Below are 69,645 nucleotides of genomic sequence, written 5' to 3' on the forward strand. Positions count from 1 at the left end.
CCCATAGCCTCATCGGGTGGAAGATGGCCGAGGCCCTGGGCCTCAAGGCTCAGCTCCGCTGCGGAGGGGACCAGCGAGGGTCCTGAGGGTGTGGGGTCAGGTGCTTCTTCTTTTTTTTAAGGTTTATTTATTTGAAAGTCAGAGTTACACACACACACACACACACACAGAGAGAGAGAGAGAGAGAGAGAGGTCTTCCATTCGCTGGTCCACTCCCCAATTGGCTACAACGGCCGGAGCTGCGTTGATCCGAAGCCAGGAGCCAGGAGCTTCCTCTGGGTCTCCCACATGAGTGCAGGGCCCCAAGGATTTGTGCCATCTTCTACTGCTTTCCCAGGCCATAGCAGAGAGCTGGATTGGAAGTGGAGCAGCCGGGACTCGAACCGGCACCCATATGGGATGCCGGCACTGCAGGCGACAGCTCTACCCGCTGCACCACAGCGCCGGCCCCAGGGGTCAGGTTCTACAGCTGGCAGTAATGCGAGGCCTGCAACAAGGACCTTCCACTCTCTGCCGCAGCGTCCCCTACAGCCAGACGGCACCACAAGTGTGCCCTGCAGCCCTCATGGCCGCGGTGGGGACTGAATGCATGGATGGGTGTCAGGTGTGTTCAGTGTAAAATAAAAGTTCTGGCAAACGCCAGCCACCATCACGCTGCAGAACTGTAACACGAGCGCTCTGGCGGTGCTGGTGACCAGAGCGAAACTCTTGATTTTAAAAATTACACAATAGGGGCGAGTGCTGTGTCACTGTGGGTGGGGCCGCCGCCTGCAGTGCCGGCATCCCATATGGGCACCGGTTTGAGTCCTGGCTGCTCCACTTCTGATACGGCTCTCTGCTATGGCCTGGGAAAGCAGTGGAAGATGGCCCAAGTGCTTGGGCCCCTGCACCCGCATGGGAGACCGGGAAAAAGCTCCTGGCTCCTGGCTCCTGGCTTCAGATCAGCGCAGCTCCGGCCGTTGCAGCCATCTGGGAAGTGAACCAGCAGATGGAAGGAACCCCTCCCCCCCATCTCTACGCCTCTGCCTTTCTGTAACTCTGTCTTTCAAATAAATAGATAAATCTTAAAAAAAAAAAAACAACAACAAAAACAAAACTATACAATAAAGCCAATGACTAAAGCAGATCCAGAGCCAGCGATCGCCTGCTCAGTTGCAGAGGCTGGGAAGGGTGCCGCTCCCACCCCAGTGGTGAGACGAAGCCGGGTCACTGCAGTCGTCCCTGTGCTGGGACCCACAGGGGAGCTGAGGCTGTGGGGTGCCCAGCTGCCCCGACACCGGGGGAGAGGTGGGTGCCTCCAAGGAGACAGGGGGGTGAGCATCCGCTCACCCGAGCCCAGCACAGGGGAAGCGCAGACTGCCGGGCAGGAGGGTTGAGACCACCTCAGCCTGGTGAACCTGTGTGCCTTGGGCGTCGGCACAGGCAGGGAGCCCCCGGGCTCAGCGCGGGCGCACTTAGCCAAGCCTTGTTTAGAGGGATTTTAAGCTGGTGATGAGCGGCGGGGGTGGGGCATGTGTGTGGGGGTTACCATAACAACAAAACCCAAACCCAGCTCCGCTGCCGACCACATGGACTTAATCCACCCCACTACAAAGACCCGGCAGAGGAGGCGTGGCACGTCTAGGTGCAAATGCTGTTTATCTTAGTCCCTACACAACGCCTGGCTTTCAACCAGGAAACTCCAGGACACACGAAAGATAATAAAAACCAACCGACTGGCCAACAATACAAAACCACGACCCCTGAGAAGGGGGTGTTCGGGAGAACCAGACTCAGCCATGACTCTGAATTCGGAATTCCCACGGGGCATTTAGGGTAGGCACGGGGGGCGGGGTGGGCACTGGCACGGCAGCCGGGGCCCTGGTGAAGGCATCCTTGTGCCCATACCAGTGCCTGGTCAGTGCTGGCCCCGGCTCCTGCTCATGCCGACTTGGGCGGGCGGTGGTGATGGTTCCAGGGATTGGTTGCCTGCCTACGCGCACAGGAAACCTGGGCTGCGTCCCCAGCTCCTGGCCTCAGCCCTTGGCCCAGCCCAGCTCGCTGTGGACATTCGGGAGTGGTGGGCGGGAGGCCTCTGTGTGTCCCTCTTAACCCAGCCATGTTTAGTCACACAGCTGTGAGTACCGCATCGCAGGCGGAGGCCAAGGCTGAAGGCGCGAATGAACAGACGGGGGTTTTCAGGGGAGACGCAGAGACGAAGAAAGACTCCGACAGAAACCCCGAAAATGGAAGCCAGGGCAGGGGTGGAGGCCGCATCCGGCAGACTCAGTGGGGCTCAGGAGAGCGAGCTTCGGAAATGGCGCGAACAGGGGGCAAGGGTTTTTATTCTTTTTAAAAAATGTTTCTTTCTTTGTGCTTTTTTTCTATTTTAGTCTTTCTCATTTTCTTTTATAAGATTTAAACATTTTCCTTCTTTTTTAAAGTTTTAGAAGCCTCATTTTTCTTGTTTGCTCTAAGCGTGGCTGGCTGGCGATGTCCACACAGGGGCAGCAGTGTCTGGGGACCTGCGGCAGTCGCACACGTAAGGCGGACGGCTGCTGCCTGCGACGCTGTTCTGGTACTCGAAGGGGCCGGGGGCTAATTCCAGACGTATTTTGTAATCCTAGAGCAATTACTGATAGTTCTTAAAAAGAGCTATAAATAGTAAGCTAAGGACAAGATAAAATGGAGGCAGGAAACATAAAGCAAAAAGACGCAAGAAAAAGGAGGAACAGAGCAGAGGCGGCGCAAGTAGAAGCCAATCATCAAGACGGCGGCTTCCGATCCAACGCAGACGGCAAACTCAGGGGAGGGGCTCCAAGCACCCTGACACACAGAGATCACTGGACTGGATTAAAAGAGAAACTGAATGACACAGAAACTTGTTTTTACCATAAAGACATTCCTAGTTTAGAAGAAGAAGGATGGAAAAGAATAATCCTGGTGAACGCAAATCAGAAGACAGCTGGCCGTGGGGACTCAGCACAGGAGGCCCTGCCCGGACCACGGTCAGAGATATGGAGGGAACTCACCCCACGATGGCGGCATCGGCTCACAGGAGAATGCAGCAGTCCCACGTGTGCGGCTCCTAAAACAGGGCCCCGGAAATTCAAAGAACAGACAGGAGAGGAGACATCGGCGCTGTGGTCTGGGCGGCCCGAGAGGCAGGAGAGATGGGCGAGGGCGTGCGAGACCAGATAACGCCGCTAACGACTCTCGCAGCTGACACACAGCTCTGCACCCAACTACAGGTGCACACGGAACATTCCCCAAGGCCGACGCTGCGCTGGGAACTAAAGCAGAGCCCAGCATGTCTGCTTAAGGAAGGAACCGGCAAAGTCCACTCTGAGCGCGGCACAATTAGCGTAGGAATCACCAGTGGGATATCAGGACAGTTTTCAGATGTCTGAAAGTTAAACAGACTTCTCCAAGGGGGAAGTAGAAGGTATTGAGCTGAGCATAAAAATACATCGAGATTTGTCGAGCGCAGTAGAGCACACAGAGGGAATTGTAGGTCACCAAGTACTCATTAATGGGGAGGAGGGACACTGGTTCCGGCCGAGCAGGTGTGGGAAAGACGACGGGATGGGATCGTACAGGAGCAACTCAGACACCTGAGGTTGGTCCCAGAGTGCAAGGCTGGTTCAACCGCAGACAATCACGCCTATGCCGGCAGGCACGTGGCACGGGCGCCCATGCTGGGTGCCTGAGTCCTGGCTCCAGGCTCGTTGCTGGCCTCCTAACGCACACCCTCTGAGACGGCAGGCGATGGCTCCGGTACTTGGCCCCTGCACCCACGTGGGAGCCCCTGAGTCCCTGGCTCCTGGCTTTGGCCTGGCCCAGTGCCAGCTTACACGGGCATCTGCGGAGTGAACCCGCGACGGGAGTGCTCTGTGTGTATGCGTCTCTGTCTCTCGCTGCTTTTCAAACAAATTGAATAAATAAAATCGGTAATTCATATCAGCAAGCCATAGAAGCAGCACCTAACCATCTCGGCTGATGCAGGGAAAGCATTTGGAAAAATGTAGTCTCCAAGGACAATGAACTCGGTGCCACCTTGTGACAGAAAGACCTGCTCTGCACCCGCTGAAGGGAGCCTACCGCAACCCGCAGCCGGCAGAGAACCCGACAGTGGGAGACTCCGTGCCCTGGCGCTGGACCGGAGCCAGGCAGAGCCGTCCACTCTCGCGACTCCTGGTCAGCGTGACGCTGGAGGTCAGAGCCGATGCCAAGTGTGAGAAAACCAAACCAGACACGTGCAGACTGGAAAGGGAAAGACGAAGTCGGCTCTCCCTGCAGACGGCCTGATTCACTGGAACTAGCACGTGAGCTTCGCGAGGACGCAGGGTACAAGGTCCATCCACAAAAGTGAACGGTGCCTCCAGGCTAGCACTGCACAGTTGGAAACCAAAGGTTTTAAAATGGAATAATTTGTAAGAACACCAAAGACAGTCAGGAAAAACCGGTGTAAACGCAACAGCTGCACAAGGTCTTTAGAACACCCTGCCCCATAAATAAAATCTGGCTTCAAATAGATCATCGACTCAAACATAAAACATAGAGTTATAAACTTCTGGAGGGGCCGGCGCTGTGATGTAGCAGGTGAAGCCGCTGCCTGCAGTGCTGGCATCCCATATGGGCATGGGTTCATGTCTCGGCTGCTCCACTTCTGATCCAGCTCTCTGCTGTGGCCCGGGAAAGCGGTAGAGATGGCCCAGGTCCTTGGGCCCCTGCACCCGCGTGGGAGACCTGGAGGAAGCTCCTGGCTCCTGGCTTCAGATCGGTGCAGCTCCAGCTGTTGCGGCCAACTGGGGAGTGAACCAGGAGATGGAAGACCTCTCTCTCTCTCTCTTTACCTCTCCTTCTCTCTCTTTCAAATAAATAAATAAATAAATCTTTAAAAAATAAACCTAGGGAAAGATCTCTATGACCTCAAGCTACCCAGAGATTTCTTAAATAATCAAATAAATGATTAATCAAAGAAAAAAATGAATAAATTAGAAGTCATCAGAGTTGGCCGGCGTCATGGCTCAATAGGCTAATCCTCCGCCTGCGGTGCCGGCACACCGAGTTCTAGTCCCGGTCGGGGCGCCGGATTCTGTCCCGGTTGCCCCTCTTCCAGTCCAGCTCTCTGCTGTGGCCCGGGAGGGCAGTGGAGGATGGCCCAGATCCTTGGGCCCTGCACCCCATGGGAGACCAGGAGAAGCACCTGGCTCCTGGATTCGGATCAGCGCAGTGCGCTGGCCACGGTGGCCATTTGGGGGGTGCACCAATGGAAAAGGAAGACCTTTCTCTCTGTCTCTCTCACTGTCCACTCTGCCTGTAAAAAAAAAAAAAAGAAGAAGTCATCAGAGTTTAAAAAAACTATGTGTACAAAGCCCACCCGCAATTGTTTATAATGGTTAAACTTTAAATCTCCCCACGTGGAAACCACACGGACGCCCTGGAATCGCGGTGAGCAGATAACCAGCTCATGTGGCAGCCACGCAGTGGAGTACTAGCAAGCAGTGAAAAAGAGAGGAGCGAGTGATCCGCATCGGTCCCCAGGGCTGAAGCGCGACGCCGTCCTATTGCATGAGGCCCCCACCCTCAGACACGCAGTGTACGGCTCAGTGGGACATTCCAGAAAGACCAAACGGTAGGGGCAGCAAACAAATCTGTGACGTGCCTGGGCCCGCACGGCGGCAGGGCCTGGCTCTGGGGCACAGTGGTATTTGTGGGTGCCCTGCGCCTGGGGGCCCTGGTGGGGACCTGGCTGCTTGCTCAGAGCCCACAGACCCTCGAGGGTGGAGTTTATGGCATGCAAGTTACACTCAAGACATTTAAATGCGAGAATATGTGAGAAAGATGTCTTGTTGGAAAACTGAGAATTCTGGTGATTTACTCCAAGGCTAACCGGAGAAGGGCCTGTCTCCTCATGGCTGATTTCTGAATTTTTATGGAATTTCTTTAAGACAAATTTTTAAAAACAATACCAGCAAGTGTCTGTACACATCCACCCATCCTATATGAAGCAATAAATGACGAGTGATTTTTTAAAAAGATTTATTTATTTATTTTTAAATTTTTTTTTGACAGGCAGAGTGGACAGTGAGAGAGAGACAGAGAGAAAGGTCTTCCTTTGCCATTGGTTCACCCTCCAATGGCTGCCGCGGCAGGCGCGCTGCGGCTGGCGCACTGCGCTGATCCGATGGCAGGAGCCAGGTGCTTCTCCTGGTCTCCCATGGGGTACAGGGCCCAAGCACTTGGGCCATCCTCCACTGCACTCCCGGGCCACAGCAGAGAGCTGGCCTGGAAGAGGGGCAACCAGGATAGAATCCGGCGCCCCGACTGGGACTAGAACCCAGTGTGCTGGCGCCGCAAGGCGGAGGATTAGCCTAGTGAGCCGCGGTGCCGGCCAAAAAGATTTATTTATTTATCCATTCGAAAGAGTTACAGAGAGAGAACCTTCCATCCGCTGGTTCACTCCCTCGGTGGCCACAATGGCCAGGGCTGGGCCAGGTAAATCCAGGAGCTTCTTCCAGGTCTCCCACATGGATGCAGGGGCCCAAGCACTGCCCAGGCCATTGGCAGGGAGCTGGATTGGAAGTGGAGCGGCCGGGACTCGAACCGGCACCCGTATGAGATGCTGGTGTTGCAGGTGGTGGCTTTACCCGCCACGCCACGGCACCGCCTCCCAGTAGTGATGTTTAAGAAGCACTAGCGTTTCCCATTTGGAAATGGGTCTGTACGAGGCTGCTTCCAAAAGTGCGTGAAAAGTGGAATTAAAAGTTACTGGTTTTAGTGCAAAGATTTTGAAATTCACGCATACAAGGGGTCTTCAAAAAGGAAAACCCGTGCATGGATCTCAACATTTTTACACCTACTGTGAGTGGCTGCTTTCCACCGTGGCTCAGCAGAGACATTTTCCCTGCCCGCTTGGTGAGCTCCACCCCCAGTGTGCGGAGAGGTGAGCACGGGCGCGCTCTGGAGCCCTACGTGCACCTGCTTCCAGAGAGCGATCCATTCGTAGCGGCCAGGCTCACAAAGCCAACAGTAGCCGCACCATCTGGGCTGCCGCCTGCAGCGCTCCGTTAGGAACCACGGGGAGACGCAACCGTGGCGCGCGGATGCGCCCCACGGCCTGAGGCTTTGATCGCACAGGTTTAAAGGGAAACAACCCTGCCCACGTGCGCCTACGTCACACAACGCACTCCAGGGCCGCTCAGAAGGCTGGCGGAGCTTAGTAAATGTTTCTCCTAGAAATAGAACCTGGGAAACAAGAATTTTCCAAGGCAGGCTGCCCAGTTTTGCAAGGCGACTCCCGCTGCACCAGGAATAACCGCTCGCGCCAGCCTGCTCAGCGCCGGCCTCGAGCGGCAGGTGCCACCGAGTACGGAGCCGGACCGCTGTGCACCCCCCGTCCCCGCGGGGCTGCTCCAGCTGGCGCACGCCGCGGCCGACGCCAGAGCTAGCGGACACCTCGCCCTCCCCTCCAGGCGGTGTGCAAGCCCCTTCCACTGCACGGAACAGCCCACGTGGCCGAGACCCGGCTCTGCCTGCGCTGGTCACGGTCCCGGCCGGGGAACCTGGGTCTGACAAGAAGGAAACGCCTGCCCTCTGGTGGGGGCCGTGGTCACTGCGTCCCGACCGCAGGCGCTGAGAGCCGCCTCCTACCCGCGCGTCTGGGCACTCACCTGCATCCACGGACACCCGTAGGGGCTCGTTCTACGTGGCGCCCACTACGTGTCCCCAGCAGACAGCGCAACACCCAGCAAAGCTTTTCCTTTAGTCTGTTCGTAAGGGGTTTTCCGGCGCGTGGGTGACAGTGGGGCTCGCCTTTCCACCGGTTCCTGTTTAAAACTCTGCTCATTTTTAATGGTGGAACTTCCGCCCCCACCCTGTCTAAGCGCACGGCTTGGTGGCGGCAGCTGCATTGGCGCTGCCGTGTAGCCAGCACCACATCTCCAAACCCTTCTCATTCTGCAAAACCAACCCTGTCCCACTCCACCGCCACACCCTGCCCACGGCCCCAGCAAGCGGGGTTTTCCTCTCTGAACCTGACCGCTCGTCCTCCCCACAGACGTAACTCGCACCCGCCTGCCCTCGTGAGCCCGGCTCCTAACGCGGCACAGTGTAAGACAAGGTTCACCCATGTGGGCCAGGACTTCCTCCCCTGTCAGGGCCGAGCGCCACGTCCTGGCTGGGGGACAGCGCGTCTTGGTCACCCGCGTGGCGAGGTGCACGGCCGCCTGCTGGAGCTCCCGCCTCTGGTTCCGGGCGCCGGCCTGCGAGTGGAGTTGCTGGAGCCGCTGGGTTCTAGGACCCGCCAGGCTGCTCTTGGGTTCCCACCCTCATGGCACCCAGGATCCAGTTCCCAGGACCCTCATTCACACAGAGACGGCCATGGAAGCGATTTCATTTTATTGTTATGAAAATATCTTTAACAACAGTCAAAAACAAGAAACGCAGAGCCCCTGGTTCGAGTCCCGTGAGAACCGCACCAGGCTGCTGGCACCATGGGAAATGCCCTCAGGGTCACGGGGAACCGCAGCCCGGCCGTGGCCGAGAGCTACCGGCCCGCAGCTGTGGGCCGTGCACGGGAGGGACCCGGTTCCTCTCCCGCTGCAGAGGTCCTGGCTGGGCCGCGGGGGCCTCGCTCACCACCGCGCCGGGAAGACGCACGCCCTCTTCTCTGCCAGTACGAGAGACACGAATTCCCGGCTGTTAGGAAAACGCACACGCTCTCCCGCGTGCAGACTTCTACCACACGTGTCAGTTTCCTCCGCCTCTGCCGATTATTTAAAAAGCAGAAACAAAGGCAAAGGATTCAAACAGTGACGAGCGGCAGCAGAGTGGACCGGGCCCTCTCACGTCTGCTGAGGGCCCGGCTACAGAACGCGGTTCCCGGGGCGCACCTGTGGCACCGCGCCAGAACCCGCACAGGTGACGCGCACCGTCCGCTCTGCCTGTGTGCGCTCCTGCTACGCGTTCGTTCTGATAACATTAAGATCTTTTCGGTTGAACTTAGAACTCATTAAAAAAATTGTTAGCTATAAATTTTACATGGAATTCATTTGTATAAAAACATAAAACTAGCGTTTCCTGTTCTAAAGCTCTAATGGAAGTCAGAGTCCGGCACGCGCACGGAGCCCTGGCCTTCCTCGCTCAAACGCAAGGAACGGCTGTGCCCAGCAGCGCCCGGTCTCTGTGGGTCGCCTGCCAGTGCCCAGGGTCAATCCACAGGTCTAGGTGTCACCCCCAACTCAAGATTTAAAGCAGCCGACGTCACGGGCAGCGGGTGAAGCCGCTGCCTACAGCGCCAGCATCCCACATGAGCACCGGTTCGAGTCCCGGCTGCTCCATTTCAAATCCGGCTCCCTGCTAATGCGCTTAGGAAAGCAGTGGAAGGCGGCCCAAGTGCGTGGGGCCCTGCACCCACGCGGGAGACCTGGCCTGGCCCAGCCCCAGCCATTGTGGCCTTTTGGGGAGCGAACCAGCAAATAGAAGATCCTCTCTCTCTCTCTCTGTAACTTTCAAATACATAAAATAAATCTTAAAAACAGACTTACAGCTTTTATAAAATACTTGCAATGCTCTTAAGAAATATCTACCAAAAACTGGAACCATTCTAGGTACGACCTCAAACTCCGAAAGGCACTGAACCGTCGGCAAGACGACACAAAGCGGCCGTGAGCGCCGGTGAAGAACCAGGGTCGCCGGGAAGAAGGCGGGGCAGCCCTCACTTGTCCATCACGCTGAGGATCATCTCGCAGGTCAGGCCTTCCGGCTGCTCTTGGCTTCCGGCCAGGACAGGAACCGGCTTGCCGGGGAGCGGCTCCCCTTTGTCCGCCAAAGGCCCCTGCGCTGCCGCCTCCTGGGAGTGAGGCACTGGGGGAGCAATGCAGAAAGAAATCCCAGAAATTAGGGCTGCAGCGCGGCGCGAAGGTTTCGGAACGTCCCTTAACTCGCACGCGGTGGCAGGCCCGTCCCAAGCTCGTCCCAGGACAGGACCCTCGATGCACCATCTGCTGGCGTGGGGGCTCCCTGGGGCGTGAGCCGCAGCCCTGGACTCCGGCCACTGGAGGCCGGGAGCCCCATCCCCTGGGCTGTGCTGACCAAAAGGGCCCCAGGCACCGTCAGGTCCTACGGTGGGGGGCGGGGCAAAGCCACCCCAGCAGTCTCCCGGCCCTGTGCTGGCCCAGCGGCTGCCCACGGCCGGTTTCACAGGACACGGCCCAAGCCAGCTGCTCCCAGGGCGTGTGTCTCTCTGTGCCACTATGGGCCGAGCGTCCTGCCAGGCACACACCGCGGGCCACGGCCGCTTCTCCAGCCACAGTCACCTGCTCTCCCTCCAGTGGAGCGAGAAGCAAACGGATCTCGGCGAGTGGCCCCTGTTCACCCGTCTGCCCATGTTCCAAATGACTTCCTGGGAACACCCGGAGCGTCACGTTAAACCACGGACGGCCGTGGGGGCTCCACATGGTTCCTGGAAGCACTCGGGGGGAGGGGAGGTGGGCCCAGTTCTCACGGATGAAGCCAACCTTGAGATTGGCAGAGGTCTATGAACGGCGGGCGAGGTGGCCCACGTGGACCCGCCAGCCGAGCAGTGGCCACGGGAACCCTGCCGCGCACCGCGGCCTGTTTTGTTCTTGGCGCACTCACACAAGCCAGGGTACCTGTCTGAGTGCCCACGTGGCTCTGGCTGCAGCAGCTGACCATCTAAACCCCCCCCGCCCCCTCCCGCCATGGAACATGGACGTGCCATACACAGCGTGTCCTGGGCCCCTGTGTGGCCGTGCCCGAGTGATGTCCCCATTTCAGAGATGAGTGAGGAGAGGTACACGTGTCGCTGACCGACACTGACGACCTCGGGAGTGAGCCCTGGCCACCCTGTCGCCCACCCCGATTCAGAGTCCTGCTGGTGTGGACGCAGGTGTGGCGCAGGTCAGGCCTGGGTGGGGGAGGACACGGACAAGGGCCCCGTGTGTGCGTGGGTGTGGACGCGGGCACAGCCCGGCCTCTGTGGAGACCAGGGTGACCACAGAGAAGACGCCATGGCGGGGGAGGAGGCGACGCTGGGACAGTGTGGGGAGAGAGCCGGGGTTGGTGGATGGCGGAGGGCGGCAGAGAGCCAGGAAGGGCAGCAGGCATCACGCAAGGGGCTTCTGGAGCCCTCGGTGCTGTGCTGAGGGCACTGGGGGGGGGGGGGGACGGGGAGACTCGGGGGGGGGGCGGTGCTGCAGCCTGCAGCTCAACATGCGGTGAGCTCACGGAGGCTGGGAGCGGGCGACAAGGCTGGCTAAGGGGGAGGGGTCCGGACCCAGGGCCCAGGGGCCTCGGCGGGCAGGAAGGCTCTTCCAGGACCCCATGGCCCTCCTGCCACACGTCAGGGAAACGACCTTGGACGACATCCCCCCGCCCAGACACGCCTGGACCCTCTGTCTACACTCGCTGTAACAGCAGCTTTTCTCGATCCCACAGCACAGTGGGTAACCTGGCGCTGTGGGGCCTCGCAGAGAAGGCCCTGTGGTGGGGGTGTGGGCCCCTGAGGTCCACAGACGTCCCTCCCACACACACCCCGCCCCTGCCCTGCAGTTCTGATAGGCAGCTGAGGAATGGCCCCCACGTCAGTCACCAAACCTGCCCACCCCGGCGGGACGCGGCACCAGACACGTCTCCGGGCCTCTGGGTGGCTGGGGGCAAACGGGGGCCCAGCAGCCCGCAGGACCCAGGGACGCCGATAGCTGGAAAATCGCTGTCAAATGAAACGCGTTTAAGACAGGTACCTTCTTCCTTTACTGCGGCTCCTGGGACGGCCGTCGTCTTCCCCGGCCTCCTCTCCTCCCCCGAAGCAGCCGCCTCCGCGGGGCCCGAGTCGCACCTCTCCGAGTGCCTGTGCATGTTATTCTGGAGGGGCGACACAGGACACGCGGCGGCGTCAGCACTACAGATGCGTTTCAAACACACAGAAGCAGGCCTCAGGGAAACAGCGGGCAACGCGCACCTGTCACCTCTCACACATGAAAGGGGGCTTGTGCGAGACAACCTTTGCTGTGTGTGCGGGTGTGGCTGGAAGCTGGCCCTTTTGAAAGTTATGTTTATTTGAAAGGCAGAGTTACAAAGAGGCAAATCAGAGAGACAGAGAGAGAGAGAGAGAGAGAGAGAGAGAGGGAGAGAGGGAGGGAGAGAGGTCTTCTATCCGCTGGTTCACTCCCCAGATGGCTGCAAGGGCCAGAGCTCAGCCAATCAGAAGCCAGGAGCCAGGAGCTTCTTCCAGGTCTCCCATGTTGGTGCAGGGGCCAAGCACTTGGGTCATCTTCTACTCCTTTCCCAGGCCACAGCAGAGAGCTGGATTGAAAGTGGACCAGCTGGGACTCGAACCGGTGCCCATATGGGATCCTGGCACTGCAGGCGGCTTTACCTGCTATGCCACACCAGAAGCTGGCTTAAATGTTTCTATCATAGACTTCAATGAGATCCGACACTTATTTTTCTAGACTCTTCTACCGTCTACAATGAGGACTGCCATTGAAGCAGACGTCCCCTCGGTCAGTCGGTGGCCGCGACTTTGCTGCCCCGCCGCCGCCTCTGCCGACCCCGCTGAACAGAGGCCGCAGCCACGGAACCGGTGCACAGCATCCACACGGAAACGGGGACCGAAGGCGTCCTGGCCAAGCCCTGCACGCGGGAACGGAAACAACTCAGGACGTGCTCGCCACGTGGAGAGCTCTCAGCAGCAGCGAGACGCTGGCCCCGGCTCCAGGTTTGCTGACCGCACGACTCCCACTTTGGCTTTAGGCTGAGCTCGTCAGGACTGTGCGGGAAGAGGGGTTCAGCCCTGGGGGAGGAGGCCACGGGTGCTGAAACCCCTCCCCCAGGGGCCACCGTCCCATCCGCCAGCCACTGTTTAGGCGAAGCTCGTGGGTCCTGGGGCTGCCAGGCCGTGGCCGCCTGTGGCTCACTGGACGCTGCTGTGGCCCATTCTGGACGTGGCGCAGGCTGGCGCAGCAGCCGAGAGCCTTTCCCACTGGGCACTTCCCTTACGTCCTGACTGCAAATAGACCACGCTGCTAGGGAGGTCCAGGACTCCTTTGCAAATATACAGAAGACAATGGTTCCCTCCCCAATGTACCTCCAGATAGACATAGGCACACGCATACAGGCACATACACACCTACACAGAGCACCTATGTACATACAGACAAGTACACACACACAGGCGTATACACACAAACACAGAGCACCTATGTACATACAGACAAGTACACACACACAGGCATATACACACCTACACAGAGCACCTATGTATGTACACATGCACATACAGACACTCACAGGCATATACACACCTACACAGAGCACCTATGTATGTACACATGCACATACAGACACTCACAGGCATATACACACCTACACAAAACAGCTATGTACATAGACAGGCACACACACACAGGTACATACATACCTACACAGAGCACCTATGTACATACAGACAAGTACACACACACAGGCGTATACACACCTACACAGAGCACCTATGTACATACAGACATGCACACACCCACAGGTACATCACACCTACACAGAGCACCTATGTATATTCATGCACACACACACAGGCGTATACACACAAACACAAAGCACCTATGTATACACCTGCACTCTACCAGGCATACACACACATACAACGTGTACAGACACACACATGCAAACATGTATGTAAGCATGCACAAAACACAAGCACATCCACACACGTACAAAGCATGTATGTACACATACAGGCCTAGCTGCACGTATACCAAGTGTGTGTGCACACACACACGTACGTACACACATACTCACACGTAGGCATGCACACACAAACACGCACACATACACACGTACACACATGCAAAGTGCCTATGTATATACACATACACATGTACACACACACACGAGTTGTCTACAATACAGTGGAGGGCTAAGAACCACCGATGTCCGCACACCCAGCCTTTGGAAAGTGACTGGGATTTTAAGGAAACCAACGTGACATTTAGGCCACGCTGGACTCCTGTGAGAGACGCTGGTGTCAGGAGTGTCCCCGGGGAGGAGGAGCCCGACGCCCCGCAGCCAGAACAGGAGCCCAGCTGGAAGCAGCGGCGTGGACGTCCCCACAGACTGAGAGAAGCCGCGCCTGCCTGCTGCGTGTCCGGGGACGAAGTCTGCGAATAATTCACTTTTTGAAAATTAAACTGGGTTCAAGGGTCAGGTATGCGTCATCTTTTAACAGCTTTACTGAGGCAAGCCCCACGCCACACAGTTCACCCACTGAAAGTGCATGGCTCTGGGGCCAGCATGGTGGTGTGGAGGTAAAGCCACCGCCTGCAGCACCGGCATCCCACATGGCCGCGGGTTCAAGTCCCGGCTGCTCGGCTTCCCATCCAGCTCCCTGCTAATGCACCTGGGAAAGCAGCGGAAGACGGCCCCAGTGTCTACACCCCTGGCCCCACGTGGGAGACCTGGATGAAGCTCCTGGCTCCTGGCTTAGCCTGGACATTGCGGCCATCTGGGGAGTGAACCAGCAGATGGAGGATCTCTCTGTCTCTCCCTCTCTCTGTAACTGACTGTCCAATACATAAATACATCTTTAAAGCGTACGATTGTCAGTGTGCTCACAGGCCTGAGACCCACCCAGATTCCCAACCCCCAAGAACTGTGAGAAGACGAGTGTCCGAGTCACTGGGATTTGAGGAACTCCGTCACGCACACACAGGTAGCTAAGACACCACTCAAAGAACAAGGTGAGCAGCCAGCCTGCGCCTGGGCACAGCCCCGCCTTGCTGCTCTGAGACCGGCCAGGGCACAGGTGCGGTTCGACTCCATCTGTGGAGCAGCCTAAATCCAGTGGGCAGGAACAACTGAAGAGCCCACGCCGAGGGCCTGGCACCGGGGTGCGGCAGGCTGAGCTGTCACCTACAACGCTGGCACCTGTGTGAGCGCCGGTGTGAGTCCCGGCTGCTCGACTTCCCATCCAGCTCCCTACCAACGCGCCTGGGAAAGCAGCAGACGATGGCCCGAGTGCTGGGCCCCTGCACCCACGTGGGAGACCCGGATGGAGTTCCAGGCCCCTGGCTTCAGCCTGGCCCTGCCCCAGCCACTGCGGCCATTTGGGAAGGGAACCAGCGGATGGATCTCTCTTCCTGTAAGTGCCTCTCTAATAAACAACTCTTTAAAGAAACCTCTGGGGCTGGCGTCGTGGCCCAGCAGGCAAAGCACCGCCTGCGACGCCGGCATCCCAGGCTGGAGCACTGGTCCCCGTCCCGGCTGCCCCACGTCTGACCCCGCTCCCTGCTATGGCCTGGGGCGGGCAGGGGAAGACGGCCCTAGTGCCGGGGCCCTGCACCTCGTGGGAGACCCAGGCGAAGCTCCCAGCGCCTGGCTTTGGCCAGGCCCAGCTCTGGCTGTCGCAGCTATTTGGGGGTGAAACCAGCAGATTTCTCTCTTTCTCACCAACTGTCCTTCCAAACGAGTAAGTGAACATAAATAAATAAATCTGTAAAAAAGAAACTACACAGAACCAGGGGTTCCTTGGGCAGCGGAGAACTGCGACTCCTCGCCAGACCCGGAGGTGGCACAAGGTGCTACCGGGCTCCTGTGCCCGGAGCTGGGTGGGGCTCCTGTGCCCCGAGATGGGCAGGGCTCCTGTGCCCCGAGATGGGCGGGGCTCCTGTGCCCGGAGATGGGCAGGGCTTCTGTATCCCCCGAGATGGGTGGAGCTTCTGTGCCCCCCAAGATGGGCAGGGCTCCTGTGCCCCGAGATGGGCAGGGCTTCTGTATCCCCTGAGATGGGCGGGGCTCCTGTGTCCCCGAGATGGGCGGGGCTCCTGTGTCCCCGAGATGGGCAGGGCTCCTGTGCCCGGAGCTGGGCGGGGCTCCTGTGTCCCCGAGATGGGCAGGGCTCCTGTGCCCCGAGATGGGCGGGGCTCCTGTGCCCGGAGATGGGCAGGGCTTCTGTATCCCCCGAGATGGGTGGAGCTTCTGTGCCCCCCAAGATGGGCAGGGCTCCTGTGCCCCGAGATGGGCAGGGCTTCTGTATCCCCTGAGATGGGCGGGGCTCCTGTGTCCCCGAGATGGGCGGGGCTCCTGTGTCCCGGAGATGGGCAGGGCTCCTGTGCCCCGAGATGGGCGGGGCTCCTGTGTCCCCGAGATGGGCGGGCCTCCTGTGCCCGGAGATGGGCAGGGTTTCTGTATCCCCCGAGATGGGTGGAGCTTCTGTGCCCCCCAAGATGGGCGGGGCTCCTGTGTCCCTGGGATGGGCGGGGCTTCTGTGTCCCCCAGAGATGGGCGGGGCTTCCCAGAGAGCGTCCCAGGGCCCAGAGCGCTCACCCAGCGGGAGAAGCCCTTGCCACACTTGGGGCACTTGTGCACGGTGGGGACGAAGCTGGAGTCGTGGTGTTTCTTGAAGTGGGCGTTCAGCAGCTGCTTCTGCCGGAAACACTTATTGCAGGAGAGGCAGGCGAACGGCTTCTCGCCGGTGTGGGTGCGCACGTGGGCGGCCAGGTGCCGCTCCTGGGGGGGGGGCAGGCAGCTGACCCCGACTGTACAGCACCCGGTCCCCTCCCGAAGACGGGCCACCGCGACCCCTCCCGACACAGCACAGCAGCGCCCTTGTCCCGAGGCACGTCCTGGCTGGACCTGCGGCCCTAAGGGGGCGTGGCAGCCCCTCCTGGGGGATGAAGTGTTGACCCCCCGCCCCGCCCTGCATTTGGACTTGGACGTCCGTCCGGTGACTGCAGTTCCGGAGGTCACCCAGGGCAGACGGACGCTGCCCACTTGGCCGCACGCAAGGGTGAATTCCGCGGCCCCGGGCCCTGCGCGCACAGGCGGAGCCAACATCGCCCCCTGCTTCCTAGCGTGGGGATGGCCCTGGGAGAGCAGTGGGTTTTTGGCGGGCAGGCAGCTGGGGGGCCGAGCTCGGACCCACGGGGGAGCCAGGAGAAACGTGGGTGCCGAGGGCAGAGGGCGCGCTGTGTCTGGTCCCGGACGATGCCGTGAGCGCCCAGGTTAGACAAGGCCGTGTCTGCGTCAGCACCAGGCTGCCAGCGGCTCTCGAGCCTTCCCACGCACCTGTCCCCTGTCCATCACCTGCCCCCGTCCCCTGTGTCACCTGTCTCCTGCTTCCTGCTCCTTGCCCTGTCCCTTGCCCCCTGCCCCATCCCATGTCACCTGTCCTATCCCCTGCCCCCGTGTCCCCTGTCCCATCACCTGCCCCCGTCATGTCCTGTCCCCTGTCCCGTCCCCTGTGTCCCCTGTCCCCTGCCCCGTCACCTGTCCCTTCCCTGCCCCCTGTGTCCCCTGTCCCTTCCCTGCCCCCTGTGTCCCCTGTCCCGTCCCCACCACCACCTGTGCTCCTGCTTCCGCCCTTCTCCCCTCCTCTCCCCTCCCCTCCCCTCCCCTCCCTTCCTCTCTGTAAAGCCCGTGGCGGTGAGTACAAATTTTCTAAACTTCTAATCTTCTCTCGAAATATGGACCCAGATTACTGTCAGTGTCTCCCCTTAAAGGGACAGCGCCGCTCAGGCACGCGTCTGTCAGATGCTCCATCTGTTGGGGGAAGCGGGGAGGGGAGCCGGTGACTGGGGCTGCCCGGGGCGCCTGGGGCTCTGGGGGGCAGCGATGGTGCCTGACGCCGACTCCCCAAACGTCCGTGCAGGCGGCCAGGGCCCGGTCAGCAGAGTCAGCACCTTTTACCGCTGCCAGGCAGTGACCGCATCACCGCCCCCCTGGGAGTCCCTGCCCCCATCCCCGCCGCGGCCGGGCCACGCAGGGCCGGCCTTCCCTGTGACGTCAACGCCGTGAAAGCGTGGCCGGCCCCTCCGCGGGACCTCCAGAGCCTTCAAGGACCTGTCACCCTCCTTTAAGAGCTCTCGCTTTAAACTGTGGCTGTGCCGCTACCCCGAGCAGCCGCGCTGTGAGCACCGGGTTCCAGTGTTCCCAAGGGGGGAGTGACCATCCTCTTCCCAGTGCCACTGCCCACTACGGCCCCCCACCGCCCACTACGGCCCCCACCGCCCACTATGGCCCCCACCGCCCACTACGGGCCCCCCCCGCCCACTATGGCTCCCCACCGCCCACTATGGCCCCCACTGCCCACTACGGCCCCCCCGCCCACTACGGCCCCCACCGCCCACTACAGCTCCCCACTGCCCACTATTGCTCCCCACCGCCCCCCACCGCCCCCCACCATCCCCTAACCTCCCACACTTCCCCCGCCCCCACCATCCCCCGCCCCGCACCTGCTTGCAGGCGTAGCCGCAGTGCCCGCAGGTGAACCTCTTCTGGTCGCGGTGCGTCTTCTGGTGCTGGAGGAGGGCGTAGCGCTCGTGGAAGGCGGCGGCGCAGTAGCGGCACTTCATCTCGGCCGCGCGGTACGCGTGCAGGTTGCGCAGGTGCACACCTGCGTCAGAGCCGGGGGAGGGGGGGCGTCAGGGACACCCCTCCCCCAGGCCAGGGCCACTCCGGTCAGCTTCTCCAGCCTCCCGAAGGGCCCAGCTGCACCCAGGCAGGAGCCGTCTACACTAGGCGTGGGAGCCTCTTCCTGCCGGGGCCTCTGGCGTATCCGTCAGCTCACTCGCAGGCCACCCGAGACGCCGGCTGCGACAGGAGCGGGCAGATCTGTCCACGGGCCAGGGGTCCCCCCCCAGCCCCAGGCACAGGAGGTAGAGCGCCCCAGGCCCACACCGCTCACGGACGGAGCAGCCAGGACCTCGTCGCGGGGTGTGGGCGTCAGGTGGCTCACACACAGCGGGCGCCAGCCCCCGGCTCAGCCTGCACAGCCCTGACGTGCGGCTCCCTGCCCGGGCTGTGACTCCTCAGGGACACCTGACCTGTGCCACACAGCGCGGTCTCACGGGGACACGGGACATACAGGGACCCACGGGAACACACGGACACATGGACACACATGGACACATGGGCACATGGGGACATACAGGGACATGGGGACACACGGACACATGGGGATACAGGGACCCACGGGGACACATAGGGGCACACGGACACACAGGGACACATGGACACATGGACACACAGGGACCCACGGGAACACATGGACACATGGGCACATGGGGACACACATGGACACATGGGGACATACAGGGACACGAGGACCCACAGGGACATATGGGACACACGGACCCAGGGACACACATGGACAGATGGGGTCACACAGACACACACAGACACATGGGCCCACACGGACACATGGTGACACACAGGGACATGGGGACACAGATACACATGGACACATGGGGACATACAGGGACATGGGGATACACGGACACATGGGGACACATGGACAGACACATGGGTCCACACGGACACATGGTGACACACAGGGACATGGGGACACATGGACAGACACAGAGGGACACACGGGGACACATGGACACACAGGGACATGGGGACACAGGGACCCACGGGGACATATAGGGACACATGGGGACACACAGGGACATGGGACACACGGGGACCCACGGGACGGCCTCACGGGTACCTCCCCTAACCTGGTCTGCAGGGAGCGGCTCTGGGGTCTCAAGGGAGGCTGCAGACGCCGCACACGGAGCAGCAGGTGCAGGCCCCACCGGGCCCAGGCAGCTCAGGGGCACGGCTCCCCACACAGTGACGGCAGGGAGGGCTTGGTGTGTGCACACGGCACCTCAGTGTGTGCACACGGCACCTCGGTGTGTGCAAAAATACTCAGTATATGCACACAGCACCTCAGTATGTGCACAGCACCTTAGTGTGTTCCCACAGTGCCTCAGTGTGTGCGCACGGCACCTTAGCGTGTGCACAATGCCTCAGCACGTGCACACAGCACCTCAATGTGTGCACACGGACCTCAGCGTGTGCACACGGACCTCAGCGCGTGCACACGGCGCCTCCCAGGGGCCTGCGGGTTCGGAACTTGGCATTCACCCCTCTGCTGGCCCCGGGGCTGTGACCCACGCCCCCATGTCCCCCGGGCTGTGACCCGGGCCCCCACGTCCCCCACGGGAGAGGGGCGAAGGCGGGTGAGGCCCCCCTTCCGGAACGGCTTTCCACAGAGCTCGTCTCCATCTGGGAAAGCCGGCGACCCCACCTGCCGCCGCGGGGTCCTGTGACGTCTGTCACTCAAGCCTCATGACGTCACCGTGTGCCGGGAAAGGCTACGGAGGGGCCCGGGCAGCTGGGGCGGGTCTCCCGGGGAGGGGGCTCGCTGAGTGCACCCCGACCCAAACCCGGCCCAGGCCCCAACCCCGGCCCAGGCCCTGACCCCTGACCCTGGCCCCCCCGACCCCCGGACCCCAACCCCGACCCCAGGACCCCGACCCCAACCCCCGACCCCGATCCTGGACCCTGACCCCGGACCCCGACCCCGGACCCCCGACCCCCGGACCCCGACCCCGGACCCCGCACCCTGACCCCGGACCCCGACCCCAGACCTTGACCCCGACCCCGGACCCCGACCACGGACCCCGGACCCCAACCCCGACCCCGGACACCGGACCTCGACCCCGACCTCTGACCCCGGACCCCAACCCCGACCTCTGACCCCGGACCCCTGACCCCGACCCCGGCCCCGGGCCGCTCCTCCTGCGGCACAGAGCGGAGGGGAGGGGCCGCGTCGGCTCTCAGGCCGCCTCTTCGCTTTGCAATCCCGGCTCTGGGCCTCCAATCGGGCCGCCCCAGCACTCGGGCCACGGGGCTCTCGGGCAGGCCACGACGGCCGTGAGCCCCAGCGTCCGCGTCCAGAACGGACACTTAAAATGCCCGCGGGAGCGTACCGCGCATGCGTCCACGGCCGGCGAGCTCTTACTACGCATGCGCAGATGCAAGGGGCCCCGCACCAGGATTAGGGTTAGCGCCACGCAGCTGCACTTGTGCACTGCGGCCACCAGAGGGCGCCATAAGACCTCTGGAAGAAAATCCTCCCCAGGAACCGCTGGCTCCTGGGAACCACAGCCTTGGGCACTGGGGCTGTGCAGGCCATGCCCTGGGGGGGCCACAGCCCTGCTCTGGGAGGCCATGGTGTCGTGGCCTCCCAGAGCAGGGCTCGGGCCCCAGGGCCCGAGGCACCCACTCAGGTGTGGGTTCCCCCCTAGGGGGGCCACGGCACCACGGGAACCCACAGCCTCGGGCCCTGGGGCCATGCAGGCTGCACCCCGGGGAGGCCAGGGCACCACGGGAACCCACAGCCTCGGGCCCTGGGGCCACAGCCCTGCTCTGGGAGGCCACGGCACCACGGGAACCCACAGCCTCGGGCCCTGGGGCCATGCAGGCTGCACCCCGGGGAGGCCACGGCACCACGGGAACCCACAGCCTCGGGCCCTGGGGCCACAGCCCTGCTCTGGGAGGCCACGACACCACGGGAACCCACAGCCTCGGGCCCTGGGGCCATGCAGGCTGCACCCCGGGGAGGCCATGGCACCAGACACTCACGCAGGTCGCTCTTCCTGGCGATGACGGTGGCGCAGTGCGGGCACTGGTACTTGGGGACGTTCTCACTGTGCTTCTGCAGGATGTGTGTCTTCATGGTGCCGCTCTGGGTGAATCGGGCGTGGCACACCCGGCACTCGTACGGCTTCTCACCTGCGACACGCGACAAGGCGGCAGTGGCTCGGGGGCCGCAGGTTCCTCCCAGCCCCTTGCTCGTGGGCTCAGTTCCCACGTGAGCGTGAGTGAGGCTCCTGAACCAGCCGGCCCCGGCGAGGCTGCCTGAGGCCACGTGGCTTCCCTGCCACGGGGGCTCACGTGGCTCCGTGCCCCACATCCCCCAGGACGCACGTGGACGCGTTCCTGTACAGCAACACAGACAGCGCGGCCAGGACCGAGCCCACGTCAGCCCCCGTGAAGGAGGCATTCCGGAGCTGCCCCATGTCGACGACCCCGCGGCAGCGCAGGCTTCGGGGTCCTGCTCGGCTCGGGGCCGTCGACTTCGGCAGAGGACCCAGGGGTTCCCCCGGCCCAAAGCCTGGGCCTGGAACTCCAGCTGGCGTCCCACGTGGAGGGCAGGGGCCCAGACACCCACCATGGCTGCCCCTCCCCCCGGGGTACGCAGAATGGGAAGCCGGTGCCGGTGGCAGAGCCAGGGCGGGGCCTGCTTCAAGCACGGGGTGCCTGGCCCCAGCAGGCGGCTCTGGAGAGGCGAGCCCGTGGGGGCTGCAGCCCCGCCCCCGCCCCGCCCGGCCTCACCTGAGTGGGTGCGCATGTGCCGCTTCAGCTTGTAGGTGTCCTTGCTGGCGTAGCTGCACAGGCGGCACTGGAAGGGGCGCTCGCCCGTGTGCGAACGGAGGTGGCGCTTCAGCTTGCTGGCCTGGCGGACAAACCACAGGTGCTCGGGCCACGGCCACGGAACGTGGCAGCTCTCCCACTGCTCAATCAATGGACTGCAATGGCAGAGCTGCACCACTGAGACACACGCCCAGGCCACGGCAGAGCTGCACCACTGAGACACACGCCCAGGCCACGGCACAGCTGCACCACTGAGACACACGCCCAGGCCACGGCAGAGCTGTGTCACCCACTGAGACACACGCCCAGGCCACATCAGAGCTGTGTCACTGAGACACACGCCCAGGCCACGGCAGAGCTGCACCACTGAGACACACGCCCAGGCCACGGCAGAGCTGCACCACTGAGACACACGCCCAGGCCACTCCTTGTGGATTCCCTGCCAACTCTCACCTGAGGCGGCACCCGAGACCCTCGGTGGGCACCGAGCGAGGGACTTTCCCACCTGCTCAGGGACACCGATCCCGGCACTCAGGGCCACGGTGCTGGCTTCTGATTGTTAAGGCAACACAGCTGCGGTCCAGGTCACACCGTGGAGTGCGAAGTCGGGACGGCTCTGCCCGCGCTGGGCCCTGGGGACACGCCCACGCGAGGCGGAGGAGCTCCGCTCTGCAGGCCTTGCCTGGGGTGCAGAGCCGCGCCTGCGGGGCCTGCACCTGCCTTCCCTCACCTGGGCCCCGCGCTAGCGGGTCAGATGCCCACTCGATGCAGGAGAACCCCTCCCTCCCGTGGCTAGAGTTAAACAGCAGACGCCGTGCCTGCTGCGGCTCGCGTCCTGCCTGCCTGCTGTCTCCCAGCGCGGCAGCACCTGCTTCTCCGAGGTCGTCTCCACCATAGCAGGAACAGGGCAGTCGTGCCGGGGTGGACCAGCCCTGCCCACGGCCTCGGGACGGCCACCCTGTCTGCTTCCCGAGACAGAAGCGCAGACCGAACAACTCCGCTTAGAGACTCAGAGGTCCAGTGCGGGCCTTCAAGTCCATTAGGAAGCGAACTAAAGGGAAATTGACCAACTGCAGCAGGAAGGGTTCGAGGCAGATTAGTACGGGGTGGCCCAGGGGTGTGGAGGAGCCAGCTGTGTGGGAGCCCCCGGGACGGCTCTGCAGGGGTGGGGAGAGGGGCGCAGCTGTGGGAGCCGCAGGTCCGTGCCCAGCCCCAAGCGCCCCTGCCGGCACAGGCCGAAGGGCAGCACCCAGAGCCAAGACCGGCTCGGACGGCAGACCAGGAGTGCCAAGACTGGGCACTGCGAAACGAGCCCGTGGCAGCGGTGGGGGGGGTGCCTCGGGCCAGGCTGGCCCTGCACAGGCTGCGTGCAGACCCTGGCACTGGGCGGGGCCTCGGGGGAGCGGGCAGCAGCGCTGAGAGACAGCGGCAGGTCCCGGTGAGGAGGAGCCGCAGGGCCTTGGTTCTCCGTGTCCTAACCGGAGCCACGCCCTTCAACTCAGATGAGAAACCATCTTTCAGAAATAGCAAGGCTGAAAAAAATTCCTGGAATCGAATCCCGATGCTGCCTGGGACCCGGCCTGGTTTCTGGAACGTGGCTGCGTGCAGGTGCTTGGTTCATCCCCGCCCCTGGCTCCAAACCAGCACCCACAGTGCCCCCTGGCTCAGCGCAGTCTTTAAAAATCAGCCGGTGGAAAAGCGACGCTGGAGAGTAGGATCAGGTCCCGCCCCCGCGTCACTGGACCAAGTGCGGAACCTGCTCCCACAGGCCACACGGATGTCCATGACATCGGCGTGGCCACACAGGGTCATCAACTTGGACTTCAGCTGAATCCCGAGTCCCGCCTGCCGCTGCGTGGCAGGGTCCGCCCACGTCACGTCACAGGCCTGCCACGGCCACGGGCCGCCGTTCCCACCCCTGATCCAGAGCCCCGTGAAACCCGTTAGTAGGAAATGCCCACGGCAGCGGAGCGAGGCCCATCCTTGAGTGGAACCGGAACGCGGCTGTCGACCCGGGCTCACGCACGCAAAGCCGCCCAGGGCACCTGCCCTCTGCTGTCCGCCCCAGGGACCGGCACCCTGCCTCAGGCACGGCCTGAGAGCCACGCGGAGCCAGCAAAGCCACCCAGGGCACCTGCCCTCTGCCATCCGCCCCAGGGACCAGCACCCTGCCTCAGGCACGGGCACCCTGCCTCGGGCACGGCCTGAGAGCCACACGGAGCCAGCAAAGCCACCCAGGGCACCTGCCCTCTGCCGTCCGCCCCAGGGACCAGCACCCCGCCTCAGGCACGGGCACCCTGCCTCGGGCACGGCCCGAGAGCCACGCGGAGCCAGCAAAGCCACCCAGGGCACCTGCCCTCTGCCGTCCGCCCCAGGGACCAGCACCCCGCCTCAGGCACGGGCACCCTGCCTCGGGCACGGCCCGAGAGCCATGCGGAGCCAGCAAAGCCGCCCAGGGCACCTGCCCTCTGCCGTCCGCCCCAGGGACGGGCACCCCGCCTCGGGCACGGGCACCCTGCCTCGGGCACGGCCTGAGAGCCACACGGAGCCAGCAAAGCCACCCAGGGCACCTGCCCTCTGCCATCCGCCCCAGGGACTGGCGCCCCAGGGACTGGCACCCCGCCTCGGGCACGGGCACCCCACCTCAGGCATGGGCACCCTGCCTCGGGCACGGCCTGAGAGGCATGCAGAGCCCGGGCAGAACTTCACAAGGCTGAGGGTCGCCTGCTCTCGCGCGCACCTGTACGGATTCCCTCCTCTCAGTCGGCAAAGAGGAAACAGAACTTTCCACCCGGAGCTTGGAACCCGGCACGCGCCTTACTTCTCGCGTGGCTGTGGCGTGGGCCATGCCTTGAGTGACACCCGGTCTGTGGGTGCTGGTCGCTCCCAGCACAGCTCGGGGCCGGCGTGATCACCTCCACACACGCACACTCACCCCCACGCTCACACACTTACGTACCCACCTCCATGCCTGCACGCTCACCTCCACGCCCGCACACTCACCTCCATGCTCACACACTCACCTCCACGCCCACACACTCACCACCACGCCCGCACACTCACCTCCACACTCACACACTCACCCCCACACCCGCACACTCACCTCCATGCCTGCACACTCACCCCCACGCCCGCACACTCACCCCCACACTCACACACTCACCCCCACACCCGCACACTCACCTCCACGCCCACACACTCACCTCCACGCCCTCACACTCACCTCCACGCCCACACACTCACCTCCACGCCCTCACACTCACCTCCACGCTCACACACTCACCTCCACGCTCACACACTCACCTCCACGCTCACACACTCACCTCCACGCCCGCACACTCACCTCCATGCCTGCACACTCACCCCCACGCCCGCACACTCACCCCCACGCCCTCACACTCACCTCCACACCCGCACACTCACCTCCATGCTCACACACTCACCCCCACGCCCTCACACTCACCTCCACGCCCTCACACTCACCTCCATGCTCACACACTCACCCCCACACCCGCACACTCACCTCCACGCCCACACACTCACCTCCACACCCGCACACTCACCTCCATGCTCACACACTCACCCCCACACCCGCACACTCACCTCCATGCCCTCACACTCACTTCCATGCCCGCACACTCACCTCCACGCCCGCACACTCACCTCCACGCCCTCACACTCACCTCCACGCCCGCACACTCACCCCCACACCCGCACACTCACCTCCACGCTCACACACTCACCCCCACGCCCACACACTCACCTCCACGCTCACACACTCACCTCCACGCCCTCACACTCACCTCCACGCCCTCACACTCACCTCCACGCCCTCACACTCACCTCCACGCTCACACACTCACCCCCATGCCCACACATTCACCTCCATGTCCTCACACCCCCACGCCCACACTCACCTCCACACCCGCACACTCACCCCCACTCCTGCACACTCACCCCCACTCCTGCACACTCACCTCCACACCCGCACACTCACCCCCACTCCTGCACACTCACCTCCATGCTCACACACTCACCCCCACGCCCACACACTCACCTCCACGCTCACACACTCACCTCCACGCCCTCACACTCACCTCCACGCCCGCACACTCACCTACATGTCCTCACACTCACCCCCATGCTCACACACTCACCCCCACTCCTGCACACTCACCTCCACGCCCGCACACTCACCTCCACACTCACACACTCACCCCCACTCCTGCACACTCACCTCCATGTCCTCACACTCACCTCCATGCCCTCACACACTCACCTCCGCGCTCACACACTCACCTCCACGCCCTCACACACTCACCTCCACGCTCACACACTCACCTCCACGCCCGCACACTCACCTCCACACCCACACACTCACCCCCACTCCTGCACACTCACCTCCACGCCCTCACACACTCACCTCCACGCTCACACACTCACCTCCACGCCCTCACACTCACCTCCATGTCCTCACACTCACCTCCACGCCCGCACACTTACCCCCACTCCTGCACACTCACCTCCACGCTCACACACTCACCCCCACGCCCGCACACTCACCTCCACACTCGCGTACTTGCACAGGGAGCACTTGAAGGGCTTCTCGTGGGTGTGTCTGTACCGCCGGTGGCGGACGAGCTCCCCGCTGGTGACGAAGGCCATGTCGCAGTCGCTGCACTTATAGGGCCTGGTTCCTGGAACAGCCAAGCGAGATTCAACCTGAAAACACCCGCGGCCCGGACCTCTGCCATTGCAGCCGATCTCAAACACGTGGCCGACTCAGAAGTCGCTTTGCACGGCGTGCAGCTCCCGGCTGTGTCTCTGCAGCCTTCCGTGCTCTGGGCCGAAGCTCGGGAGGGAAAGACACACACAGGGTAAACAGATGCGGACGGCAGCGCCCTGGTCTGGGGTCTGTCCGGACGGTGGCAGCCACCGACGGCCCCGGGCTGCACGCTCGCTGTGCTCCCCACACACGCACGACCGGGAGCTGCTGACTCCACGGCGGGCGTCCCTGCACTGCTGACCGTGTGGCGGACGTGGGAGGGGAAGGGGGACCCAGGAAAGTGAGCGCGCGGGGAGGGGCTGCTCACCCGTGTGCGTGTTCACGTGGTTCCGCAGCAGGGTGACCGTGCGGAAGGCCTTCAGGCACAGGTGGCACAGGTGCGGCTTCTCGCTGCTGTGGGTCTTCACGTGCCGGGCGAAGCTGGAGCCGTGGGCCGAGGTGAAGGCGCAAACGCCGCAGCAGAAGGCCCGGGCCGCTTCTGCGGGGAGCGGAGCGCACGGGTTTGTGCTGGGAACCCGCGTTCTCCAGACGCGCTCGATCTGTTTAGGCGCGATCCATGCGCCTGGCACCGGCCCAGTTCACGCTCTCATGCTACCCACAGGACCTGGCACTGAGATGCACGAGCGGGTCCGAGGAGCCCGGGCTCTGAGCCATGCACCTGCCGGAGCGCGGGCTCGGACTTCCGCGCCGCCCAGCAGGTGCCCTCGCCCACACACCCGGAGGAACTGTCCCAGGTTCTAGAGTGCCCGCTGCACAGAGCCTCGTGCCCGCCCCCAAGGCGGAGCCCGGGAGGAGAGGCTCCCACAAAGGCGGGGGCACTGGCACTAGCGAGGCAGCCCCCACCCCAGCCAGCGGACTACAAGGAAACCCGGTCAGCCCGGCGCTGTCCAACACCACAGCCAGCAGCCACGTGACTGCTTAGACTGCAAACTAACTCACTAACGTGAACCAGAGTTTCCGGTGTATCTCCTCGACGGTGAGCTACAGTGCCGCTGCCCGGGAGCCCGTGCGTCCAGTGGTGCTGTGCGGAGCGGCACAGGTACAGGACATTCTATCGTCATAGCGATTTCTCCCGGACGGTGCTGGGCTGGCACAGAGAGAGGGGGAAATCTCTCCTCCTCTGTTTCCCAGCCACCTCTAACAAGGTACAGGGGAGGCGCGGGGAGCCGGCTGGAGCTGGTTTCTGACCATCGCTTCTACCATCATTTCCTAGCAGAAACCAATACAGACCATTGCTCAAAGGACCCAGGTTCCAAAGAGTTCCCACAGATAACAGGAAATAGAGTTCCTGGTGGACAAACAGGACGGCAAAGCAAGACCCAGCCTGGAAAGACGGGGGCTGCAGGCGTGGGGGCCAGAGCAGGGCGCAGCTGAGCCGGGGTAAGGACGGAGGGCGGGGGCGCCGGTCGTGCAAGTCGTCCTAAGTGTGACGAGGACCGGAACAAGTCAGGATGCCTTTTCCGGGATGCTGGGAGAGAGTGGGACGCTCGCGGCGGGGGTGGGGGGACCCAGCTTTTAAAAGCCTGGGAAGAAGAGTAAGTGTCCTGGGGTCTGCACTTCTTCTGGGCCCAGTCCCCTTCCCCAGCTCCGTGGTTCCCTTGGAAACGCCCTCCAGCGCATGAGAGCCGCAGGGCAGAGGACGGACCTCCACCCCTGGACTCTAACACTGCAGAGCATGGTGATGCTTGGTCTGGCCTGCCCGGCGCTCCCCGGGAGACCACGTCTGAAGGCTGGCCTTCCCTCGCCTGGCCTGGGACTCCGCGTGCTAAGGAGATCCCGGGGAGGAGAGGGACAGGCGCCGGCTAACTGGGGAACAGCAGACACACAGAGAGCTTGGGAGGGTGGCTGAGGGGCGAGAGGCTCCGAGGACTAAGGGCTGGGAAAAGCGCCAACATATTCCTGGAAATCAAGGCCTCACGCATGTCCACGGCCTAGGGACAGCCCGAGCCCTCGCCCCCCGCTGGCCTGCGGGCAAGGGGAGCCGGAAGTGAGGGCTCCGGCAGAGCCGGGGCGCCTGGCGGCCCCGGGAAGCCCAGCCCCACCGCTCGCTCCTCGGCAGGCCGGCCCTCCTGCTCTGGGGTCTCAGGTGTTCAACATTTCTTTACTCATTGGCAGAGACTTCCGTGACCACAGCCAAGAACACGGCCGCTGCACGGTTCACGGAAACACCAAATACAGACTGTGATGGTCACGTCTGGTTTTCAGCAAGTCATTACGTGGCATCCAAAGAAACCAGAAAACGTCTGGCCTGAACCGAGAGAGAAACAGCACTCAGTAGGACTCGTTCCTGAGAAGTCGAGCCATCGGACGCACTAGGCAAAGACTTCAAGCCATTGAGATTACGTATGTGCGAAGACAAAAATAAAACATTGTCTGAGGAACTAAAAGAAACCATGAGAACGGTGGCTCATCAAATAAAAATATCAATAGGCAGAACTCATTAAAAATCAAAAATTCTGGGATTGAAAAATTTCCATGAAAAACTCCACCGGCAGCGCTCGGCGGCAGATCTGGTATAACAGGGAGAACCCGCAGAGCTGAGGCTGGGTCAGCCGCGGTTCCGCAGCACGAGGAGGGAGAGGACAAGGGTCAGGGAGCATGCGCCGAGAGGCCGGGCAGCGGCAAGAGCCAGCGCACGCCCGGGGGCTGCAGGGGAGCTCAGGCCAAGCGCCAACGCGCCCCAGACGACCTGCACGCGCAGCACCTGCACACGCTCCAAGCAGAATCGACCCAAAGAGACCCACACCAAACACATCGTAACCAAACTGCGGGGAGACAAGGCGAACGCGGGCCCACGGACGACCAAAGAAAATAACTCAAAAAACAAAATAAGACAAATGACAAGGGATACAAGTCATGCCCCACACAACAGCCATCAGCACAGAGGAAAGTAGAACTCTAAGAACTGAGGGATAAGAATGGCTTACAAATAAAGAACAAAAGAAAAATGAGGAAGACTTTCCTGAGTAGGTTAAACCGAGAAATTAAAAATCTGGGGTTACCAGAAAGCATAAAAACCATGAATCTGCTGGTTGTTCCTGTAAGAGGTTCATTTTAAATTCAAAGACATAACGAGACTGCAAACCAAAGACCAGAAAAGCTGCTTCCTGCCACGGTAACCAAGAGAGACTTGAGGCTACAGGAGTATCAGGCAAGCTAGACTGTGAGACAAAACCTGTTATGAAAGGCAAAAAGGGTAACAGGTCAACCTGTCACTAGATGAGGCGATTATAAACGTATATACCGCCCATAACAGAGTCCCAAAGACACCTGACACAACTAAAGGTTGAACCTGAAAAAAAAAATTGCAGGTAGGAGCGGCCTGTCCAATACCCCGCGTTAAAACCTCATAAATCAGAGAGAAACCGGTGAAGCGAAGGCGTGAGGACGCTGTCAGCCAAGCAGACACGGACGTCCACAGGCAGACACGCACGTCCACAGGCAGACACGCACGTCCACAGGCACACAGATGTCCACAGGCAGACATGCACGTCCACAGACACGCACGTCCACAGGCACAGACACGGACGTCCACAGACACAGACACGGACGTCCACAGGCAGACACGGACATCCACAGGCGCAGACGTGGTTGTCTACAGGTAAACACGGACGTCCACAGGCAGACACGGACGTCCACAGGCAGACACGCACGTCCACAGGCAGACACGCACGTCCACAGGCACAGACACGCACGTCCACAGGCAGGCACGCACGTCCACAGGCACAGACACGCACGTCCACAGGCACAGACACGCACATCCACAGGCACAGACACGCATGTCCACAGGCAGGCACGGACGTCCACAGGCAGACACGGACGTCCACAGGCACACAGATGTCCACAGGCAGACATGCACGTCCACAGACACACATGTCCACAGGCAGACACAGACGTCCACAGGCAGACACGGACATCCACAGGCAGACACGGACGTCCACAGGCACAGACACGCACGTCCACAGGCAGACACGCACGTCCACAGGCACAGACACGCACGTCCACAGGCAGGCACGCACGTCCACAGGCACAGACGTGGTTGTCTACAGGTAAACACGGACGTCCACAGGCAGGCACGCACGTCCACAGGCAGACACGGACATCCACAGGCACACAGATGTCCACAGGCAGACGTGAACGTCCACAGGCAGACACGCACGTCCACAGACACGCATGTCCACAGGCAGACACGGATATCCACAGGCAGACACGCATGTCCACAGACACGCATGTCCACAGGCAGACACGGACGTCCACAGGCAGACACGGACGTCCACAGGCACAGACACGGATGTTCACGGTCTCCGTGGAAAGACCCCAGAATTTTGATCTTCTCAGGTGCTCTGGGGGATCCTCCAGGCCAGACCCCAGCTGGGCCACGCGACACGGCCCAGGAAACGCAGACGGAAGTCACTCAGCATTTCTCTGCTCACGGCCGGATGGAACCAGAAATCAACAGAAGAGGAAACCCGGGACAGGCGTCATCGGAGAAAGTCACGCGCCATACACGAGCCAGGAACCCTCAGGAAAACCAGGAGCCGCTCTGAGACGGACGGGAGTGAGAGCACGGGACAGCAGCTTCCCGCGTGCTCACGGGGTTGTACGTGAACACCTGCATTAGGGACGAGAGTGTCCGAGGCCTTGAGGACCAGGACACGGAATATAAACCCAAACCCAAAGCTAGGAGAGGAAGGAAAAGGCAAAGAGTAGAACGCAGACGATCAAACAGGAAGACAAGAGCGAAAAACCAAGGAAGTGTCCAAATGAGTAACACTTAGAGTTTGGCCAAGGGAGAGAAGAGAATTCCTAAGTCACCAAAACGAGGAAGAAAAGTGGGGCCATCGCCATCACCACTACGGGAACAGAGAGGAGACACGATTACATAGCCAACGGCCGGGATAGCCCGGGCGAAACGGGAAAACCCTGCAACAACAAGCACTAAGACTGACTCAGCGCTTGGGGCTGGCGCCCTCAAGGAGCGATCTAGGCAGAAGGCCACGCAGTCATGGGGATGGCTGCGTTCCTATCAAGTTATGACTCTGTTTACACCGAATGTCCAGGACAGTAAATCCAGCGACAAAATCTGTGCTGGTGCTTGGCTGCCAGGGCTGGGGAGGGGGCAGGGTGGGGCGGGGAAGCGACTACCTAATGGGCAGATTTCCTGTGGGACTGATGGAAATATTTTTGGAATTTGTGGGGATGTAGAAAATTGTGAATATACTGGAAACCTGAAAATGACCCCAAGGAAACTAATATATTTTTAAAAGCTAAACAAATTGGGGCCGGGACTGTGGCGTAGTGGGTAAAGCCACCACGTGCAGTGCCAGCATCCGATATGGGTGCCAGTTCAAGTCCCAGCTGCTCCACGTCCGATCCAGCTCTCTGCTGTGGCCTGGGAAAGCAGTGGAGGATGGCCCAGGTCCTTGGGCCCCTGCACTCGAGTGGGAGACCCGGAGGAAGCTCCTGGCTCCTGGCTTTGGATCGGTGCAGCTCTGGCCTTTGTGGCCAGTTGGGGAGTGAACCAGCAGATGGAAGACCCTTCTCTCTCTCTCTCTCTCTCTCTCTCTCTCTCTGCCTTTCCTCCTCTCTGTGTAACTCAAACAAATAAACAAAACCTTTTTACAAAAAAAACAAATCATTTTCGAGGGATAAATTCATCCTGCAGGCTGGTGGGATGCGCCGGGTGTAATGTGGCTGCCACACGGCCTCAGCACCCTGCTGCTGCGGCCCAGTCTGTCTCTCTGAGCTCCTCCGTGGCTCAGACAGCTGGGCACCCCCACACATTTTGGGAGCTATGGGCGCCGACCATGAAGACCTCTCACCCGCTCCCCGGTCCGTGCTGACTCACCAAATGACCGCCTCCGCTGTGGCCGGAGAGAGCGATCGCTCCTCCCGGTGCTGCCCGCGGTCTCAGCACGCCGCCCTGGAAATCGCTCTCTCCCCTGGCAACCCCTCTGCGGGGCTGCAAACCAGAGGGCAGAGCCCAGGGCTTAAGAGCACAGGGCTTTGTGCGAACATTTTAACTGGGCTTTGTGCTTTCGCACTGACGCACAGCACAGAACATTAGTCCAAAATTTCTCCCATTTCCTGACATTTCGGGAGCAACTAAAAGCCAGCCACTCAGGCCCTCCACCACCATCACTTTCCGGAAAGGGCAGCGGCCCGGTCAGCCGCAGTCCGCGCGAGGCCCTACCCACCCTTGGTCTGTCCGTCCCCACTCGGGAAGTCGGCCTTCTCCACAGCTGCCTGAGTGGCGGCCGGCTGGTCTCCTTGCTCCTCCGCGTTCAAGTTCGAAATGGTCAGGACAATTCCATTTCCTCCTTCAAGCACCAGCGGGTCCCGCTGCTGCTCTCTCCCCAGCTAGTGAACAAAAACAAACAGGTAGGACCCGGCTAATCACAGCCCGCTGATGAAAACCCTGGCCCGACGAACCGCAGATCACCGGACGGCAACAACGAAGGGGCGGGCATTGCGACCAGAGCAAGGAAGCCACAACTGTGTAGCACCAGGGTTCCCTGGTGGTGAAATACAACATCCCCCCCCCCCAAACACAAAGCACCTCATGGAATCCAATTAGTGTAACCTTTCGGGATCTTGCTAAAAGGGAAAAGGACATAAAGCCTCCCAAGGGTTTTCCTGGGAAAAATGTTCACCGTGTTTAGTTGCGAATTGCAAAACATGCTATCCATCCAGGCGCCACGCAGGAAGTTTTCTATTTGCTTCTCCCGTGCAGGGGTCAGCTGTACCTTCTCGAAGCCGGGGATGTCGGCCAGGGTCCCGGGGATGTCGGCCAGGGTCCCGGGGATGTCGGCCAGGGTCCCGGGGATGTCGGCCAGGCTGCCCGCCTTGCTGTCCCCGGCCACGGGGCCGCCGTCCGCCAGCAGGTGGAACTGTATCACCCCCATCTCCTGCAGCGCGCTCAGGTCCTCCTGGACACTCACGGCCACGCAGGGCGGCGCGGCCTGCCGGGGCTCCTCGCCCAGCCACAGCAGCGAGGGCAGGTCGGCGCCAGCCTCCTGCAGGATCAGCTGCACCTCTCCCGGCTGGGGCGCGCCCAGCCAGCCCAGCTCCTGCAGCCCCACGTCCTGCGAGACCAGGGGCACGCTCTGCAGGGCCAGGACCAGCTTGCTGGGCTCGGCCGGGGCGGCCGGCGCCGGCTCCAGCTCCTCGGCCAGCAGCCGGGCCGGGGGGGCCCTCGTAGCCGCACAGGGCCTCCAGCCTGCCCGGGCCCGGGGGGGTCTTCGCGCTGCACGCGCCGGCCGCCTCCTCCTCCAGGCCTGTCACCGGCGTCGACTCCGGCTCCTTGATTCTGGTGAACGGCTCGGGAGCCAGCCCGCTGGCTGCCATGCTGCTGTGGCCTAGGCGGGACAGAACCAAGGAGCCCCTGTGGGGCACCGCGGGGCTGGGCACCCAGCAGGGCGCGGGCCGTGCCGACCCAGCTCGGTCTCAGCGGCGGGCAAGCCAGGCACCGCCGAGGCCAAGGCACAGATCCCAGAGCCCACAGGCTGGGCCGGAGCACCGGCCTGCACGGTCCACCCCGCTAGGGCGCGCCCGCGGGAGGGCCAGGCGATGCACACGCGGCCCTCGGGGCTGGGCAGCGGCCCCGGCACTCCAGGCCTCGGCCTCTGACCGCGGCACGGGCATCTGTCCGCCCGGCCAGGCGCGAGCCCCGCATTTTCCCGCCTGCCCCGCCGCCCACGCTCGGACACAGCCCGCACCCACGGAGGGGGTCGCTCACCGCGGAGGCGTGGCCGGGCCCGCCGCCCCGACCTGCGTGGGCTCCGCCTCGGGCAGCGCGGGCTGCAGCTCAGGGACCCCCACCAGGCCAGGCGGAGTGCGCAGGCGCCGGGGAGGAGGGGTGCGGCGTGGAGGGCGGGGCGGGGAGCCCCTGGGGGGACTAGGGAGACCCCGGGGATGGACCAGGGGGCGCCGAGAGGCCTGCGAGGGGCGGGGAGCAGAGGGCAGACCCTGAAGTGGGGCGTGAGACGGTGGGTGGGGGGTGCGGGGATGCGAGCCGTGCAGGGGGCGCCTGCAGGGGGCGCTGAGAGACCCAGGGTGGGAGGCGCGGGCACGTGGGGGGCGGGGCCTGCAGGGGAGGGGCCTGCAGGGGGCGCTGAGAGGAGGGGGGAGATAAGAGGGGGACGTGGGCAGGGCAGGGCCTGCAGGGGGCGCAGACTGAGGGCGAGCGGCGCGGGCACGTGGGGGCGGGGGCTGCAGGGGGACTAGGGAGACCCCGGGGATGGACCAGGGGGCGTCGAGAGGCCTGGGAGGGGCGGGGAGCAGAGGGCAGACCCTGAAGTGGGGCGTGAGACGGTGGGGGGGGGGGTGGGGATGCGAGCTGTGCAGGGGGCGCCTGCAGGGGGCGCTGAGACCGAGGGTGGGCGACAAGGGCACGTGGGGGCGGGGGCTGCAGGGGGAGGGGCGGGGCGCCTGCAGGGGGCGCTGAGACACCGAGGGCGGCAGCGCGGGCAGGTGGGGGCGGGGGCTGCAGGGGGAGGGGCGGGGCGCCTGCAGGGGGCGCTGAGACACCGAGGGCGGCGGCACGGGCAGGTGGGGGGCGGGGGCTGCAGGGGCGCTGAGACGGGGGCGGCGCGGGCACGTGGGGGCGGGGCCTGGATGGGACGGGGGCGGGGCCTGCAGGGGTGCTGAGAGACGGAGGGTGGGCGACAAGGGCACGTGGGGGCGGGGCCTGGGGGAGGGGCCGGGGCAGGGCCTGCAGGGGGCGCAGAAACGGAGGGCGGGCGGCGCGGGCACGTGGGGGCGGGGGCTGCAGGGGGAGGGGCGGGGCGCCTGCAGGGGGACTAGGGAGACCCCGGGGATGGACCAGGGGGCGTCGAGAGGCCTGGGAGGGGCGGGGAGCAGAGGGCAGACCCTGAAGTGGGGCGCTGAGACGGTGGGGGGGGCGGGGATGCGAGCCGTGCACGGGGCGCCTGCAGGGGGCGCTGAGACACCGAGGGCGGCGGCACGGGCAGGTGGGGGGCGGGGGCTGCAGGGGCACTGAGACGGGGGCGGCGCGGGCACGTGGGGGCGGGGCCTGGATGGGACGGGGGCGGGGCCTGCAGGGGTGCTGAGAGACGGAGGGTGGGCGACAAGGGCACGTGGGGGCGGGGCCTGGGGGAGGGGCCGGGGCGGGGCCTGCAGGGGCGCTGAGAGGTGGGGGGAGATAACAGGGGGACGTGGGCAGGGCCTGCAGGGGGCGCAGAAACGGAGGGCGGGCGGTGCGGGCACGTCGGGGGAGGGAGCTGTAGGGGGAGGAGCGGGGCCTGCAGGGGCGCTGGGGGGCGTGGAGGGGCGGGGCCTACAGGGGCCCTGGGGGAGGTGCGGAAGTGAAAGGGGAGGGGCTTAAAAGGGGCGCAAGTCGGTGGGTCGGGGAGCAGGCGGGACACCCGCCCTGCCCACACAGCTCTCGCCGATGAAGATCTTCCCAGAAACCTGTTCAAGGCAGGTGGGGGCCTGCGGAAAGTGGGGGTGCAGAGGAGCGGGACGAGCGAGGGGCTCAGGGGCCCGGCCGGGTCAGGACCCGGGGTTTCGGGGGGTCAGGAGCCCGGCCGCGTCAGGACCCGGGGCTTTGGGGGTCAGGGGCCCGGCCGGGTCAGGACCCGGGGCTTCGGGGGTCAGGGGCCCGGCCGGGTCAGGACCCGGGGTTTCGGGGGGTCAGGAGCCCGGCCGCGTCAGGACCCGGGGCTTCGGGGGTCAGGGGCCCGGCCGGGTCAGGACCCGGGTCTTCGGGGGTCAGGGGCCCGGCCGGGTCAGGACCTGGGGTTTCGGGGGGTCAGGGGCCCGGCCGGGTCAGGACCCGGGGCTTCAGGGGCCTCAGGGGCGGGGGTTTTGGGTGCAACTGTTGTCTCAGGACTGTGGAGTCTGACGTCAGGGTGCTGGGTTCGAGTCCCGGCTGTGTTTCCAGTGCCTGCCCCTGCCAGTGTACGCCCCGGGGGCAAAGGCCCGGGCCCCGGACCCCTGCTCCACGCCTGGACCGAGCGCCGCCGCTGCCAGTGTGTGCCCCGGGGGCAAAGGCCCGGGCCCCGGACCCCTGCTCCACGCCTGGACCGAGGGCTGCCGCTGCCTTTGGCCCACACTCGGATGCTGTGGGCATTTGGGAGTGAGCCAGCAGGTGGACAGTTTGTGTCTTTCTGCCTTTCAAATAAAATGAAAATAAATACATTTTAAAAATTAAAATGGTTCTTTTTATGGTAGGTGCAGCTCACCGCACTACACTGTTTTTGATGGGAATGAGTCCTTTTGATGGTTTCTAGACGTTGAGCTCATGCCTCTGTATATACGAAAGAAATGCAAGTTTGGAGCCAATGGCAGAACAAAATGTGTAGTTTACTGACTTTAAAACGAAATTATGTGGAGCTGGCATTGCGAGCGCCGCAGCGGGCAGGGCTGTGGCTGGCGACACAGGGTCCCACGTTGGGAAGCACTGGCCGAGTCCCAGCGACTCCACTTCCGATCCAGCTCCCTGCTCACGGCCTGGGGAAGGCATGGACGATGGCCCAATGCTTCATACCAGATGGAGGTCCAGCCTCTTGGCTTCAGAGTGGCCCAGCCCCAGCCGCTAGGCCATTTGGGGAGGGAACCAGCAGATGGGAGAGTCTCTGTCACTCTGCCTTTCAAAAAAAAAATCTTTTAAATCAGTTTTTTCTTGAAATGATTTGGAAGGCAGAGGGCCAGAGACCTCCCGCTTTCTTGTTCACTCCCCAAATGCCTGCAACAGCCAGGGCCGGTTCATGCTGAAGCTGGGAGCGGGCACTCCGTCCGGTGTCTCACCTGCGTGGCCGGGACCCACGTACCCACGTGGCCGGGACCCTGCTGTCTCACAGGTGTAAGCTGGAATGGGAGCAGAGCCGGGCTTCCAAACCAGCGATCGCGCGAGGACATAGGCGCCCAAGAGGTGTCCAACGCCCACCCCTGATTTTTTTTAAAGATTTATTTTTTATTTGGAAGAGAGAGGGAGAGAGAGATCTTCCATCCACAGATTCACTCCCCAAATAGCAACAACGGCCAGGGCTGAGCCAGGCAAAGCCAGGAGCCAGGAGCTTCCCCCAGGTCTCCCGTGGGTGAAGCTGGGACCCAAGCTCTTGGACCCTCTGCGGCTGCTTTTCCCAGGGAGCTGAGTTGGAACTGGAGCAGCCGGGGCGTGAACGGGGACCCACGTGGGAGCTGGCATCGCAGGCAGTGGTTTTGCCGGCTCACCACAAGGCCGGCCCCTGGGTTTTTTAAGGCATAGTTTACAACATTCCAGTAAACCAGTCTGTTTTGGTGTCACCTTTTTTCAAAGTTTTCATGAACTTTTCTTGTCTGCCATTGTGAATGGACACATCTGTGCTGGGGACTAAAACTCAAAGGAGGTAGCAGGGCTGGGGGCACGAGGTCGCCCGGACCACCGGGGCCCTGAGAGCTGGCCTTGGTGACGCGCTGGCGTTGTTGGGGCGCCCCTTATTCAGTGTGGCGCTCCCTCCCACCCCGCCGCCCTCCCCACATGCCGTCCCCCACTGCCCCCTTGTGACTCTGTAGTTTGTTTGCAAACTATCGACTCAAATACGTTTTTTCCCCCAATTTTCAAGACTGCAAAGGGTAAAACTAAGTTCAGTTGTTAGAGTCCCAAGTAGCAGCAGGAAGGCATTGGTGGGTTCGGACTCCTGGACGGCTGGCGTACACGCTGTCTCGGTTTCTGTTACACTGTGTGTGCAACGCAGGGAAGATACATATTTGAAGGTCACTGGGAAAACACTGTGCTATAATAACTTCTTTTAAATCACTTAAATGAATTTTTCTGCTTCAACAGTCACCCCCCAGCCAGTGCCTTCGCGGGTGATTTGTGTTGTCACCATAACACTTCGGCAGCTAGGGAGTTTGTCCGGTATTTGTGTTGTAGATTCATGTGTAAAACTTTCAAATAGCAATTAAAAACACATTTTTTAAAAGGAGACACAAGTCAGAGGGACGTGGATAGGAGAAAGTGAATTAGATTCGGAGTGGGGGAAGAAGTTTATAAAAGGGGATGGGGGCGAGAGAGAAGAGAGGAGAGACAGGAAACAGTCTGCCGGTTAAACTTCCCATCCGCGGTTGTTTTAGGGCGTCTTGATGGATGGCGAGACCGGTCGCTTGAGTTTACTCCAGGATGAAAAAAGCAACACGCTGGCCAGCCTCGCCCCCGCGCCTGCTCCGTGGGCTCCGGGTTGGCCACAGCTCCTCCTTCTCCCCCGCGCCCTCCTCCACCTGCTCCTCCGCCGGTGCCCTCTCCCTGCTCGGGCCCTCTCCCTGTGTCCCAGCCATCCTCCGTGGCCACGCTAGAGCGCTGTTTGTGGCTAATGGGTCACACAGGGCGCCTGGCTTTGCCCATGGCTGGTGTCCCCCCTGGGAGAGCCAGTGCCTGGGCACAGAGCAGCCTGGGAGACGGGGGCAGCCCTGCTGAGACCCAGGCCCTCCTGGTGACAAACGCTGTTTCCTGGCTCTCAGATGCCCGGCCCTGGGTTCCCCCAACGCTCGCCCTGGAGCTGTTGGTCACTTGCTTCTGCCGGGTGACAGAGTTGCTGATTGTGCCTTCTGTATGGCAGTGCCAGGGGACGTCCACCTGCCGGAGCCCCAGCCGCTGTCCGTGCAGCTTCCTCCCATCGCAGCTGGGGCTGCTCCCGGCCGGCTCCGTGTTACCAGCTTGGCACCCACCACCGTGCCGCCAAGGAAGGAGCAGCCCTGGTGAAGCAGGACAGTATTCCATTTTTAATTTTTAAAGACTGTTTGAGAGGTAGAGTTACAGACAGAGAGAGGGAAGACAGAGAGAGAGGTCTTCCATCCGCTGGTTCACTCCCCAGATGGCCACAATGGCTGGAGCTGCGTTGATCCAAAGCCAGAAGCCAGGAGCTTCTTCCAGGTCTCCCACACAGGTGCAGGGGCCCAAGCACTTGGGCCATCTTCTACTGCTTTCCCAGGCCACAGCAGAGAGCGGGATCGGAAGTGGAGCAGCCAGGACTAGAACCAGCGCCTGTATGGGATGCCGGCAACGCAGGCAGCAGCTTTACCCGCTACACCTCAGCGCCAGCCCCGAAGCAGGCATTGACACTGAGGGTGTGGTGTTGTGGGATGGCAGCCCCGGCAGGGACACCACCGCACGGGCACAGTGCAGAAGTCCACGCTCCCGCTTGCCTGCCGAAAGTGCTGCTGGGATACGTTCTGCTCTTCTGGCTGAGAAGGTCGGCCCGGCACGCGCTCCTGAGCAGGGGCCTGGGTGCAGACGCGTTCTTTCCTGCCGCTCAGAACTGCGGCCGGTACGAGCAGCTCTGCACGTCCGCCTGATCAACACAAAAGATGGTCAAGCGGAGGTTCTGTGGGCAGAGTGGATGCAGCAGGCCATCCTAGTCTTTGCAAAACACTCCTGGGGCTGTGGGCTAAGCTGCTGCCTGTGACGGCCACGTCCACATCGGAGCGCTGGCTCAGGTGCAGCTGTTCCGTCTCCAGTCCAGCTCCCTGCTACTGCGCCTGGGAAAACAGCAGAAGATGGCTCTCAGGGCCCCGGCACCCACACGGGAGACCGGGATGGCTCTCAGGGCTCCTGGCTCCTTCCTGGCCCCATCCTGGCCACTGCAGCCAGCTGGGGAGTGATCCAACAGATGGAAGATATCCTCGCTCTCTCTCTCTCTCCCTCTCCCTCTCGCTCTCTCCCCACATCTCCCTTTGCCTTTCAAATAAATAAAAATAAATGTTAAGATTCCTAGCACCTGCACTGCTTTCGGAGCGAGTGGCAGGAGTTTGTGAGTGAGTGAGTTCTTCCCCGGCCCCATGGCCGGGGTAAAACCTGCACAGGTGCCAGGTTCGCACCGAGCTCGGGGAGTGTCCAGGTGTGAAGGGTGACATGTCCCCGGTGATGTGATGCCTGATGCTGGAGTGTGGAAAGCCCACGCAGCAAGGGCCCAGCGCAGCAGGCCGAGCACCCGACGGGAGTTCTCTCTCACATCCTCTGGAAACTTCCACAAGGAACAGCTTCTTAATCCCCTTCCCATAGAGAGAAATAGGTTAAGAACCTTCTTCAGAGCATTTGACTTAGACACAGTTGTCGCTTATTATGTTTCCTGTCGCGTGGGAAATGCTATATTTATGTAGCATGTTGCAGATTTTTGTATGTCTTATATATTACATGTTTGTGTGTTATATACCATACAGATTTAATATGTAATTATAATTTAATGAGAGTGATATTATTATATTTAGTATGTGACATTAAAGTGTACATAGGGTTTTTTATTTCTTTAAAGATTTATTTTATTTATTTGAAAGATAGGGTTACAGAAAGAGGTAGAGAAGGGGGGGTGGTCTTCCATTGGCTGGTTCACTCCCCAGATGGCCACAACAGCCGGAGCTGCTCCAATCTGAAGCCAGGATCCAGGAGCTTCTTCCAGGTCTCCCATGTGGGTGCAGGAGCCTAAGGACTTGGGCCATCCTCCACTGCTTTCCCAGGCCATAGCAGAGAGCTGGATCGGAAGTAGAGCAGCTGGGACTATATCAGATGCTGGTGCTTCAGGCCAGGGCTTTAACCCGCTGCTCCACAGCTCCAGCCCCATAGGTTTATCTATTAAGTGCATTTTATAGTGTGTAATCTGAGACATGTGTGATAAGGGAGTTTTCTAGGACACACATCTGTGTCAGTTTCTCTGTCCCCTCTGCAATGGGACAGTGTGGGGACAGCGCCCCTGGTGGCTGTTTGTGCAACAGCCAGCCCTTAGCGCGCTTTTGCCACCTCTGCAGGAAGGTGACGGGTGAGTGGCGCTTGTACCCTGCCATCGTCTGTAACAGGTGGTGCGGGCTTGTACCCTGCAGTGGTCATCTGTAACAGGTTGTGCGGGCTTGTCCCCTGCCATCATCTGTAACAGGTGGTGCGGGCTTGTCCCCTGCCGTCGTCTGTAACAGGTGGTGTGGGCTTGTCCCCTGCCGTCGTCTGTAACAGGTGGTGCGGGCTTGTACCCTGCAGTGGTTGTCTGTAACAGGTGGTGCGGGCTTGTCCCCTGCAGTGGTCGTCTGTAACAGGTGGTGCGGGCTTGTCCCCTGCAGTGGTCGTCTGTAACAGGTGGTGCGGGCTTGTCCCCTGCAGTGGTCGTCTGTAACAGGTGGTGCGGGCTTGTCCCCTGCCATCATCTGTAACAGGTGGTGCGGGCTTGTCCCCTGCCGTCGTCTGTAACAGGTGGTGCGGGCTTGTCCCCTGCCATCGTCTGTAACAGGTGGTGCGGGCTTGTCCCCTGCCATCGTCTGTAACAGGTGGTGCGGGCTTGTCCCCTGCCGTCGTCTGTAACAGGTGGTGCGGGCTTGTCCCCTGTAGTGGTCGTCTGTAACAGGTGGTGCGGGCTTGTCCCCTGCAGTGGTCGTCTGTAACAGGTGGTGCGGGCTTGTACCCTGCAGTGGTCGTCTGTAACAGGTGGTGCGGGCTTGTCCCCTGCCGTCGTCTGTAACAGGTGGTGCGGGCTTGTCCCCTGCAGTGGTCGTCTGTAACAGGTGGTGCGGGCTTGTCCCCTGCAGTGGTCGTCTGTAACAGGTGGTGCGGGCTTGTCCCCTGCCGTCGTCTGTAACAGGTGGTGCGGGCTTGTCCCCTGCCATTGTCTGTAACAGGTGATGCGGGCTTGTACCCTGCCATCGTCTGTAACAGGTGGTGCGGGCTTGTACCCTGCCATCGTCTGTAACAGGTGGTGCGGGCTTGTCCCCTGCAGTGGTCGTCTGTAACAGGTGGTGCGGGCTTGTCCCCTGCCATCGTCTGTAACAGGTGGTGCGGGCTTGTCCCCTGCCGTCGTCTGTAACAGGTGGTGCGGGCTTGTCCCCTGCCATCGTCTGTAACAGGTGGTGCGGGCTTGTCCCCTGCAGTGGTCGTCTGTAACAGGTGGTGCGGGCTTGTCCCCTGCCATCGTCTGTAACAGGTGGTGCGGGCTTGTCCCCTGCCATCGTCTGTAACAGGTGGTGCGGGCTTGTACCCTGCCATCGTCTGTAACAGGTGGTGCGGGCTTGTCCCCTGCCGTCGTCTGTAACAGGTGGTGCGGGCTTGTCCCCTGCAGTGGTCGTCTGTAACAGGTGGTGCGGGCTTGTCCCCTGCAGTGGTCGTCTGTAACAGGTGGTGCGGGCTTGTCCCCTGCCATCGTCTGTAACAGGTGGTGCGGGCTTGTCCCCTGCCATTGTCTGTAATAGGTGGTGCGGGCTTGTCCCCTGCCGTCGTCTGTAACAGGTGGTGCGGGCTTGTCCCCTGCCGTCGTCTGTAACAGGTGGTGTGGGCTTGTCCCCTGCAGTGGTCGTCTGTAACAGGTGGTGCGGGCTGTCTCTGTGGTTGGAGTGACCTGACAGTTCCAGGGTGTCTCTGACTTCATTTTGAGGAACTTTTTGCCTCATTGGCCTGCTGCTGGGAGGCACGGTGCTCAGAGACTGTCCTGCAGTGAGACCTGACCCCAGGATTCCCCCCTTCAACACTGGGTGGCTTCCCGAGGTGGACTGGGGACCTGCCATGGATGGGACAAGTTGCTTCACATAGGCCAGGGGCAGCTCTTCTTTTTCCTTTTTTTGTTTTTTAAGGTTCACTTTTTTATTTAAAAGTTGGAGTTACAGAGAGAGGAGAAGAAACAGAGAGAGGGAAAGAGAGACATCTTCTTGATTCGCTCCCCAAATGGCTACAATGTCCAGGGCAGGGGCAGGCTGAAGCCAGGACCTAAGAGCTTCATCCGGGTCTCCCACATGGGTGCAGGGACCTTAGCACTTGGGCCATCTTCGGCTGTTTTCCCGGGCACATTAGCAGGGAGCTGGGTTGGAAGTGGAGCAGCCGGGACTTGAACCGGCGTCCATATGGGGTGCTGGCGTCACAGGCAGCTTTACCTGCTACGCCGGGGGTAGCTCTTCATACTCAGACTGTCGCTGCTGCCTCCACTGCACCTGTTCCTGGAATCGGTCAGTTCTGAGGGAGCAGGGCTGCTATGCCATGGAGCACCAGAAATTTGGAGCCCACACCACAGCAGCTTTTTCTCTGTGTGCCCGGTTGTTACGGAATTGGTTTGTTATTACTCTGAAACCTGACTAGCAACTGGTTATTATTTAATCTCCTCTTCGTGGTCCACTTGGCTCAACTAAGTGTTATAAAGATAATTTGTATCAAAAAAATAAATACATCGTCTTCTCTTGCCTAAAGTGTAACTACCATCACTCCAGGTTTCAACCAATGAGCTCCAAAGCAGTGTCCGTCTTGGGCCGCGCCAGGTAACCTCTGGGTGAAACTTGTTTTGAAACAGCGTTATACTTTGAACTTTGGTACGTCCACAGAACGCTCCTGTTCAGTGAGCAGCGTGGCACTGTCCGTGTACTTGGCTACACAGGGGAGGCATCTGGGGACAAGCAGGAGAGAATCCTTCAAGCCTTTGGAATGTTCCTGAAGGAGTGTCATTCGACTCTTACATAAAAGTGGACTAGGTGTTCCGGAACTCCGTGGAACTTCGCCGTTCTAACCGCCTTTGTCCTGCTTGGACACCTGCTGGGACACAGAAGAAACATTTGGTGACAAATCCACAAAGGCTTTGTTACATTTCATCTAATTCAATGGAGTTTGAAACAAGCCTCATAGGGAGCACCCACGGCATGCCTGGGACAGCGTCAGGAAAATCGTACCCCAGCCCACCACAGGGAAAGAAAAGCTGGACAAGCAGGCTCCAGCCCGCGACTGGCAGTTCTCTGGGGGCTGCATTGCTGAGGGGCCAATGTGAAGGGCTAGTTTTCCTCGCTTGCAGGATTTCGCTAAATAATGAACGTAGCTAGCACCAAAGGTTAACAAACCCTAAGGAAGAGAAGGGTACAGAGATGGAAAGATGGGCCCAGCTATCCAGGGGCCCAGATCACCGCAGGGGTCCTTAAGAGGCACAGGACGGTCCGAGCCAGAGGGGGCTGTGACTGAGAGGCAGCGAGGCCGGCACAGGAGGTGCAGGTGCCGCCGAATTTGCAGATGGAGGCCGGGGCTGCAGAGTTAAAATTCAGAAGCTCTCCGGGCGGGACCACCCCTCGTGGGGAGAGGGACACGGTTAGTGGCACAGCCACCACATTTCCCCTGACAACAGCATTGTCCCGATGCAGGTACCACCTGGGCAGGTGACCTGCAGGAGGAGGGGGGGCCGCGGCCCAGACGCCAAGGGCAAAGCTCAAGGGCAAAGCTCAGGGCCCAGCATTCCAAGTGGAAAGCCCTCCTTTCAGCTTTTGCCTTCTGTGGTCCGTGTGCTTGTGTTTGAAGACACTGGACATGGAAGGAGAAGAGCAGATGGGAAACAGGGAGAGGAGAGGAGAAACAGCACCGCAAAATGCCTGAAACAGGGCTTCAAGACGTGCCTTGTTTTTTTTTAAAGATTTATTTATTTATTTGAAAGTCAGAGTTACACAGAGAGAGGAGAAGCAGAGAGAGAGAGAGAAAAAGAGAGAGAGAGGGAGGTCTTCCATCCGCTGGTTCACTCCCCAATTGGCTGCAATTGGCTGGAGCTGCGCTGATCCGAAGCCAGGAGCCAGGAGCTTCTTCTGGGTCATCCACCTGGGTGCAGGGGCCCTAGCACTTGGGCCACCTTTTACTGCTTTCCCAGGCCATTAGCAGAGAGCTGGATTGGAAGTGGAGCAGCCGGGACTCGAACTGGCACCCATATGAGATGCTGGCACTGCAGGTGGCGGCTTTATGTGCTAAGCCCCAAGACGTGCCTTATTAACAACACGCCCAAATTATCAGTGAGCTCTGCTCACTCAAAGCTGAGGGCGTGGTGTGTGTGCGTGTGTGTGCCCGTGTGTATATGTGTGTGCACGCTATCGTGTGCCTATGCACATGTATGTGTGTAGAAGCCAAGCCAAGGGCCTGGGTTACACATCTGCAGGGTGGTGCTGCTGGTCAGGACAGTGCTGTGGGGGCCGGGGGGAGGAATTATCCCAGAACTGGGAGCTTGGACAGCGTCTACCGTAAGAGTTTGTTCATTTTCATTTTAGACTTTTTCTCTTGGAAACAATGGTAGATGCAGAGTGAATGGTGGGTGCTCTGTACCCGATTTGCCCCAATGGGTGCAGCTTGTGTGTCGATAGCACAGCAAAATCAGGAGCGTGACATTGGCACAATCCAGAGAGTTTAGATTGTTCCCAGTTTTGGTGCACCTGTGTGTGTGTGTGTGTGACATGTATAGACGCCGGTGACAGCACCCTCGTCACCTCAGGATCCCTCAGGCCAGTTCTTGGCCACCTGCCCCTCCCCCCAGCCCATCCCTACACCCAGAGGAACTTAAACTTCTTGGGAACTGGGAGAACTTCTGAAGGACATCGACTCTTCCCCTGATTCGCACGGAGAACCAAGCCTATCTTATCTGGCTCCGGGGCCGTCCAGGTTACTGTACCATAGCCCCGGGACTCTGCTGATGCCGCGAGAAACGGCACTGATCTTAATTCCAAACAGCTCAGGCTCCAAAGTCCTCGCGTTTCACCAAGTCAGCGGGGCCCAGCTGCCTCTGCGGAGCGGCCAGTCCCTGAGAGAGACCGGGCAGCGATCGGGAGCTGAGGCGTGTGGCGGGCCCTCGAGGCGGGGCCGTTCACGCGGACAGGGACACGGGGCTTCAGGAAGGGGTGAGCTGGGCCTTGGATCAGATTCACTGTCCTCAGCTCCAACTCTGACTCAGGGCACAGTGATTGCTTCAGCGAGGGACGGAGGAGATATTTTTAAATTCCAGACAGAGGTTGAGGGACCAGACAAGGCAACGACTCTGGCAGCAGGCCCAGCCCCCTGCCCTGGGGAAGGGCCTCGAATCTTCTTATTTTCCAAGAAATGCAGATCAGGGTGTGCGAGGGCATTTTCCCACTTTTTAAGCTAAAAAGCCCCGATCTCCTTGTCAACCCCAGACGTCGCAGGGGTGACCCAGGACGTCGCAGGGGTGACCCAGGACGCGGCCCAGACCAGCGAGCGGCCTCTGCCCTGAATACTTCCTCCGAGGTTCTCATGTTTTTTGGTCCCAGAACAGGAAAACACAAGGATGGCACTTGTGAACACTTGGTTGACTTATTAAACGCTCCCAGGAGAGCTCCGCTAGTTACAATAATTAACATTTGTTTGGTGCATTGAGGCTTCCCAAGGTGAGCTTGTTGTCCACTCCCTCGATTTACCTCTCGGCAAGATGGGTTGTGGATGGTTTTGTCCAAGGTCACGGCCCCGGGCTGGGGTGGAAGCTTTGGCACCTGCGTTCTACTCTGATCAGGCGTCCTTGGTGTGCAGAACCCTCCGGTGCCCGGCTCTCCCTTCCCTGGGCTTGCCCTCCCGACACGGAACGGCCCAATTTTCTTTGCCAGGGGTTTCTGACCCCTCCTCCATCCCTCCCTGACCTGGAGGGATCTGTCCTCCACCCACTGACTGCAGAGGACTGGGACTGGGGGCGGGGCCAGCAACTCACCCTCAGTGCTCTCCAGCCCGCCTTCTCGGGGTGCGTCAGTCTGAGGGTTCACATATCCCCGGTATGCCGGTGGCCATGGGTTCTGGCCCTTGTCTTAGTTTGGGCTGATCTGGAAGCAGAGCTCGGAGTTGAAGACTTGGGTGCGGGTAGTTTGGAGGAGGTTCCAGAAGGAGGTGAGGGAGGGGGAGAAGGGAAAGCCAGCGTGGGGAGGGCCACAGGGGCCGCTGCCACAGCCCACGTGAGCTCCACTCCCCTGGGACCCCGAGAAGCTTCCAGAACACCCCGATATTGTCCACCCGACGGACTGTGGCTGCGGGAGTCCCCTGATGCTTCGCAGGCTGACCTGCCCCAGGGGTGCCCCCCACCCGGAGTTTCCATCAGCGCTGGGATCTGGGAATACAACAGATGGTCACCACTGGGATGTGCGAAACTGGGGTGGGGCCCCCACGGGCCCCCTTCTGCCAGAGGCCCCAGGTGCATGATGGCGGCTTCAAGGGTGCTCACCGAAGAGGCCCTGCTGTGCCGTGAGGGGTTAAGGCAACTCCCTGAGAGGCTGTCATGTGGATTTAGACTACAGGTAGTTTTTGCAAAAGATTTATTTTGTTTATTGGAAAGGTAGAGTGGTGGAGAGCAAGGGAGCGACAGAGAGAGGTCTCCACCCACTGCTTCACTCCCCAATTGGCTGCAACAGCATCTCCTGCGCCAGACCAAAGCCAGAAGCCTGCAACGCCGTTCAGGGCCCCCACGTGGGTGACGGCCCCGAGGACGTGGGCCGGGTCCTGCTCCCTTCCCACAGGCATCAGCGGGGAGCTGGGTCAGAGCAACCAGGCTCCAGCCTGGGATGCCGGGGTCACAGGCGGTGGCTTAGCCGGCTGCTCCACAACCCGGCCCCCAAATGCGGTTTTACCTGTGTGCAGGACGTGCCCCAGCCCTCCCCACGGGCCGTCTCTTCTCACCACCTTCCAGGACCCCTGGTCAGAGCCATCTGCCCCCAACACACAGACACAGGAATGCACACTCACAGACACATTCACTGACCACATAACATGGCAAAAAACGTGGCCCAGTCTCATGGTCCACATCTCTGTGTCTTGAAGCACACACATACACACACACTCTCACACACCCTCACACACACCCTCACACACACCCTCACACACCCTCACACACTCTCACACACTCACACACCCTCTCACACACCCTCACACACACTCTCAGATACACCCTCACATACATGCTCTCACACACACAGTCTCGTACACACATACCCTCACACCCCCCACACTCACACACACCCACACACACTCTCACACACACCCTCACACACCCTCACAGACACACCCTCACACACACCCTCACACACCCTCACAACCTCACACACACCCACACACACCCTCACACACCCTCACACACTCTCACACACTCACACACCCTCTCACACACCCTCACACACACTCTCAGATACACCCTCACATACATGCTCTCACACACACAGTCTCGTACACACACACCCTCACACACCCTCACAGACACACCCTCACACACCCACACACACCCTCACAACCCTCACACACACCCACACACACCCTCACACACACTCACACACCCTCTCACACACACTCTCTCACACACCCTCACATACACGCTCTCACACACACAGTCTCGTACACACACATGCTCTCACACACTCACACACATATTCATTTATACACACACTCTTACACACTTTCACACACACTCTCACAATACACTCACACAGTCTCACACACTCATACACAACTCACACACACGCTGACCCCCTGTGTGGTCTCTCACCCGCCTCTGTCTCTCTCACATGCTCTCACACACTCTCACACTCACACACTCACTCACACTCACACACACACTGACCCGTGTGATCTCACACCCGCCTGTCTCTCTCACACGCTCTCACACTCACACTCACACTGACCCCCCATGTGGTCTCACACCTGCCTGTCTCTCTCACACGCTCTCACACACTCACTCACACTCACACACACACTGACCCCCTGTGTGGTCTCTCACCCGCCTCTGTCTCTCTCACACACTCACTCACACTCACACTCACACACACACTGACCCGTGCGGTTGGTCTCTCACCCTCCCAGCTCTAAAGCGTCATTCAGGGCCCCTTCTAGTCTGCCTCTCCTGACCTGCCTGGGCCGCACGGGCCACTCTGAGCCCCCGCCTCGTCCTCCCCCGGGGAGGAGAAGAGATGGCAGCTCCTGTGTGGCTGTGCAGACGGCACGTCCAGGACTCGGGTCCTGCTGGGCTCAGCAGAGCGTTGGGGTGGGAGCGACGGGACACTCCGTCCGCGGCAGAGCCCTGGCCCCCCCCGGCCTCGGGACGCCCCATACGCGGCAGAGCCCTGGCCCCCCGGCCTCGCTGTCCCGCGGCTCTGACTCACTGGGTGCACCTGCAGTCTTTGCCCAGGGGGATGCAGGAGCAGAGGATGAAGGGTGGGGTGGGGCGGGGCGGCCGCGAGGCCCCGAGCCAGTGCAGGACGCAGCCGCCGTCTGCAGCCGGGGCTCCGTGGAGGCGATCGTGATTTCCTTACAGCCGAGGCGACACACGTGACCGTGACCGGGCCTGCCCGCGGCCCTCCGCCTGAGTGACACGGACGTCCTTACCCACAGGACACCGCTGATGCTTCTCCTCAGTGGAGACCCTCACTCCGGACCTGCTTGGTCTCTCTTGTCTTCAACAGCCTGGGCTGCGGCGGGGGGACCTGAGTCTTCAGTTGGTGGCCTTGAGAATTCGGTCCAGAGGGAGGCCCAGGCGCGGGCTCCTGGTGCCTTGTCTGCCCCTGGCCCCAACACCTTTGCGGCTCAGCTCCTACGGGCAGGTTCAGGCCTCCCTCCCCCTCCCTTTCCCCACCTCTGCTGCCCACCCTGCGGCCTCCCAGGCCCTGGCCTGCACCTTCCCACGCAGGCCCAGCGTGGCCATCATCCCTTAGGCGTCAACGTGGCCCCAGCTCCCCCTTGAAGCTGCTCAAACACTAGGGCCCCCCCGACTCCCCCGCACAGCCTTGGCCAGGTCTCTCTCTCTGCACGGTGCCTTGTGTGTTATTGCTGGTTCCCCGCCCGGGCGCAGGCTCCAGGAGCGCAGCGGCCTGTCTGTCCAGGTCCCCACCTCCCACAGAGCCTTGCACACACTCACACACACACTGACACACGCACCTGCTGCAAGGGCTTCCCAGGCCCACACATCAAGTGCGCTTTAAGGCTGAAGCCTGGCTGTGCGCGGGAGCCAAGGCACTGCTGAGGCTCTGACCTTGACAATGACAGACACACGTCAATAACTCCCTAAGCTCAGGCTTCTTTTTTTTTTTTTTTTGACAGGCAGAGTGGACAGTGAGAGAGAGACAGAGAGAAAGGTCTTCCTTTTGCCGTTGGTTCACCCTCCAATGGCCGCCGCGGTAGGCACGCTGGCCAGCGCACCGCGCTGATCCGAAGGCAGGAGCCAGGTGCTTCTCCTGGTCTCCCATGGGGTGCAGGGTCCAAGGACTTGGGCCATCCTCCACTGCACTCCCTGGCCACAGCAGAGAGCTGGCCTGGAAGAGGGGCAACCGGGACAGGATTGGTGCCCCGACTGGGACTAGAACCCGGTGTGCCGGCGCCGCAAGGCGGAGGATTACCCTAGTGAGCCGCGGCGCCGGCCAGCTCAGGCTTATTATGGGCCCTGTGCACGCGCGTGGCTCTTGTAAACGCGCTCTGACATGGAGTATTCCAGAGGTCGGGGCGCAGAAGGAGGTGGAAGTTTCTGCTCCGCTCCGAGGTTCCTGTGTTCGCCCCCTTCACCCCCACCCTGATTTCCTTTGGCACCGCACTGCTTGCCTTTATCCCAGGACGTTTCTCTGGCCTCTCTCCAGCAGTCTGTCAGGAAGTTACAGCCTAAGCTACCCTTCAGCAATTAGACTGGACTGTGGTTGTTTTTGAAAGATGAATTTAGAGGTAATTTTCTAAATACCAGCAGTGTCGAATGAACGGAGACAAAAGATGCCGAATCCTTGCCTGGGCACAGACGAGCTCTCTCCAGCAGGAGTGGTCGCTGGGCCTCCATGATCAATGCAGAGTCCGCAGCTCAAAAACCAATCAGCTCTGTGCCTCTTGCCAGCGCGGGAACAGTGCCGGGCAGAGTTTGGCTGCTTGGCAGTGGAGTTCAGACAGGGCCAGCCGGGGAAGTTAAGCTAGCAGCACTGATGGAGGGAGCCGGCCGCCAGGACGTCTGCGTGCTTCGCAGTATCCCGATGTTCGTCTTCATTCGACGGAACGCCTCTCAGGCTGCGCTGCCGGTCCGGCGTTAAAGATGTGCTGGCTGTTGGCGCGTGTGCTGGGTAACAATGCCCGAGGGGGCCTCTGGGAGATCTCAGAGGCGCTTCAGTCTGCAAGTGCAAGTTTTTCTGTACGGTCGCTCTCTGCGCAGACGTCAAACTTGTGCGTGGTGATATTGACACGGTGGCTTTTGCATTTCCCTGCGGTGGCATGGGGGGTGTTTAGCTTTGTTCGTGGTTGTCTTTTGTCGTGGGTTGATGTTACAGAGCAGCCAGTGTCACAGAAGGGCCTGGGCATCAGCCTTGGAGGTCAAGGGACATGATTCTGCCAGGACTCCGGGATAGGACCAGCCTCACTCACAAGGCACGGGTGTATCAACTGGGGGGCCAGTTTCTTAGTTTACGACAAAAGCACCAGTTTCCTAGGGAGATAGACCTCCAGTCTGACCCCAGGCTGCTCCTGCTCTCGCACCTCCTGTCAGAGAGGGTCGCGATAGTTTAGGGATAGCCGTGACCTCGGTGGAAGGCTGGTCCCAGCTCCACCAGCTCTCTGGACAAGTCCAAGCCTTTCTGAGCCTCAGTTTCCTTATGTATAGGCTGGAGATCATGACTCCCGTGACCCTGGTTGTTGGAAAGATTAAAGGGGACTGGTGGACCCAAGAACAACCACTGGACATTTAAAAAAATTTTTATTTGAGTTGCAGAGAGAGAGAGAGAAACTCCCACCTCCCAGGCACTGGTTCACTCCCCCAGATACCCACACCGGCTACGGCTGGGCCTGCTGAAGCTGGAGAGATGCCCTAGCAGGAAGCTCAGGGAGGCAAATCCCAAGGCAGAGCGCAGGCCGGCGGCCGCCAGGGGCTGGAGGGAAGGTCGGCTGGGGCGGGGCCGCTCATGGGGACTGGACGACAGGCTCTCCACGTGACAGCCAGGGGCTGCCCTCAGATCCTGGCACTGTGAGTTTTTAGGGGGTGAATTTTAGGGTACGTGGATCAATGTCAACAAAATCGTGGGAGGAGACAAACCTATGCACGAAGGGATGGAAATAAAAGAAAGGGAAGCAGGTGAGAGCATTAGGTTAGGGCCAAAGGGGAGAGAAAAGCTCTTTCTTATAGGATTTATTTTATTCTTTTGAAAGGTAAAGTTACAGAGAGAAGAAGAGGAGGACGAGGAGGAGGAGGAGGAGGAGGAGGAAGAAGAGGAAGAAGAAGAAGCAGGAGAGAGAGAGAGAGAGAGAGAGAGAGAGAGAGAGAGAGAAATCTTCCATCTTCTGCTTTACTCCCCAGATGGTCACAATGGCCAGGGCTGGGCCAGGCCAGAGCCAGGAGCCTGGAATATTCCATCCAGGTCCCCCATGTGGGTGCAGGGGCCCCAGCACTTGGGCCATCCTCCACTGCTTTCCCAGGTGCATTAGCAGGGAGCTGGATCAGAAGTGGAGCAGCCGGGACTCAAACTGGCACTCATATGGGATGCTGGCGTCACAGACAGTGACTTAGTCAACCCACTGTGCCATAACACCAGCCCTGACAAAAGGACTTTAAATCAGGATTTCTCTTTTTTTGTTGTTGTTTTTTAAAGATTTATTTATTTATTTATTTGAGAGTCAGAGTTACAGAGAGAGAGAGATGGAGAGGCAGAGAGAGAAAGAGGTCTTCCATCTGCTGGTTCACTCCCCAATTGGCCACAATGGCTGGAACTGTGCTGATCCAAAGCCAGGAGCCAGGAGCTTCTTCTGGGTTTCCCACAGGGGTGCAGGGGCCCAAGCACTTGGGCCATCTTGTACTGCTTTCTCAGGCCACAGTAGAGAGCTGGATCAGAAGTGGAGGAGTCAAGACGTGAACCGGTGCCCATATGGGATGCCGGCACTGTAGGCGGTGGCTTCACCTGCTACACCACAGCGCCGGCCCCAGGATTTCTCTTAATACAAATTCTGCTTCCAGGCACTCAGTGCCTGCCAGTCCTGACACGGAGGGAGCGTCCATGTCCTCTTATATAATTCCAGCTGCTCCCTAGATTGATGTCCCATTGAATGCGTCATCCTTCCGACAACATGTTCCTGATGCTCCCTAAACTGACCCATATGATTTTGAAAATACCCAGAAACCCCAGGCCCGGGTCGTCCACATCGTGACCATTAACCCACATTTATATAATCCTCCGGTTACACAATCAGGCAGCGAAGTTCAGGCTCAAACCAAGAGCGTCTCGGCTTTTGTCCTGGGTCCAGGATCTGCCCATGGGACCAATTTATCACCTCGTTTCCCTTCTTCTTTTTTTTTTTTTTTTTTTTTGACAGGCAGAGTTAGACAGTGAAAGACAGAGAGAAAGGTCTTCCTTCCTCTGGTTTACTCCCCCAAATGGCCTCTACGGCCGGTGCTGTGCCGATCCAAAACCAGGAGCCAGGTGCTTCTTAGTCTCCCATGCGGGTGCAGGACCCAAGGACCTGGGCCATCCTCCACTGCACTCCCGGGACACAGCAGAGAGCTGGCCTGGAAGAGGAGCAACCGGGACAGAATCCGGCGCCCCGACCGGGACTAGAACCCAGGGTGCTGGCGCCGCAGGCGGAGGATTAGCCAAGTGAGCCGGCGCCGGCCTTCGTTTTCCCTCTTAATCCTGTTTCTCTCTCCTGCCCTTATTCGAAGGACTTGAACACACTGAGTACCGCACTTGACTTGATTAAACTGTTGGCCCCGGGAGACCCGTGGATCTGGATCCGTCCGTGTCCCGGTGGTGGCGGGGAGGGGTGGGGCAGGCTTTCACAGATCAGACACTGGGGGTTCGGGGGTGAGGAGGCAGCAGAGGAGGACGAAGGGGTCCAGTTACAGCTGGCAAGGGGCAGCAGTGGATCACGGATCGGGGTAGGGAACCAAGCAGAGAAGTGAATGCGTGCCCGTGGGTTGCCAGCAGACAGCGCCGGCAGGAGGCTGCGCGCCGGGGAGGTGGGCGAGCTGGAGCGCTCCAGAACAGGAGAAGGCAGCCGACACAGAGGGGGTGAGTGGAGGTGTCTGTCACTTTGTCTTAGGAGGAGGTAAGAAGCCAGACAAATTGTAAGTGCACAGCTATTGGGAACCTGATCAGACAGTCTGGCAGCGGCGCTCCCGGCGGGGGCGGCTGGCGTGCGGGGTCCTGGGCGTGACTGGCTGCCTGTCACTGAGGGGACAGCAGTCAGAACTTGCTGGGGTTTGCCGGCGTCGGTGGAGTGCAGGACCGAGGAGGCGTCTGGGGCTTGGCCGGGTTCCCCGGCGTCTTGTGCTGGGGAAAGAGAGGTGCAGCGGGAGACGCCGGCATCCCCAGGGACGCTGGGTACAGTGCATGGGGCTGAATTCTTGTCTCTCGTTTGCAAACCAGGAACCTGAGGCCCTGGGCAGGGCTCGGCGCCTGACCTCCCTGTCCCCCACCCCGGCCTCATTCTGAAGCCTCACTGCTCCTGGCTAAGAGGAGGGGCACAGGGGAGGGGTTGTCACAGACCACCTGCGCTTGGGTGGCTTGGCTGGTGTTTGTCCTGTCACCTGAGAGGGGACATTTTGTCCTCGCTGGCATTTGGCTTTTTTTCTTTCTTTCCATTGGCAACGACTCCACCAGGCTCTCAGTCAAAATAATGCGTTGCCCAAGCGGAGAGCGTGCCCGATGGGCCGTGGGAACACACTACACAGCTCCACCACGCTCAATCCCTGGCCGCGCCTCCAGCCTTGGTGGAGCTGGCAGAGGCTGGAGGTTCAGAAGCGATTTGGGTGCTGGGGTCACGGCGAGGGGAGGGTCTGCCGGCCCCGAGTGTGCCCTGCAGCCTACGCTGAGTCATGGAGCATGCTTGGCCTTCTAGAAGGTTCACTCCGGTCTCAGCGGTCAGGACCAAGGCAAGCCTGGGGCCAGCACGTGCAGCGCGTGGGTCTCCGGGCTTCCCGGTGCAGCGGTCCGGCTCAGCGTCTGGCACGAGCTCCACTCTGCCCTGAAGCCGGACTTCAGAGAGCGCCTGGGGCTGGAGCTGCTTCTGGGTGGATCCCACTGAAGACTAGAGGAGGCGCAATGTGCTTTCAGGGTGCAATCTCATTACATCTCAATGCAAAAAAAAAAAAATAAGATCAGTTTGATAAATTCCCCATTATTATAACTGGATCATCTTTGTAAGGCCATTCTGATACAACAAGTGCTGGGTATGCAATTGCCTTTCTTCTGTATGAGCACATTAAGAGCTCCCCCATCTTCTTTTCCCCCTTAATTTCGTTTTTTTCAATATTGACAAACTTCAGTGTTTTCTAAAGGGACTCGCTTGAACTGCCCCTGCAGGCTGTACTTCTGCCGTCGGCTCCCTTTCAGGTGGGAAATCGCCTAGAAAGATTTGAAGAGTAAATTAATAAATTGGTTAGTGATGGCCAGAGGAGGGCTCACGGGGGGGGGGGGTGCGTCGGGTGTGCCCAGCTGACCTTGGACAGATGGTGGCTATCAACTTCACCCCCAAACTCTCTCCTTCCTGACTCGTAAGTTTCTCCTGGCACAGTTATGCAAACAGGCAGAGCGTGCCGGGAATTACGTTTAATTTCCCAAACAGCAGTGAATCGCTAACATGAAGTGTGAGCACCTGAAACACACCCAGGGGACGTCCTCGTGTTCCTGCGCGCCAGGTGGCGTGAGGTGCCCAGGCCAGGGGTGGGGTGCACCCTCAGTACCTTCCGTGCACCCTCAGTACCCTCCGTGCACCCTCAGGGGTGCAGAGGGCTCTGGGAGGGCTCCGTGGCGCTCGGGACCGGACTGCGCTGTGGTCCCGTCTAGCTCTCTGCAGGATGTGTAGCACCTCTGGCCTCACCAGGGCCCCCGCACCTCTGTGACAACCGAAGCCCCCACACCCCCCATTTGCAAAGGCAGCTCTGGCAGGCGGTGGTGAGGGCTCAGCCAGGTGGAGCGTGTGCTCAGAAGCTCAGGTTCACAGGCAAGGGCAGCTGCAGGTCCGTTCCTCCCCCTTCTGGCCATCGCTTGGCCAACCTGCGATTATCCAACGTAGTGCTGTGGTCACACTGGCGAGACACTACTGGGAGGTAGGGATTTTGTCTTCTAAGTGGAGAAACAGCGAGAAGCGGGTGTCTCAGCAAAGGGGAGAGGTGCGGTAGCCCATGCCCCTCGTGACGACTTGTACAGAAACTCAAACAGGTATAGGAGCAGCCAGGGGCCGCCTGGGCAAGGCCCCCGGGGCCATCTCCCTGTCGGATTTTTCACATCCTCAGCTGTGTGCTGTGAGCAGCCTGGGAGGAGGTGGCTCTCTGGGGTGGGCTCATCTTAACCACCCCTGTCCAGAGCTGTGCTGGTGCAGGGAGCGCCCCTTCCCCCAGACCTGCATGGACTTCACAACCCCACGGTGCTCAGGAGCAGAGACGCCAGCCGGGTGTTTGCTGGTCCCTCACTCATTCAGCAAGTGAGCGAGCCCTCTGGTTGAGACCCTCCCCAGAGCTGGAGGTGGAGCTGTGAACAAGACAGACAAAGCCTCTGTCCGGCACTGGGCTCAGGCTCTAAGGAGGGATTCTGGAATTCCCCATGTGGGCCAGTGAGGAATCTGTCACCAAAGAGTAGCAAGTGTCGGGGAGCAACGGCAGCAGGAGGCCCTCTGTGGACGCTGCTGGGAGAATCTGAGCCCGGATGGCAAGAAGGCCCAGCCATGCCTAAACCAGGACGAGTGCTCCAGCAGGTGCCAAGGCCCTGAGGTCAGGACCAGGGTAGCTCAGGGGTGTGGCCAGGCTTAGCTCACAGAGGGATGCTGAATGTGAAGCCCAGGGGATCCTTGTAGCTTTAAGATCTAATACATGGGGCCGGCGCTGAGACATAGCCAGTAAAGCTGCCGCCTACAGTGCCGGCATCCCATATGGGCACCGGTTCCAGTCTCACCTGCTCCAGTTCTGATCCAGCTCTCTGCTGTGGCCTGGGAAAGCAGTGGAAGATGGCCCAAGGCCTTGGGCCCCTGCACCCACGTGGAAGACCTGGAAGAGGCTCCTGGCTCCTGGCTTCAGATCGGTGCAGCTCCAGCCGTTGCAGCCACTGGGGAGTGAACCAGCAGATGGAAGACCTCTCTCTCTCTCTCTCTCTCTCTCTCTCTCTCTCTTTCCCTCTCTCTCTCCTCTCTGCATCTTCTCTCTGTGTAACTCTGCCTTTCAAATAAATAAATTAGCTTTAAAAAAAAAGACCTAGTGTAATCCAATGCAGAGGCTGGGATCATCAGACAGACAAATTAAAAAAAAAAAAGAACTGAAGTTTCCAGGACCCTCCTGGTCTCTGTGCTTCTACGGCCATCTCAGCCCCCAGGGCAGTCAGCACGGGCCTGGCCTTGTGTCCTGCACTTAGATACAAGGGTCTTTAAAAAGGTCATGGAAAATAAAAACTATGGAAAAAAGTGCTTGAATTTTGAACACTTTTTTTGCACCAAAATTACCTTAACTTTTAGCTCCATTCTCCTCCAGAAACTTTTTGAAGTACCCTCCTATCTTTTTTTTTTTTTTTAAAGATTTATTTGAAAAGCGGAGTTACAGAGTGAGAGACAGAGAGAGAGCTCTTCCATTGCTGGTTCACTCCCCAAATGCCTGCAATGGCCAGAGTAAGACAAATCCGAAGTCAGGAGCCAGGAGCTTTCTTCCAGGGACCCAAGGACTTGGTCATCTTCTGCTGCTTTCCCAGGCCACAGCAGAGAGCTGGATGGGAAGAGGAGCAGCCAGGACTAGAACTGGCTCCCACATGGGATGCTGGTGCTGCAGGCACTGGCTTCACCCTCTATGTCACAGCGCCAGCTCCAAGGTATACATTTTTAAAACACGTTTGACCCAAAGCCCCTGGCCCGTTCATTCACCACCACAGGAGAGCTCACAGACAGCCCAGTCTTGCTGGTTGTGTGGCTCCTCCCGTTGTCCCAGGAAGCCTTGTTGTGTGGCTCCTCCCGTTGTCCCAGGAAGTCTGTTCACGTGCGGCTGCGCTGCCTGCTTCAGCTGCATCTTGCCCAGAATCAGCCGCAGCTCCCGCAGGACCGGCCCAGGGCCACCCTGTTCCCTCGGCAGGGAAGCAGGGGACACAGGTGCAGGCTCCTTTGGTGTGCAGTGTTGCAGGTTGAACAGGTGCAGCAGGTGGCTGGACAGCTGTCCCCACAGCGGGGTGCAGCTCTGTCACCCCTACCACACCGCCTGCCTGTTACTCTCTGGCCGTGGGTGATGACAATGCCTGCATAACCACCCAAGCAGGTGGCTGCTTTCACGTGGGGTGGATCCTTGCATTGGAGCAGGCCGCTGGTTGCTAGGGAGCCGTCCGTACCTAGGGGGCAGTGGCCACCCCAGCACTGCTGGGGACCGAGGTGGGCTGGGGACCGAGGTGGGGTGTCAGAAGCCATTGCAAGTCCTTTGCTCTACAGGAGCCCTGGTCTCTGGGAGAGAAGCCATTCTCTCCTGAAGATCAAGTGTGGCCAGCACTTTTGCCACGCGGTCAGAGCCACGGAACTGCCTGTCACGTGCCCTCTCACCGGGTTTAAACAAATGTCTTCAGATGTCCCACTCATTCACAGGGATGATATTAATTAACAGGTGAAGATATTAATAAGAATCGGGTCCCCAGCTCAGGAAGGGACTTGTGTCCATGCCTCTGCACTTAGCAAAGGGCACACTGCGGTGTAGCAGGGAAAGCCACCACCTGCAGCGCCGCATCCCAAATGGGCACTGGTTCAAGTCCCGGCTGCTCCACTTCCATTTCAGCTCTCTGCTGTGACCTGAGAAGCAGTGGAAGATGGCCCAAGTCCTTGGGCCCCTGCACCCCCGTGGGAGACCCAGAAGAGGCTCCTGGCTCCTGGCTTCGGATCTGCCCAGCTCTGCCCATTGCGGCAACTGGGGAGTGAACCAGCGGATGGAAGGCCTCTCTCTCTCTCTGCCTCTGCCTCTGTAACTCTGTCTTTCAAATAAATAAATACATCTTTAAATCTAAAACTAGGCCAGTGCCGCAGCTCATTAGGCTACATACATGGAACCAGTGCGGCTCTCTGAGGCCCTGCTCGGCCAGGTGGGATCAGCTGCCCAGCAGACTGGGGCCGCTTCTGGACAGAGGTGGTGTGTGCAGGCCCAGCCCCCCAGCTCCACGCCCTTTGCCTTCCAATCCGAGAGCCCTCGGTCCTGGGACTTGGAGCGAGAGGCCGCACCTGTGACCCGAGGCCAGCCAGAGACCGGCTTTAACGCCTTGGACCTCACGGGGCATCTTCATCATGGCTTCCTTGTGCCAGCCTTGGCCGGCTTTCAGCAGAAAACCGGAGGACACAAAGCAACCCAACTGAAGATTAAAGAATTACCGTGTCCACCGTGTGCAGACGCAGGTGCCCCAGGGCCGTGTCTGAAACAGCAGCTGTTTGAAAGGCAAATCCTCCCCGTCTCGCGCACTTGATACGGGAGTCTGTGTCCGGCTCACCCTGCCTGGCTGCCTCTTCAAGGCCATGTGGGCTGGCTCGGGGAAGGGTGGTTCACTCCCCAAATGGCCACAACGACCAGGGCTGGGCCAGGCTGAAGCCAGGAGCCAGGCATTTCATGTATGGTTGCACAGGCCAAGCATTTGTGCCATCCTCCACAACGGCCCCCACCCCCCGCCAGGCACTTTAGCTGGGAGCTGGATTGGAAGTGGGACAGCCGGGACTCGAACTGGCGCCCACAGGGGATGCCGGCTCTACAGGCGGTGGGTTAACCCTCTGAGCCACAGTGCCAGCTGCGGTGGCTTTTCTGTGTGAAGACAGCCCTAGCTTCCCTCTAGGGCATGAGGACAGCAGTGCCAAGGGGCGGCTTGGAAAAGTCCGATTTCTGCACTGGGTGGATGCCCCAGCCCCCGACGAGTGGAGCTGGCTGCACCCCCAGCCTGGGTGATGTGTCCCCAAGCCTGAGTGGGGTGCCTCGGAGCCCCCTTGGTGGAGGAGCTGATGGGTGCGTTAGAGGCACGGACTTTCTGTTTTTTTTTTTAAGATTTATTTATTTATTTGAAAGGCAGAGTTACAGAGAAGCAGAGGCAGAGAGAGAGAGAAAGAGCGAGAGAGAGAGTGAGAGAGAGAGAAATCCTTTATCTGCTGGTTCACTCGCCAGATGGCTGCAATAGCCGGAGCTGCACCAAACTGAAGCCAGGAGCCAGGAGCTTCTTCTGGGTCTCCCATGTGGATTCAGGGGCCCAAGGACTTGGGCCATCTTCTACTGCTTTCCCAGGCCATAGCAGAGAGCTGGATCGGAAGTGGAGCAGCTGGGGCTCGAACCGGCGCCCACATGGGATGCCAGCACTGCAGGAGGTGGCTTTACCCACTATGCCACAGCACCGGCCCAAGGCAGGGACTTTCAAGGATCACCCCCAGCGCAGAGCGGGAGGAACACTTTTGTTCCGAGCCGCTGCATTGTGGCAGGTGGTGCACTGCCTCTGGCCCGCAGCTCCGGGAAGGGTCTCGTTCGGTTCCCAGGCAATTGCCGTCGTCTCCAGCAGCGTTGACGACGCGGCACCGTGGATCCATTCTCTCGCTGCAGACTGGGTGTGCTGGGTGGGTTGGGAGTAGCTATGCAATTCGTGCCTCCCCCCGTGCCTCGCCTGCAGCTGCTGTGCGCCCTGGGCGTGGTGTCCAGTGGCGAGTTCATGCTCACTCTCCGTGCTGCCACGGACTTGCTCGCTCCCTGGCACCTGAAACCAAGGCTCCTGAGTCCCGAGGGCCGTCTGGGTGAGAGGGGAGGGAACCAAGACGGATGGGCGCTGCCTGGGGACTCTCAGCGCCGGACACCGTCCGTCTGCCCGTCATTCTGGAGTCACCTGCAGGTGGCACAATACATGTCAACTCTGCACGGAGCCACGTGCACGCCGAGACGTGGAATAAAGGGGAGTGATGGGAAGTGTAGGTGAGGGTCGGCGTGGGGGGCGCCCTCTAACACACACACACACACAGGGCAGCAGCGTGGACGCAAGCAAGGCGAGTCTGAGCTCTGAGTTTGGTTTTGTCTTCTAGTGACCTGTCTTCACCTAAGGCTGCTTAACTCCCGCGCACGGCATCACAGCCAGGACCCCCTGCGCCTCCAACAAGGAGACGCTTGGCCGACTCCCTGACGCCTGTTGCTGGTCTCCCAAGACAGGTGGGAGGGGAGGAGGACAAGCCCAGCGTGGCTTTAGGATCCTGGCAGGGAAAGGGTCCAGGGACAAAGGGCGGGGTTTTACAGGTGGAAATGGCCTTGGAGGGCGTCTCAGCCGCCTCTGCTCCACCAGGGGAGGAGAAGGAGGCCCGGACTGGGTCTGGGGGACCTGGAGGAAGAACCCAGGGCCTTGGGCAGGGTACTGTTAGCTGAAACAAGATCACTCAATTCAAAATGGCTTAGATGATGGGAGAGCTGCTACGTGGGCAATGCCAGACCAGGGAAGACTCTGGGGAGATCCTGCCATCGCCCTGACCCCGGCCCCCTCAGAGCTCACTGTCAGCTCCACACAGAGGTGAGGGGTGAGGTGGTTCAGGGGTCACAGGTGCCGTGTAGCTCCATGCTCTGACACGCGGACAGAACTCCTTGGGGTCTCTCTGTAGACCCCACAGTCTCCGAGGAAAAGCAGCACACAGGCACGGGGGGCATGGCAGAGCGTCAAGCGGAAGCTGGCGGGGCTTCCTCCAGGCCTCTCACCTGCTGGCAGCTTTATTCTCCGTCTCCAGAGCCCAGCTTTGCAGCAAACAAGTGGCTTCACCCGAGATCCGGCTTCGTTTCTTCATTACAGAAAGAAATGCAAGTTGGACAAGACCACAGGCTCCTCAGGCCAGGGTTCCCGGCCTGGCCTGACAGCAGGAGGCCGCGGGGCGGGTGGGAGGGACCACGTGGCGGTGTGGGTGACAGGTGGGAGGGACCACGTGGCGGTGTGGGTGACAGGTGGGAGGGACCACATGGCGGTGTGGGTGACAGGTGGGAGGGACCACGTGGCGGTGTGGGTGACAGGTGGGAGGGACCACGTGGCGGTGTGGGTGACAGGTGGGAGGGACCACGTGGTGGTGTGGGTGGGGGTCGTGGGTGGGTGTTGGAGCCCCACCTGCACCCCGGAGTGGGCTTCACATGCGCCCCAACACTTGTTCCCCCATCTTCAGAATAAAAGACTGAACTAGACAATGTTTTATTTAAAAACAGGAGTGACATTTACCCAACATAAAACGAAGCATTTACACCACGTAGCGACATTGGGTGCATTTGCAACATGGTGCAACCCCCTCATCCAGTCCCAAAGCATTTTTGTCACCCCCAGAGGAGACCTGGACCCCTTCAGCGGGAGGAATGTCATCTGTTAAGGACCCTTACCCTTCGGGTTAGGATTCCAGGGCCCCAAAATGTGGACTTGACTCACTCAGCCCTGTGAGAACACACTCCAACTTCAAAGTCATTGAGATGACCCCGTTACGTAGAACATCTAAATATTTGTCTCTAACAAACACGGCTGGGGTGGATGACCCGGCCCCCACGACCGGATCTGGGCCCAGCCGTGCAGGGCCAGGCCGCGCTTTCCTGCGTGGAAACTTCCACGTCAGAGCCAGCCAGGTGCCCCCTCCGTGGCAGCCCTGGCACTGGGGGCTCAGGGTGGATTTGCGTAAGTGCTGCTGGCACCGGGACACGGGATTTGCATTGTTTGTTTGTTGCCGCTTTCTGGGAAACCACTGTGCCTTTTGTCTTTGCCAGGGCAGTCTTGCTTTCCCGCAAATTCCGAGTCCCGGGCGGAGGGGCGTCCCTGCGGTCACCCCTGGGTGGAAGGAGCGCCCCCGTCATCGGAGCTGGCGTCTGCCATCACCGTGGGGCCCCTGACCCACGCACTGACCACGTGGTGACTGGCCACGTACGGCCGCTTCTCTGCGGGACCACCATGTGCCTCTGAGGATTAACCACGCGCTCGAGCCTTGGGGGGTGTCGCCAGCCCCATGTGAGGTCCCTGAGGGACGCGCTTCTCAAAGTACCTCTTCCTGGGACGTGCGGGATTTCTGGGGCCAAGAGCAAGACGACCGTGCAGGGCCCTTGTTCAGAAAGAACGGAAAGCGCCTTCCTTCCCCCCACGGCCTCTCTGCCTGTCACGGCGTGGTCGGCATTAGCTATTTGCGTGGCACTCCTGTGGGCGTGGGGCCACTCTGGGAGCCAGGGCAGACCCTCCCGGGCACGAGCCCCTGGCCCCACTTTCCAGCACTGTGCCCATGTCTGGGCAGAGGTGGAGGGTGGCAGTGGTCACGGGCCAGGAAGGACCAAGAACCCCTCTCAGGGAGGCAGAGATGCGGCACCTGTAACCAAGACACCTGCCGTCCTGTCCCATCTACTCCACTGCCCAGACTCCGAGATAATGGCCAGCACAGTGACCACAGCGCGTGAAACCCCAAGACAGTGGTCTCTCCCCAAGAGGGGCCCGTGTAGCCTGCCCTGCAAGTGAGTATACAGCAGGTGCCTGATGTGTGCTTGATGGCTAGATACTGGGTGTATAAAGAGGAAAAGAAGCTCACGGGCTCATGGTTTGGGGACAAAGCTAGAGAAACAATTACCGCTCACTCAGTGTTTGTTGAATGAATGAATGTGATTCCTTTCTTTAGTTACAAAACTAAAAAGGGGGCCGGCGCTGTGGTGTAGCAGGTAAAGCAGCCGTCTGCAGTGCCAGCATCCCATATGGGCCCTGGGTGAGTCCCGGCTTTTCCACTTCCAATCCAGCTCTCTGCTGTGGCTTGGGAAAGCAGTAGAAGATGGCCCAAGTGCTTGGGCCCCTGTACCCATATGGGGGACCTGGAAGAAGCTCCTGGATCCTGGCTTTGGATCGGCACAGCTCCAGCCATTTCGGCCACTTGGGGAGTGAACCAGCAGATGGAAAACCTTTCTCTCTCTCTCTCTCTCTGTGTGTAACTCAGCCTTTCAAATAAATAAATAAATCTTTAAAATAAAAAAGAAAGATAATAAAAATACACGAGAGGAAACCATGAGATGCATTCAATTCCATTTCCATGAGGTGCAGGCAGAGAAAGCCCAATAGTAATATTATCCCCAGTGCCAGAGACACGGTGGGCGTTTAACAAATGTTTGCACTGAGGATCCCTGGTGCAGTGCGCCAGCCATGGAGGCCATTTGGAGGGTGAACAAGGGGAAAGATTTAATGCAATCGAATTCAGAGCTCCCCTTCGTGCAGAGCTGCTCCTCTCGTGCCAGGGGCACAGCTGGTGTGGCCACAGGAGGGGTGAAGGACCACCGTGGTGGCTGAGCAACAGAGCGCGAGAGGCAGCCTTGGGGAAGAGAGGGAGGAAGTCACTTCCAGGGCTCCGGCTCTCCTCTGGTCTTTCTCTCCCCCAGAGCATTCTGGGGTCCGGCTCAGCTCTGAGCCCGGGCAGCCGGGGAAAAGCCGGGTGTTCCCAAGGGGCTTGTGGAGTGGAGCCACATCGCTCACCCACCCGGGTCCTGGCCGCGCGGGCTCCAAGGGCGGGGGAAGGCTCAGGGGCAAGGGAGCCATGCCTGTCTCAGTCGGATTCGCAGCTCGCGTTTCTGCCGCTCGCTTCTTACAGAGAACTCTGCACCTTGGGGCAAGTCTGGCCCCTGTTTGCTGGTTAACGTTTTGACGGAACGGTGCCCACCTGCCACACCAACTGCGGGCGATTAAACAGCGGGATGAAGGTCGTGGTGGTGACTCACCGCTCCTATATCTCAGCTGAGCTGGCTGATTCTCTCCTAGGAGCCTTGGCTCAAGTAAACACCTTGTGTTTATGGGCAGAAGGTTCTGGCTCCTTCCGTTTGTTTTCAGTCTACCTGCCCTTCCGGAGAACCAAACCTGTTTGGGTTTTATCATCAGAGCGGAGGCTCCACCAATGCGGCGAGCTGAGCCACAGCGACACCAGCGAGTGTACCGAGCGTGGTTGTGCGTTCGGGGGACTGCCAATTCCGTCAGTGTCGGGTGCTAAGAACCCCCTCCCCCAGATGAGCATTGTGCCGTTGCTGAGTGTAGACACGACGAGAGTTTGCCTGTAGCTGCAGAGCCACAGACCGTGAATTCCAGCGACCTGGAGGGAAATTAACTTGAAACCAAGCGAAAGCACCCATATTATTCTGCAAGAGCCAATAGTGGGATGGCCGGCGCCGCGGCTCACTAGGCTAATCCTCCGCCTGCGGCACCGGCACTCCAGGTTCTAGTCCCGGTCGGGGTGCCAGTTCTGTCCCGGTTGCTCCTCTTCCAGGCCAGCTCTCTGCTGTGGCCCGGAAAGGCAGTGGAGGATGGCCCAAGTCCTTGGGCCCTGCACCTGCATGGGAGACCAGGAGGAAGCACCTGGCTCCTGGCTTCGGATCGGTGCAGTGCGCCAGCCATGGAGGCCATTTGGAGGGTGAACAAAGGGAAGGAAGACCTTTCTCTCTGTCTCTCTTTCTCACTATCAAACTCTGCCTGTCAAAAAAAACAAAAAACAAAAAAAAAACAAAAACAAGACCCAATAGTGGGGGCGGGTGCTGCAGCGTAGCAGGTAAAGCTGCTGCCCGCAGTGCTGGCATCCCATATGGGCGCCGGTTCAAGTCCCCGCTGCTCCACTTCCCATCCAGCTCTCTGCTGTAGCCTGAGGAAGCAGTGGAAGATGGCCTAAGTCCTTGGGGCCCTGCACCCACGTGGGAGACCTGGAAGAAGCTCCTGGCTCCTGGCTTGGGATCAGCGCAGGTCCAGCCATTGCAGCCATCTGGGGAGTAAACCAGTGGATGGAAGACCTCTCTCTCTCGTCTCTCCCTCTCTCTGTCTGTAACTCCATCTCCCAAATAAATAAAAATAAAATCTTTAAAACAAGGCCCAGTGGTGGACTAAAAGCCTGGTTAAATGGAGCGGAGCAACGGTGGTCGTTCTGGAGGGAGATGCGGCCCTAGCGCTCCGGGCCAGGCCACTGAAGGCCCTGGGTGGGCCATGGCATTCACAGTGCCTGGCATTTGCCCAGCCTCACAGCTCGGCAGGGTGGCACTCAGCTCAGCAGGGAGGTGGGCCGAGTCCCCGCCAGGCCCCCTCTGGGGTCGCGGGGCTCCTGCGGCTGTGGAGAGCCGAGGCCTAGCCGGTCCTCCTAGCTTCTCACCCAGTGCCCTCCAACCTCTGGCCAGCAGCACGGATGATCTCTCAGACTGGGCCAAAGGGCTGAAGGCTGGCGAGCGAGTTCTTTACAACTATTATAAAGGTCTTATTGCTTAAGAGCGATCTAGAAAAACAGCCAAGCCGCCTCTGCTCCCCAAGCTCTCAGACTTGCAGAGAAAGAGGGAAGTGTCCCGGCAGCTCTGGGAATAACCGTGCTGAGCCAGGCCTAGGCAGGGAAGCCATGGAAGCTTCTAGAACTGGCACTGGTCCCTCACAAGGGATGGCATGGTGTCCGGAGCCCAGGTCACTCATGTTCAGATCGACCCTCTGCCACCCACCAGCCAGCTGGGAGTAGCGACTCCATCTCTCTGCCTCAGTTTCCCTGTGGGTGCGTGGGGTTCTACGGAGCCTCTGCCTCAGGAGAGAGAGTTGACGCTGGGCACTTAGGGCAGTGATCTCTGTGTGTGCAGCCACTGTTGCCCGTGCGCCACTCCCTGTAGGCACAGGCACGAGCCAGCCAGGCAAGAAGCCCTGACCCGCACAGGGGCTGTCTCTGGGGCGGCGGGGGCGGGGGGCACACAGCAGACTCTCAAGCAAGTTCTCCGCTGGCAGGTTGCAGGTCCCTGCTGACGAGCCACGCGTTCGCCCCAGGGAGGGCCCATCCCCACCCGAGCTTTGAGCTGCGGTGTTTTGCCAGCCAGCAGCGTTTGGCACACCAAATGTGCTGCCAACAGTCCTTGAGGCCCAGAAAGGCATTTGGCCAGCCCTGTTCTCGACTCCACCTGCCTGTCAAGGAAAGGGTGTGTGTTTTGCATCAGCAGGAAACTGGATCAAAGTTTAATCAATGGACAGTTGTGTAAGGATCCGCCGTGGTTGGTCTGAGGGCCCGAGACGTCCCAGCACTCATTAACAGCAGTCCGCTCGATGGTTATCTCCCCGGAGTTTATGGCGGGGCCTCGGTCCAAAGCATAACTGACCGTGGCCGCGCGCCAGGGGCCTGCCCCTGACGTCACAGGCGAGCCTCCCGGTACAGGCAAGGGGCAAGGCCATTTCTCACCGTATTTAAGGCCGGAGGCTCTGCCCCAAGGCATGGCCTTCCCACTGGGAGCCCGCACTCTCCGGCGGGAAGAACCCGGAAGGACACCCTTGGACCTTGGCTCCAGACCTTCTCAAGAGAGCACAGGTGAGCTGTTTGATTTACATCTCCGGAAATGGCAGCGTGAGCACGAGCTTCCTTCGTTAGGGCGATCCAGTCTGACGACTGGAACCCGAAAGGCGTGCGTGGAATGGGCCTGGGGGTGTCGCTCAGGAAACCGGCGACTTCTCTTCCAGGCGCCCTCGGCAGCTCAGCCCTCAGCACCGCCTGCAGAGATGCCGCCCCAGCTGCACAACGGCCTGAACCTCACAGCCAAGGTCGTCCAGGGCGCCCTGGACAGCCTGCCCCAGGCCGTGAGGGAGTTCGTGGAGAGCAGCGCCAAGCTCTGCCAGCCCGAGAGCCTCCACATCTGTGATGGCTCCGAGGAGGAGAACAGGCGCCTGCTGGCCTCCATGGAGGAGCAGGGCCTGATCCGGAAGCTGAGCAAGTACGACAACTGGTAAGCTCCGCCCGCGCGGCGTCAGCAGGGGGCGCGGACCCAAGCCCCCCCGGAGGTTGCAGGCTCTTGAACAACTTGGTTGCATGGTCAGAGCCACAAGCCTTTCGTCTCAGGGGTGTGAGGGGAGCCAATAGAGTCCCGGATGCGAGGCACACATGCAAGCTCTTTGCACACAAGGTTGAGAGGCAATCATAGCAGAGAGCTGGATCAGAAGTGGAGCAGCCGGGACTCAAACCGGCGTCCGTATGGGATGCCGGCACTGTCCTAAGGACCCGCTCAAGGCCCAGCAGGCGCCACCCTGCCCCTCCCCAGCGGGGTGGGCTGTGCAGGTTTCCAGGATGGCGTCCTCACTGGCCCTTGGTGTCTCGTGCAAGGCAGGGGCAAGGTGTGATCGTAAGACCGGTCCTTTCCCCATCTCGCCTGGCTGAAGGCCGCCCCTGACTTTTGCAGCTGGTTGGCTCTCACGGACCCCAGGGATGTGGCCAGGATTGAAAGCAAGACAGTGATCGTCACCCAGGAGCAGAGAGACACAGTGCCCACCCCCAAAACCGGCCTCAGCCAGCTGGGCCGCTGGATGTCGGAGGAAGACTTCGAGAAAGCGTTCAACGCCAGGTTCCCAGGGTGCATGAAAGGTGAGTGGGGCATTTATTCCACGGGGCAGACGAGCAGCCAAGCTGGTGGCACTGCTGCCTGTCCCCCGGGGCGGGTAAAGCAGTGGTGGAGTCTCCCACGGCCGCAGACAGCTTCCGGCTCTGTGTGTGACGATGCACACGTCCGGGTCGGTTGTGGCCTCGCAGACTCCGATTTCTGCACGCATGCATTGAAACCGGCTGGGTGGGCCCTGAGGGCTCCTTCCAGGGGGCTCCACCGGGGGCTGGCGGCCAACAGGAGGGGTGACATCACTGGGAGACCTTGAGAGCAGGTGCTCGTGGGGGCTTGTGGGTCCGAGGTCACCTCTCACCGGTTCCCGCCCACCTGCAGGCCGCACCATGTACGTCATCCCCTTCAGCATGGGGCCGCTGGGCTCGCCTCTGTCGAAGACGGGCGTCGAGCTGACCGACTCGCCCTACGTGGTGGCCAGCATGAGGATCATGACACGCATGGGGACGCCCGTCCTGGAGGCCCTGGGGGACGGGGAGTTTGTCAAATGCCTGCACTCCGTGGGGTGCCCACTGCCTCTGAACAGTAAGTGCACGAGTTCAAGACCCCAAAGGCTACAATCAAACATTCCGCTCCACCATACACCCCGGGGCCTGTGCCGCAGAGGGCGCCCCGGGCAGGGCTGGGGCACACTCACAGGGCCACGTCCTTGTCCGCAGA

At 60.4% G+C, this 69,645-nt stretch overlaps 2 protein-coding genes across 2 annotated transcripts in view; one reads left to right on the top strand and one right to left on the bottom strand.

Moving 5' to 3' along the window:
- Positions 1 to 9,700: 9,700 nt before the first annotated feature.
- On the bottom strand, positions 9,701 to 34,342 carry CTCFL (CCCTC-binding factor like). Its single transcript, XM_062202579.1, has 15 exons — positions 34,248 to 34,342; positions 33,742 to 34,189; positions 33,193 to 33,355; positions 31,590 to 31,675; positions 30,891 to 31,038; positions 27,303 to 27,473; positions 26,773 to 26,906; positions 22,171 to 22,291; positions 21,418 to 21,567; positions 18,234 to 18,394; positions 16,327 to 16,509; positions 11,748 to 11,868; positions 11,602 to 11,654; positions 9,933 to 10,104; positions 9,701 to 9,849 (listed from the first exon to the last, which is right to left on the bottom strand). The coding sequence occupies exons 1-15, from the start codon at positions 34,340 to 34,342 to the stop codon at positions 9,701 to 9,703; spliced, it is 2,355 nt and encodes a 784-aa protein (XP_062058563.1).
- A 33,492-nt stretch (positions 34,343 to 67,834) lies between these two features.
- PCK1 (phosphoenolpyruvate carboxykinase 1) overlaps positions 67,835 to 69,645 on the top strand; it is a 5,367-nt gene continuing 3,556 nt past the window's right edge. Inside the window, exons 1-5 of the mRNA XM_062202408.1 lie at positions 67,835 to 67,913; positions 68,063 to 68,325; positions 68,776 to 68,957; positions 69,307 to 69,510; position 69,645. The exon at position 69,645 is cut by the window's right edge and continues 187 nt beyond it. Of these exons, the coding sequence (XP_062058392.1) occupies positions 68,102 to 68,325; positions 68,776 to 68,957; positions 69,307 to 69,510; position 69,645 (611 nt within the window). The 5' untranslated portion in view covers positions 67,835 to 67,913; positions 68,063 to 68,101. The remainder of the gene's footprint in view (positions 67,914 to 68,062; positions 68,326 to 68,775; positions 68,958 to 69,306; positions 69,511 to 69,644) is intronic.

This window comes from Lepus europaeus, chromosome 10 (genome assembly GCF_033115175.1).
Source record: "Lepus europaeus isolate LE1 chromosome 10, mLepTim1.pri, whole genome shotgun sequence".
NCBI classification, from domain to species: domain Eukaryota; kingdom Metazoa; phylum Chordata; class Mammalia; order Lagomorpha; family Leporidae; genus Lepus; species Lepus europaeus.

Coding starts and splice junctions, on each gene's coding strand:
- CTCFL (XM_062202579.1), bottom strand. CDS start 34,342: ATGGCAGCCAGCGGGCTGGCTCCCGAGCCGTTCACCAGAATCAAGGAG. Junction 26,907..27,302: donor CCACGTGAACACGCACACGG/GTGAGCAGCCCC, acceptor TGGCTGTTCCAG/GAACCAGGCCCTATAAGTGC. Junction 22,292..26,772: donor GCAAGTACGCGAGTGTGGAG/GTGAGTGTGCGG, acceptor TTTGTCCGCCAG/GCCAGCAAGCTGAAGCGCCA.